General features: G+C 44.9%; 1 protein-coding gene across 1 annotated transcript; it reads right to left on the bottom strand.

Moving 5' to 3' along the window:
- Positions 1 to 6,263: 6,263 nt before the first annotated feature.
- Positions 6,264 to 46,560, bottom strand: LOC104327685 (amine oxidase [flavin-containing] A-like). Its single transcript, XM_075430868.1, has 15 exons — positions 46,423 to 46,560; positions 34,193 to 34,287; positions 31,535 to 31,672; positions 25,408 to 25,512; positions 23,985 to 24,076; positions 19,223 to 19,364; positions 17,226 to 17,375; positions 15,760 to 15,919; positions 14,352 to 14,448; positions 12,742 to 12,795; positions 11,768 to 11,825; positions 11,239 to 11,336; positions 9,673 to 9,784; positions 8,134 to 8,196; positions 6,264 to 7,625 (listed from the first exon to the last, which is right to left on the bottom strand). The coding sequence occupies exons 1-15, from the start codon at positions 46,466 to 46,468 to the stop codon at positions 7,470 to 7,472; spliced, it is 1,566 nt and encodes a 521-aa protein (XP_075286983.1). The 5' UTR covers positions 46,469 to 46,560; the 3' UTR covers positions 6,264 to 7,469.
- Positions 46,561 to 65,447: the final 18,887 nt, after the last annotated feature.

Below are 65,447 nucleotides of genomic sequence, written 5' to 3'. Positions count from 1 at the left end.
ATTCTAGTCAGAAGAGTAGCGGTGTTTCCTAGCAAAGCCTTCGGTTAGCAGCTGAGTGCCAAGTTAAGCTGTAAAAAGGATACACCTGAGGAAGAGGGTTTGTAAGTTGATTTTAATTTGCAGGATTGTTACAGTCAGTAGCAATAGGCTATTCTGAAGCTAGGCTATACAAAGCTCAAGAATGAATTTTAAATAGCTATGATGATAAGCTGTGAAACACACACTCAGGGTCTTGTCCACTGGGTCTTTACCCAGTGCCGTGCTGGCTCACCCCAGTTTTCCATTCTTCCTGGCCTTGCTGAAAGAGGCAAACAAAGTTGTTTTGAATTTTTACATCCTTTGTAGGTCGAAGATGATCTCTGTGTTTTGACAGAATGTGAGAGATACCTTCTCTAATTTAGAAGTAAAGGGTTGTTAGCTTTCGCCCAGGGTTGGTTTTTGCTATGTGCACAGGGAACTTTTCTGTTAGCAGTTTTGACAATCCCTCCTTAACAGAACGGCCCTAACAAAATAATCAATATCCATCCAGCTCCATTTACTCCAGCATCTACAGGCTCTGTAGACTCCCTCCCCGCCACGCCTGCAGCTTCGAGAGGGGGAAAAAAGCTTCATCCAAATCCAAGCAATATGTTCATCATCTGACCTGCAGCAGAAAGGGTCTGAGCAAATACAGCCCAGCCTCACCTGCCCAAGCGCATAAAGTCATTGAATGCCAATAGTCACTTTGGGGAGGGGGGGTCTCATCAAGTGCCATTTCCCTGCGGCAGCAGAGACTTGAAGAAGAGCTCGAGGAGGCGGTAGCCAGCAGAAACTCCAGCCTTTGGCTCATTGGGTTTGTCAAATGGCTCGGTTCTCTCCGGCACCACCTTCTAATGGGATTCAACACCACACTCGAATATGCTCTGATGCTTGGGTGGGAAGGAGGGGAGAAAAGGGAGCATATTAATAATGCACTGAGGCATCCTTGTCAGCTCTCAGGCTGTTCGCTCCCAATTTGCATATGCTCCAAGTTGTAAGAAAACACTTTGCACAGCAGTGCTGCATTTAGCAGAAATTACATTATAATTTCAGATGTGGAAACTTGTATTCCAGGTGTGAGGCAGTGAGATGTCCCATTGGGCTGTGCAGTTGTTATCTTAAACAATTGAAATGCACGCTTGCGCTTAATCAAAATCAAGGGGCGACGTCACTCCAGCCTCCACTTGTCAATCCAGCCCCAAGTGGAAAAAGAATATTAAACTCAATTAGAAACTACGTTATTCCCCAATAATTTCTTTATGAGCTGGGGTTTGGCCAGAGCGCTTTTTCAGGTGTTGTCTATTTGAGCCAGCACCTCTAACTCTCTCTGCAAAGCAAACTGCCCCCAAAGAAACCCCCTGCTCAGAGGAGGGGAGTGCTCAGGTGCATTTAGGATCTGCACTCTCACTTTTCTTCCAGGTCCTTCATGCTGCCACGCAGCAGAAGACTTCAGCTGCCCTTCCGAGGATGTCGTGCAGTGCCAGCAGAGGGGTGGCTCAGCAGCCAGTTCATTGCCCTGATTTCTGCCAGGGACTGACTACTGCCAGGAGGCAGAGGCTGCAGGGATGGAGCCTGCGCATCTTGGCTTCCTCCAGTGTGGCATGCCATAGAATGACAGAATCATAGAATGGTTTGGGTTGGAAGGGACCTGAAAGATCTTCTAGTTCCAACTGCCCTGTCACGGGCAGGATAGTGGATACCTTCCACTAGACCAGGTTGCTCAAAGCACCATCCAACCTGGCCTTGAACATTTCCAGGCAGGGGGCATCCACAGCTTCTCTGGGCAACCGGTTCCAGTGCCTCACCACCCTCATAGGAAAGAACTTCTTACATCTAATCTAAATCTACCTTCTTTTACCATTACTCCTTGTCCTACCAAACAAGCTCCATATCAGAGCTTGTAGATGGCTGACAACTGGGGCTTGAAGCTGGGGACTCACATTCCTTTCCTTTCGTGTGTTTCCGTCCCAGAGTTTGATATTTTGGGTACCCGACAGGAATGGTAAGCACCAGTGCAGGAATACCCACTGAGACCTTTCTGCAAATCAGTGTTCAGCTTCTGCCACATTTTTGTTTGCGAGGTGATAAAACACGGCTGTTTTGTAGCCAGGAGATGGCAGCCTTTATTTCAGCCTTGAGCCCTGCTGAGCCGTGCTGCTGTGCACAGGGTGGGAGGCCGGCCATGCTTCAGCACAGCTGTCTGCAGCTGGTGTCTACGAACAGTAGGTCCCCACCCCAAATGCTAGGCTCTGCCTTGTGTCATTTGGCCGGACATCCTGGGTTTAACCAATGTTTTGGTGAAAATGATGGTGCTCAAGCTGTAATTCAAGGAGTTTTGAAGTGAATGGTCTGGCCATGAAAGTCCACATGCCAACACAAGCAGTAATTATGTCCTTTGCTTCATTTTCAACCCCACCTCGAGCAGAAGCTGTCCTCTTGTGTCTTGAGTGGCAGCAGAGCTCACACTCACATTTTATAGAGAAAGAGTAACAGTGGGAAGACAGAAATGGCAAAGGACACCTCTCTTATATTGTCTCGTGCTTCATAAGGTCACAGGCAGCACAAGCTCGCACCCCTATCTGATTCGTCCATGGTTACAGGCCGGGGCACATCGCACCTCTTGGGACCCCAGAAGAGGAGGTGGGCAGCTCGGAGGCACTGCTGACCTCTGGCACCCAGCGAGCTGCCAGCACCACCCTGCCAAAGCTTCCCTTTCCCCTCACGAGTAACGCACGCTCTTGCTTGCGAAACTTCTTTCTCTGCGCCTTCCGCATCTCCTGGGTTGTTCTGGCTCTGCTGTGTAAGACGAGGCCAAAAAAAAAACCAACCCAAAGAGAGCAAGAAACAGGGCACAGAAAACGGGAAGTCAAGCGCTACAAATAAAGAGCAGAACAGGAACTGCAGCTGCAGCCTGAAGCGCTGGCTGCCAAGTGCAGGAGCTGAGCGGGGAAAGAGAAAGTTATAGGTCACTAACAAAGAGCACATTTAATTTCCCCTTTTGGATTTTTACCAAGACGTGATTTGCTTTCTCTGTGTGTGTGTGTGAAGCAACTGTTGCAGGGAACAGTTACCAAGCAAAACTGTTTGTTTCCAGCTGCTCTGTGGAAAAGAAACAGCCCCAAAGGAAGAGAACCAACAAAAATCACATTTCCACAGAGAGGACTCTCTGGATTTGTCCATTTTTCTAACTCCTGATGCTTCTTTCAGGGACTGGGACCTGTGCTCTGTGCAGAGAACTTGAGACCAGTCCCCAGCTTGTTCCCGGCGTGGTTTCTGGCCAGGGAAAGCCCTTGCTGTCAGGCAGCAGAACATGGTCACGGGGATGTGGGAGCCAGCTGGTGGGAAACCTGCACGTTATGGCCCGTCAGACTGCACAACATTGGCACATCCCCCTGGGCGGTCTCTTTATTCAAAAATATATAGCGCTAATTTGTGCCGGTGGTTGGGGATATGTTCAATCCTGGGAAAAGAGATCGAGTGTGAAATGGGGGGCTGGACCAAACGTGAACTGGAAGGTACTGCTGACTGTTGAAGAGACCAAGCAGAGGCTGCTTGCTTGCCCAGCATGGATTTTGAGGCTGGATGTACCTTTAGCACCCCGGATGAATCTGGCCAGACCTCCCCCTCGCCCCGCGCGAGGACCACGGCCAGAGGGCTGCTGCCTGACCCAGGGGAGGTTCACACCCACTGCGCCGAAGCGTGCATCCCCTCCAACCCAGCGCTTTGTCCTCGTGATGGTGGCCCCTTCCCAGACCTCTCACGCGATGGGTTTCCATCCGGAGGGGTTTGGGGTGTCAGTTCCCGTGTCGGGTGTTTTGGGGGTTGCGTGATGGGCAGGTGACAAGGGAAGGAAAGCCTCGCTGGGCTGATGGGGCAATAAAGCCGGCCGGCGGCTCTCCTCCTGCATCTCCTGCCCGCCCAGCTCCCGGTGGCCCAGCAGCCCGTCCTGCTTCAAGATCCCCGTCCCCACGGGGCTGGTCAGTGGCAGCCAGGGAGGGGGCAGCCGTGCCAGAGCTGCAGCCGAGGGGAGCGGGGCAGGAAGGAGGTGGAAAGCACCAGAGTCTCACCGGAGTGAGGTGCCGATTTCTGCAGCCCTGAAAGGTGTTGAAAGGCTAATTCTGTGACGTGCTGTGAGGGGTGTGGGCACAGCTGCTGTGGTATCTGTAAGCAAAACCAGCAATGTCATTAAAAAAGAGGCAGGTTCTCTCATATGCATCATCTCCGCTTGTTTATTTCAGACCACCTGATCCCTCTGCTCCATGGTGCCTCTGATTTCACTGCAAGTATGGAGGATTAGTCTAATTTTTTTTTCTGTCTTTCCCCTCTGCTGCTCCTTCTGCCAGTGCTTGCTCTGGTCTTAGCTTTATTTCCAAGCACCAAACCGCCGCCTTTTCACCCAAGGCTTTCCCCTTTCCCACGCGTGTCAATGCAGTTGAGCTCCCACCCCAGTGCTGATGGACTTGGAGTGGACCTCGGCCTCTCCCGTCTCACTCCCCTTACCTTGAGAGGACAGAGCATCTCCCACCTCTGCCCAGTGAGCGCAGGGCTCTTCCTCCAGAAACTGGGGCACCAAGCACCCCTGTTTAGTGGAAGGTCACCAAAGGCTTTCCCACCCCACGGCCCGAGTGAGGACTCTGCAGCAGAAAGAGGTGTTTCCGCGGTGCTTCTGCCTCACGGTTTTAATAACAGCAGCAGCTCGCTTGGAGAGTTGTCAGCGGTGATAAACTCAGTCCCGTTCTCTTTCAAAATTGGTTTAAGAAAGATGCCTGGCTGTTTAATATTTAAGCTAAATGTTTAATGTTTAAACAGGGAAATTGTTCTGATTGTCAGAAAGGGCATTAAAGCAGGATGGAAACTGGTCTATAATCCCTGACAAACGCTGCCCTTTCGCTGCAGCAGCGTGGTGCCTGGGAGCTGCAGGAGTTTCAGAAATGCCAATTTTAATCAACTTCTTTCATTTCGCTTGCCGCTTACCACTCCCACAGCAGTGGTATGTGCTTTTTCCCTGTGAAGCGGGGAACATTGTACCTGGCCCTGCTCAACAGTCTGAGACTAGTTCAGCTGAACTCGCACTTCAGACAAACTGCAACAGAAATGTGCGTGGATAAGGGGAACAGTGAAGCTGGACAGCTTCGGCTCATGGGTGTATTCCAGATGACTCCGGGGTCCCCGTTTCATGTGCACACAACAGCTGTGAAATTCAGATGTCAAGTTTCGAGTTGGCACAAAAATGCATGGCTCTTACTGCCACAAATACACGTATGGATAAATATTTTTGAGAGCTATGGACAGTGTTCTTCGGGCACTGGAAATATCCCCCGGGGGGAGTGTAATGGTGTGGAACCATTTCACGCCACGAAATGCTTGTCATGAGGCAGCCCGTGCTCCATGCCCGAGCCCTCGGGCAGGCACCACGCTGGGCCAGGCTGCGTGCTCAGGGTTCCCCGCTCGGCAACGGCTGCAGCTGGGGAGAGAAAATTCCGCACGGAGCCCCCGAGTCAAACCGCAATTCATGTCAGTCACTTCCCCCCCCTTAAAACGTTCCCAAGGTGAACACTAAACCGACCTGGCAAACGACCTGTCAACAATCCTTTGAACAAGCATTTAATACTACACTTCGGTGTGTTCAAGATCCAACACTGCTGCTACCTGCTGAGACTATTCCCTCCTTTCCAGTGTGGGTAATTTGAAGTGCATATATAAGTTCAATGTAGATGGGAAAGTTCAAGCTGAAAATGTAGACAAGTCTTCTTATAAGCAATCTTTCAGGCTTTTTTCCCCCCAGAGAAACCGGTAGTGGATGGCTGACCCTCACGCAGAGTGACTGTGAAGAATGAACAAAGTAGCTCAGGAGACAGGCACTGCCTGTGCCACCCTCTCTGTGCGGTGCTTGGCACCGTGAGCTCACACCTGATGTCAAGGGGGCCACCTGAAGCCCCCCTTCCCTCCGGAGATGGCTCCTGGTTTGGAGCCCACCAGCACTTAGGCTGAGAGTGGTCTGCACTTACAGTGTCTACAAGGCTTTTGCACAAAAAAGTGAGAGGACATACGAATGTGGCTGCAGCAGAGGCCAGGACTGAAGTCATCGTTGGTAGGCAGCTATTTCTGTTTTTCTGTTGGCGTATGCATACAAATTGTATCGAGCAGAGCAAGGGTTTGGTGGCTGCTGCATGTGACGTGCTGAGTGATTTAACACATTGGAGAAAAAGCACCTTCCACAAACTCACAAAAAACGACGCGAGAAAGAATCTGAAGAAAAGTTTATAGAAGAGCTCCTCTTACCAAGGTTTCAGGACTATTGAAAGGCACATCTCACCCATGTTGAATGACAGGCGAGTGCATGGACACATACAATGCTCACATTTCATGGGAAAAAGACCGCATAATGATGGTACGTTGTGAAACATGTATTCCAGACTTCAGCTAAACACTAAAGTGATTAATTTAAATGTGTCATGTACATAATAAGAGCGGAACAGGCAGATGCATCCAATAACTGTAATTTACAAGGCAGTAATTCCAGCCCCAAATATCTTTCTCCTTACTGGAGGAAGGCGGTGAAGATCACGAGCAAAACGAGGGGCAGCGAGCTGACAGGGAGCCAGGAAGCTGCTTCCATTCGGAAAATAACAGCTAGCACCTGCTGCAAGTCGGAGGGGCTTAAACTTTGCTAATGCATTTCACTCCACTTTAACACCAAATGGCTGGGCTGGATCGGATGCTCTCGGGCCAGGAAGCAACCGAGAGCCGTGCCATGGCCGTGCCGCACCGACGCAGGCACCCCGCACCACAGATAAGCGCAGACGTCTGCTCGGCAGTGGGGAAAATGAAGTCCACTCGCGCTTCCTCTCTCGCCATTCAGCGAGCTGCTTCGTGCTAATTACCTGTTTTCAGCCAGCTCGTGGTTACGTTTCACATTGTAGTGATTAATAATTAATCATCAAACGCATTTGCAAATTAATTTGGAAATCCTACATCTGATTGGCATGCTGATCTCTTCTGTGCAGTGGGGATGTTATGGGAATAACCGCGGCTATTCTGAGCTGCTAACTGAGGTGAACAGAGAAGGTCATTTATTGTCTCGTGTGGTAAAAAATAAAGCAGCGAGTGGAAACAAAATGCATTCTCCAAGGCCTCTTTGCCTTGTGGGAAAGGTGTGATCCGCATTTTGCCTTGCCTGTATTAGGAATATGCCATCGATATTATCATGTCCAAGCAAAACAGGAAAAGGCAAATTTGAAAAATGTCCCCCCCAGTTGATTTATTTCTGTTTAGCTGTTAGCAACTGCAGTAGATTTGATGCGTTAATTATGGTACTAAAAAGAAAAATCACAAGGAGAACAACTTTTGCCCTTTCCAGCTGTCCATGCCACTTCTCTCCAAAAATAACACTCATCTGGTAGAAGGGAAGAAGAGGGAGTATGCAGCTTCCACCGGACGCGTGATCCCTACTAGTTTCGAACGAGCAGTCCTTTTTTGTAGGCAAACAGCCCTGCAGCAGCCACAGAGGTGAAAAACAGGGTTGAGCTAAGCAGGCACAACAGTCCCGGCACGGATGGCAGGTTCCTCTCCCAGAAGGTGGTGGTGAACGGTTGGGCTGGGACGTCCTGGGGGAGAGAGGAGATGGTACCACCACAGGGTCTCCCTCACTGGGTGAGCGGGGAGGCAGCAAATGTGTCCCCGCGAGGCTGGGGAGATCACAGGCTCTTCCCGAGGGCCGGATCAGGGGGAAAGGAGGGTCAGGGCTGTGAAATCTTCTGTCATCCCAAACGGCCACAGGACAGTGAAATGACAGTGAATGTGGAGTTACTTGCGACTGAAAGGAGATTAGATTTGGCTTAAAACCACGGCCTGGGACTGGGCAGAAGTAGGCTGATCTCCTGCATTTTGCAGTCCCCCAGGCTCCGAGATCCTTGTCCCTGGGTCCTGACCATCCACCCCTCAGAGAGGGGTAACAGTATTCCTCAGACGAGTCAAAAAAATGAATACCACCAGCACGTGAGGTAACCAAAACCTCGCCCAGGGGCAGGCCCCATAGGAATCGTGGAAGCAGGGATCGCAGCCTGACCGAGAGGCGCGCGCCTGACCGGGTGACAACGAGAAAGTCTGGCTTACCTTCGACTCTGGCTCTGGCATCCAAATTTCATTCTCTGAGATCCTCCCCATACGGTGCAATATCTAGAAGAAAGAATCATTTGTACTACCTGAGAAAAAAATTAAAACCCATACTACCTTCAGTTTTGGAAAAGCAGGGCAAGTCAGAGCAAGGTGACATTGATAAAAGGTGTAACTATGACTACCTGAAAGTGCCTCGAACCAGAAAATGTATAGTGATTTCTCTGTTTATACCAGCAAAGAGCGAAGATGGAGGCAGTTTTGGTGGTCTGTGTAAATATATGACAGCTGGTCATAGAACAGACGTGTGCCTAACCAGTGTTTTAAGGATAAAAGGACAGTTTCATAGAGTCATTTGTAAAAAGTGGAACTTCACACAGAAGTCTACACAAACTACAGCTTCTCCAAATGTTTATTTTCAATTTTTTTTCTGAGTACAAGTGAAAATGCTTTTTCACATGACAGTCTGAGAAGTAGCAAGGCAAGGTTACTGCCATGGACTCAGGATGCAGCGCCTGTTAGGAGTGATGCTGCTTGGATCATCATAAACTTGAACGAGGAGAGATACAACTCTGGGGCTTTCAAAGCGTACAATTACGAAGTTCTCTCTTGGCTATTCAGGCAGTGCAAAGTTTGAGGATTTTTTTGAGAATAAACTGACTGTAACAATCATGGAGGTTCTCGGGGGCAAATGAATGTCTTCAGAAGAGACAGCTCACCATCTTTGTAACTACTGCTTACAGCCACGGAAGAAAGAAAAGAGAAATTAGGCTCGAAACAGAGCAAGTAGTGAGGATTATAAGGTGAATGCAATGTTCTGTCAAACGGAAACAAAGGGCTGAATTTCCCTTAAATAACAGATCCGTGGCTCTGCCATACAGCAGTTGTAACTGTAATGTACACCCTTTAATGGGTTTTTTCCCTTCCTCCAGACCGTTCCAAAGGAATTTCACTGTGACTGGGAACCCAGCCCAATGCGTGTCATTCTGAAAAGATTTAGACATTACGAGAGCTGCCCATTATGGATTCATAAAGCTGAGCTAACGGTACTCTCTTGTAAAAGCAGAAGCAGAAGGGATAGATCAAAAATGAGAACAATGCTCAGATTTCCAGATTGTTGCACAGGAAATAGCTGCAAGCATTTGTAATAACTTAAATTACTTTTAAAATGTACTGTGATTAATTTGGTAGAAATTCTGGTAATATATCTAAGGGCAGCATCAGGTTGGAGGGTTTTTTCCTCTAGACATGAGGTATATGGCGTGAGCTTCATTTTAAGTCTCCAGTGCAGCAACAGGCTGCATAATGTTCTGATTCAGGTGAGATTCTTGGCTTCACTTTATTCCACAAAAAACTAAGTAAAGTTAAAAAAAAAAAAATAAGCCTTGGTTCACATCCTTTTCTGGGACTCTTCCCCATCAATTCTACGAACCTCTGCACAATTAAAGAGTGTGATGCACCAAATCAGACCCTCCAAGCTGTACTTAATCCTTTTTAACCTTTTAATAGAGATGTTGAAAGCAAATCAATGGTCTGTACCTCTCTGGCTGCTCTCTCTCCTGCCTCTACAGCCCCCTCCATGTATCCACTCCATTGGGTAGCTGTCTCCGTGCCAGCAAAGTAGATTCTGTCAACGGGCTGGCGAATGATCCTTCAAAGCAAATGGAGAATGTCAAATGACAAGTAACAGGAAGGCGATGATCCTTCTAAAAGCTATTTATGGGCTTTGATGGAGCGCTCAATTCCAGTTCTACAGAATTCCTGCAGACCTGGGCTGGGGAGCATGGTGCAATAAGCTGTCCCTGCAGGACCACCTACTTGCTTCTGTATCCAAAACTCCAGATCTGAGAGAGAGAAAATCTAAGGCACAAATCAGTGTGCCCAGTTTCTGTATGAAATAATACGAGCCTTCTTTTAAAGCTGGGATAAGGGATAATCCTAACAGCCTCCAGAAATGCAGTGCAGCTGATAGATTTATGTCTTCTGCACGGCAGCTTTGTTGTTATCCTGCCATAACAATGGGATGTGAATGATGTTTTATTAGTGATGGGTCACTAATACCAGCTTCTATTTGGAGGCTGGACATGCCGTCAGGCCAAAAGGGGATGGCAGCTGAAGGGCTCAGCATTCAGGGAGTTGCATTCGCCCCGTAGGGTCATATAAGGCGGCTCCTCAGCCGTGCAAAGCTGCACAAGCCTCCCAGTCAACCCAGCCACAGGTAATGAGCTCACTTTCCCATAGAGAGATGTGCTTGCTGTAATGGCTCCCATCTAACCCCCAGTTAGGTTTTCCCTGTGTGCCTGACACCAGCTTCCCCAGGTCAGAGGCCTCACCCACCACTACCCAAGGGTTCAGATAAATAACAAGAGGAGACTGGGCATGAGACGACTTCTTCCCACACAGATCTTAGCACAGAGGCAGGGTGTAACTCCATGATGGACATGCTAAGGAGCTCACGCTGCGATGTGCTACATGGTTTGTTTGATCTTTGGCTATGGATACAAGATTTGTCTGGTTGGTCTTATTACGTGCCGAACCGTGCCTTCTACACAGTTTTCAGTGATATACCTAGTATTAAAGAGTACCACCTAACACGCTCCTCTAAGAATACAGCAGTTCCGTGTGGGGAGGGCACAGGAGGCTTTGCTGGGTGGGAGGAGAGAATGAGTTTTCATGTAAGGGTTTTGTGTCATACCCTCGTGATGTGACTCAGTGGGCTTCACCAGCACCTGATGTTTCACCTACACAGTCAGTGGAGACTCTTCATCTGTCCGAGATGTATGTCCTCAAGGTCTTAGAAAGCATTAAAGGGATCTATTGTAAATACTGCGTAGCAGCAAATACTGTAAGTAACCTAGCGGGGAAGGGTTTCCTGGCTCTATCAGGTCCCTTTGAGACTGTGCTTTGTTTGCTTGAAAGTCCCAAGAGAAACCCTGCTCTTACTAGAGTCAATAGCAAGATTCTTGTTAGCTGGGGAGTAGGGGAGCGGAAAGAGGGTTGGAGATCCCCCAGTGTGCTACATATGACATGAGTTTGTTGCGTAAGGGTGTATCATTGTACATGAGCAAAGACACGTAAATTGGAAAGCAGTGTTCTCTAGTTTACCTTCCATATGAATACATTATGCCTGGTGGGAAGTAGGCTGTGTAACAACCCCCTGAATATTGTTCCATGGTCCAGTTCTTTTCTTCATAATGCACTGGCTGTAAGTATTAGCAAACATCAGAGAGTGAAACAGTGGCAGAGAAATTGGAAGGAAAAAACAAATTTCATTTGAAGAGGGGAAAAAAAGGCTAAGGATACCTGTCAAAGGAGTGCCATGTCATCTAGCTAATGCTATCCAACATCACAAAACAAATCTTTTCACTTTTACAGAAGCACTAGCCTCCCATGGGGAAATGACAGGACAAATTAAACCATGCATTGCCTTCTCTTTTCTTGTAAAGAGTGAGACTGGCAAGTCTTTTCTTCCTGTACTAGATGCTGCTGCCCTCCCCTTGGGAGTACAGATTGTATGGCACAACATAGAATTTTAGGTACACATTTTAGGTACCAGGAATTTTGGCTTCATCCTCCAGAACAAAGGAACAACATTATTGTACAACAGAGGTGAAAACAGGCATTCATTTCTTACATGCAAAGCCTCTTCCATCTCCGTTGCCTTGGCATATGCCTCACAGATCTTCTTCTTCCTATATGGAAATAAAATCAGAGTCAGAAAAAAAAAAAAAAGGTGGAAAAAACCTCTCAGCTATTGCTCTTCTTATAAAAAAATTATATTTATTGCAATACATTCTAAAGAAAGTTGGCTTTGTTTTTAAGTCTGATTTCAAGTTCTTAATATACATATTTCAAATGCTGATGCCTAAGTGTGACATCCAAAATGGACGCAGGGAATGGGAAATGAAGGTTGATTTTGGCAATAAGCTCTAAAAAAATAAATCATTGTACAGTTATTTTAGGACGCAGAGCCAATTCATTCTCATGTTCACTGGTGTAAGACCACAAGAGAAGCAATATAAATCAGTGAAATCCCTACAGATTTACTACGGCTGAGAACAAAATATGAGTTGGAGAATACTACTCACATTCCTAAGCACTCTTTCACTTGCATGTGTACCAGAAATCACATTTAGAAAGTACTGTTTGTTCATTTCACAGACTAATGGAGAAACCACACTGTTGTAAACACAGAGGTTTAAAGATTTTATCACCCAGTCTGAATGTGAAGGACACCCAAACCCATGCACATCAGCACTCCCAATACCCCTGGGGTGAAGCATCATTCCGTGGGGATGCAGTCTGGGAATGTCTTTGGAAAAATATTCTCAGTTCACACAGACACACAGAGCTGATAAGTCATAACATGGAGGAGAGGGGCAGGACTTGGAAACTCAGAAATATCCATAACTGGATGGATATTAGCATTAGTGTCTTGGCCTGTTTATGCTAAAAGCTCATTTTTTGCCCCAATTTGAAGTACTGGTAGCTGCACTGAGCACGTGTATGCGTGCATATGCACACACATACCCACACACACATTCCTGTGGGGAAGCACGCCAGAGAACTGACTTCTTTCTGAAACATTTACAGTTTCTGAACTCTTACCTCTCTTCCTTACTGAGACGGGCCAGTTTAACAGCCTTTCTGGCAAGGATGAAACTGAAAAGAAAAATACGGCATATAAATATCACGCAGTGTCAGCACCCCAGCTGATTCGCAAGCTCTTGCTTGAAATGACTTTAAAAATAGACAGGCAAAGCACTTTACCGGTATGTAACGGGCTTGACATTTTTTCCTCATACCTCATCACTTAATTACAAGTTACACGGGTGAAAAGGCCTGTGCGGGGCACCCTGGGGAGTTAATTGAAAAGGAGAGCGTGCGCTCCCGGGGGTCAGGCGCAGAGGACTGTCTGACAGCTACCAGATGAGAAAGCTGAGGACTGCAAGTGTGTTTTCAAAGCTGCCGGCACTGGCCTTGTTTTGCTCGGTGGGAACGAACCTTCCAACCCCACTGACTCAGGAGAGCAAAGTTATACCCAAAGTGGGCAGAGAGAGTCCAGCAAACCAACCTGTACTGCCTACCCTGTTATACCTTGGTCTTATCCAAAAGGACTGAGACCCTGAGTTTTCTTGAGCTTTTGAAGTCTTGCAGACAGCTGGCCATACCACTGCCTGTGTCATTTGGTGTTAATAAGCGACGGGAGCCTGCTGCTCTGACAAGCACTGCACAGTGTCATGGACAAATCCTCTAAGAAATTGGATTAGTATTTATTCAGCTTGAAGAAAATAGATTTGGTGATTAGTTCATCTGACCTTAGTGGAGATACCCAGGGGATGAAGTATGTTCCTGCACTCTTTCAGAAAGTTGCATAAATCCACCAGGAGAAAGCAGGAAACTGTTTGCCATATGGGGTTTGGAGAAGGCTTATTGCTTTCACGTCATGGAAGTTTTTAAGCCTTGAACATGCCCATAAACATCTACAGTTCAGTAGAAGTAGCAAGCTTTCCTTGCCAGATACTTACGGAGTAGTTGCCTGACATTTATATTGGCCTTTTTTTGGCAGTCTCGCCTCAGATTACAGTCGAAACATTTGTAAAGATTGTTTGTTCATATTGGCTTAACCTATTTTAAAAGCCAGTCAATACTCTTACATATTTTCCCATCTGTTTGTCCAAACTACAGCTTTTTTACTTGGCAGTTTCTTCAGAATTCTGATTTCTTCGCTGCACAGCTGCTGCCACACTCAACCACCAGCTGATGTTCATTGTCCTGCCTCAGCTCAATGGGGAGAGGAGGCAAATGAGGATTTCTTGGATAACTGCACCTTCATTTTGGCCCAGGTGCTAAATACAAGGCCCAACACAAGCCAAATACAGGTTCACAATGCTAGGTAAGAAAGGGATTTATTTCTAAATCTACTCCAAAGCAATAAAAACATTAACTAAATGCTTAAAATAAACTACAGTGGAATTCAGCAACTCCTTCCCAACCATCTCCTTTGTATTGGGCTATTTGTAGTAGAAGTGTCACCTAAAAGCTGATACAGACTGGAGAGGCACAAGAGACCAGCAGCAAGCGCTCTCCTCCGTTTACGAAGGCTACAGGAGTGGGCACCACTGATGCAACCTGGCCATTTCTCCTCTTCCTCCTCCTCCCACTCATTCATACTAGAAGAAATACACATCTGCAAGTACGGACTAGAAGTTCCTAACCCCATAATGGCAGGGAAAGTTCCGTCAGGTTTCGTGTCATCTATGGTTATGCCAATTGGAGACTCTTCATCCTCAATCATGAAGGAACCACAAAGACCTAAGGGGGAAAAAGAAAACAAAGTGGTTGTCAGAGAAACTTGCTGCAGTTGTTTGTTTCTGGTAGTAATGAGCAAGGAAAATTATCCATAAAAGGAATTGTACAGTAATTCCTTCATCACCAATAATACCTACATGTCTGAAGTTTTTTTGTAACAGTCTCTCTCCTCTCCTCCCTCTGACTCTGGGAAATTTTGTACACTGCCTTATAAAAGTCATATTTAAATTCCATTATTACTTAGCAAGGAATTTCTGTGGATTGTTGCAAGTCCCTTTGGCTTTATGTATGGCAATAAACATTAAAAATAAATGGATCTAGTAAGAACTACGATGGTTCATTCGATGAGTAACTGTAGCCAAAGCAACAACAACAGCAACAAAACCCAGTGTAATTACATCTGGTCACTGTGGGCTCAAATTTACACCCTGTATTGATTTTGCTGACAATAAGACTGTCAGGAGTGGTGTCCCATAACAGTAATGCAGCAGAAACATGGGCCATCTAATCTAGCATCACATCAGCACATGTTTCAGATGAACACACAAAAAATCTCATATAGATGGCAATGTATAAACCTGCCCACGTTTCTTTCTAATCCCAATGGCCGCTTTATGCCCTGAAACAAGCAAAATTATATTCTTTTGATTAAGGAATTCTCTCGCCCAGTGCAAGGCCCTGCTCCACAGTGCAACTCTCGGTATCGTTACATAGGCAGCGGAAATTAATCTGTTCATACAAACAGTTCTGGAAATGGTATCAGTTAAAGCGGAGAAACACATGACGTGCAGTACACGGAAAAAATATCTTCAGTTAAACAAAAAGCTAACCTACTTTTTCCAGTCCTCTGAGATATCAAGTCTGTAGAACAGAGGATTAAAAACAGAGAAAGGTCTTGCTTACACCTTAAGCTCTCCTTGTCATCTGCTGTAAATTCTCTCTGGCTGCCTTAACTCCGTCCCTGGCAGGGAGAAGCAGGGACCTGCTGCTGCAGGGTCACTGCTTCTGCGCGCTGCAGGTTTCAGCAATGCTTCCCAGGGAAACCTTGCTTGTTCTCTCAGTCGTCCCTCCTCAGCTAGCAACAACAAAATTCAGGATCCTGTTTAGGTCTGGACTCATCTATGGGACAAGACGTGCACTCAAGCTTGGAGGAAGAGCTCTCCTTTCTAACAAGCTTCACCTTTCCCTTTCCTGGGTGTTTGATTTGGGGGTTTTGCACATTTAATCCCACTCCTAGATTTATTCCTTGATAGACAGCAGAGCTTCAAAATTTGTGCAGTGCGGGGCTCCCAAGTCCTTCACTTCGCCACATACCCTTCCTCTCCCAGAAGGCTTCCCTGTAGTACACCATGCATTTTATGACACACCCCATAGGCAAACGCTGAATTAACTGGTTTCTCTTTGGCGGCAGTTCTGGTTTGTAATGAATCTTCGTTGTCAGGATCGGAGGGATAGCACTGATCACATACTTGCCCTGGAATGTAAAACACAGTCAGTACAGACAAGGCGCTGCCCCTCATGGAGCTCACACTGCAGGACACGTTCGAAAAGTGTGCTTATTAGTTGTTAACAGCTTTCCCACACCTGACTTTGCTACTTGGCTTTCCCACACAGATATTTCCAGGTGACCAAACTAGTTCTGCCATTTCAGAAAAAGATGCTGGGAAAAACGTGTTGTTTTGTGGTGAGAAGACTCCTGACAGCTCACCGGACACTACAGGACCAAAGTTGAAATTTGGCTTGAGACAAGTGGGGAAATCGGACAAGACAGACCGTATGGCACAGGTAAAACTACCTTTTATCATCCCCAGGAAAATATGACCCACATTTGTCCAAATTATAAGATGTTAAAAAAAAAAAAAATCACTTTTGTGCATGTTCAAAGGATATTACTTCAGGACAAGCAACACTGATGGTGATTTCAGCTTTCCCAAACACGTTCCACCCCTTTCGCAGGTCCTGTGTCTGACTGGAGCGAAGAAGGACGCTTCGCTTCAGGGCTCAGGGTGACACTATATCACAACAGATGCTGCTGCCCTCGGGTGCTCTTGTGCTGGTGGGGCCACTGAGTGCAGGAAGCCTGTCTCCTCCGACTTGGATGCTGCTCAGCCAGCATGAAGGGAGATGCCAGTGGTTTAAGTCTGGGGTTTAAAAATCCCTGGGAGAGAGTCCCTCCTCCAGCACATCCTTAGATGGCTTCTCTGCCAAACAGCCCCTTCCCTTTCTGTTAGCTTTCTCTAAACATCCTCCAAACACTGCCACTGGCGAGACGGGGGTCTCGCAGACCATGAGGGTCCTGCACAAACTCCTGTGGCAGGCTGGGCTCTGTGTGCAGAAGGGAGCTGCTGCCCTGTGGGTGCCACTGTGGGCAATCACGTACTGATGGAGCATTTCACAGTGCCACTGCACAGAGGCGAAATCTTGCTGAAGGCATTTGAAATGTCCTTTTCTGTTGTTCTGCAAACCACAAACTTCGACAGGAACAGGAATGTTATTTTTCCCTTCCTTGAAACAGTCTCCATGCAGAATTAAAATGTAAAAATATATAATCACAGAAAGACTTAAGACAGAAAAGTCAGAGTAATTACAGAAACTAACTAGCAGAACACCTAGCATAGACCCAGTCATAAATAAATCCATAAAGCAGGTTTCACAGTGTCAGGGTAGTCTGAGAAATAGACACACACAAATGGACACTTCCTGATTACATCTGGCTAAGAGCTACAGCAGATGTATTCCCCCACTAAACGCACACTTTACTTTTGTTCTGATCAAATTACCTCGTATATCTCATGGTTTAGAGTCTCCACAATGACATTATCACCTGTCTGATCAATACGGACCACAGGTTGCTCCAGTTTAACTCTGCCTTTGAGGCGTTCCAATATTTTCTCTGATATCTGTCCAGAACCCCCTTTAAACTTCCTCTCCTAAGAAAAAAAAACAGAAAAGAAATACAAACAAAAAATCACCAGCATTAACCACAATGACATTGAATATGACTTCTACTCATAATCAAGAAATTCCAGGCCAAATCTGCAAGTCCTAAGGGTGCGTGAAGAGGCACAGACTTTCAGAAGAGCCAAGGTATAAACCTGAGCCTCAGCGGGGATTGCTGCCTAAGCCACTTCTGCAATGGCTTCCTCAGTTACCTGGCTTCAAGACTCTTGAAACGTAGAAAACAAACACATATAATGCAGGTATTCTAGCTAGTATAAATATATCACCTCATTAAAAAGAGTTTTTGAGTATTTTGCTCATCCCTGTGCTATCAAAACCCTCAAGTGTGAAAAAGACACCAACTTGCATCTGTACAGCAAAAGCCTGCACCAGCCCAGAAGCAAGACAAATCTTTAACTGGGTTTGGCCTCAAGCGCAGCAGGCAATGAGGTTTATCTGTCCCTGGGAAGACACAAAGACATTGCTGTCTGGAAAAAAGCACAATCTGTGACACATATTTCCTTGCGACGTCTGTGCAGAGGCTCAGGGGAAGCACTAACCCTCTTTTATCTACCAGCCACCAGTGTTATATCAAGCAGCTCACTTTCACATATAAGATGCTGGTACTGGCAGAGAGGAAAGGATCCACAAACTTGTGCTGAAAGACTGAAATGGCTGCCTGAAGAAATTTTATAAGACTCCTTGTGGCCGCTGAGTCAGAAACCCTTCACGTTTTTGCTCAACTGATTTTGACTGGGGCCAGGGAAGGATGGTAGAAACCAAGACAGCCTGCCTCATCCAGGCACAGAGAAAAGGAATTGCTCCTCCCAGGCTAGCTTTCCCCTCTCCACATGTCTTGTTTAGCTGTGACTATCTTGGGATTAATTTTATTTTTAATTCTTGCTGCAACATCTAGCAGTTACTGATGTGGGACAGCAAATGTGGCTGAGGGGCTCCTGAGAGGAAGGCTCTCGGGTCTTGCTCCTGCCTCGAGACAGCATTGGCTCTACATACATCCTTCCTGACACACGGTTGTCTGTTCTGACCCCAACGGACAGATGTTGATGGACATTTTGCATCTCTCCAGGCAACTTCTCTTAATGTCTCTGTATTCCGGCACACTTCGAAGGGTTGTGGTACTGTGTCTACTTTTGCTGTTGATAGCTTAAGTCCGAAATGCTGTGCGTGCTTTCTGAGGCTGTGTTAACTGAGGTAGAAGGCTAGTTAAGGATGCCAACATACTATATCCAAATTACTTTGACAGCCCCCTCTCCCCTTTTCTGAAACTTCATCCAGAACAATCACCTGAAAACCACGATGTTCTGCATGCAACCAGGCACCTGCCACGACCAAGGTGACAAATGGTCTGAAGTAGCTCACAAAACATGCTGCCATGTGAGCTACCCCAAGAAGGGAGGGCCTTTTGCTATCTGCTTCCAACTCTTGTCGTTAGAGGCTTCAATGCCAAAAGAAGGCGTCTCACTCTGAAGTACGCTTGCTTTGAACTCCTGAAAACATTCAAATGTGCTAAGCAACCCACAGAAAACAAATTGGCAAAAAAGCAACAAAACAGCAGCAAAAGGACTGTGCTGAAGTGAATGCAGGAAAAAGCAATTAAGTTGTCCCAATTTATCCCAAAGCCTAGCTAATAAAATTCCTCGCTGTACAGAGTAAGCCGAGAGGTCTGTTCCACCCCATGAGAATGTAATCGTCTTCGGCACCACACGAACTTGGTGCTTTGACCTCTTTTCATTAATTGCAGGGCTTTGACGGCTACAACAATCCACTTGCTCTTAATGATTTCAAGAGAGGAGGAAGAATATGAGACATTTTGTACCTGGCCTCCATTGGTGGTAGAGAAAATCCTGGACGTGCCCCCACACTGCCTCACGTACCATAGGAACCAGAGAGCAGAGACTTCATGAGGCTCAGACGTGACGTTGACATTCACAAACAAAGTGGCAAATTCTTTAGCAGCTCTGCATGAGACACAGGACCAGAAAGACACAGTGAGTCAATGCGACTTCCTGACTGCTTTCAGGATTTTCTTTGTTTTTCTCAATAAGGCTTGCTTTCCCAAAGTCAGGAAAGCTAAGATGATTTATATCCATCTCATTTTTTTCAGTCTGTAGCGAGATTGTTTCAATGGGTTTATACCAGCACCTCCCTCCCTCCCAAAGCAGTTACCCATTTAGTTTGAAATCCCACTGATTTAATCTCAGTTATTTCTTTAAACAGTTTCCCAGTTGCTATTCCTTTCATCATAACAAATATTTTTCTCAAGAGGAGAATGCATTTCGTAACCAGCTAGTGAAATTCTTCCTCATTTCTCCTCCATGGGGAGCTCACCAGACACATAATTTCCAAGGTCTGATGGGTCCCGAGGGACTCAGCTAGCCACACGGCCAAGACATTCCCCATCTCCCATGTAACAGTGCTGCACAGACCTCTTGTGAAACCAAGAATCAGACATGGTAGATAACCCAGAGAAACCAAACTGGCAATCACTGCCATAAATATAAGGAGAGGGTCAGCCATGTACCATAAGAAGTCCTCTGAACATAAACAGTTACAGCAGCAGGAAATGAGGGCCTGGCTATTCACATTTCTTTCATTTGCAGCTACAGATTGCTAAGAGAACTGAGATCATTTTGCAAAGAAGGTGAAAGGTCTTCGACTTGGATGAAGTTTCATAAAACAACATGAATTTATAATCATCTGCTAAAGGAAGGAACTTTGCCAGTTATCTGGGGTAAAGTATGTAGCTTATAAACTTTTACAACCTCATTTCCCTGGGTACGAAGTCCAGACATCTCTATGTCATTAGCTAGGATACAAAAACATCCTACATGCAAGCACCCTCTGCAACAATCCTGAAAACACCAAGATGTTAAACAGTTGTAGCAGGTTCAGGCCTGAAAAATGTGAAGCATCTCTCCACGATCAGTAGATGCCGATCTGCGACTCGTGACAAAAAAAATCTTCTTTTATAATCTTGACCAAAGTAATACAGAAAACGCTGTGGAAGAGCTTTTCTGTTTAGGGAACTGTGGGGCTTAACCATGTGTAGAAAAAAATCTGGCTTGGCTTGAAGATCTAAAATGGTTTTTTACTGAGTTTTCGAATGTGTTTCAGCTGAGCACATCCATTAAAACCGGAGTGCCACAAAACCACTGGCACTAGAAGCAGTCTTGCAGAGAAGCATTTTACAGGACAGATGACTACACACCCAGTTCTGCTCATACTCCACTGGCTCCCTGACTAACGGGAACAGTACAAACCAGAAGAGGAAGAGGCAGTGTGCTTGCAACAGAAAGGGTAGTTCAAAGCGACTGAGTTTGCAGGCAAATGGCTCATAAAACTAATTGTAAAGAAAACTACAACGCCCCAGAGAGCAAGAGAAAGTCCAAATGGCTGTACTTTGTATCACGTGGAGCTGGAGACAGATTTAAGCCAGCCAAACAATTCTGAATGGAAAGTTTTGGTCAGGAAGCTGCAGGCACAGTGTGAAACCAGAGTCGGAGTGAAAGGGCAGACGCACAGATAAAAGACGCTGAATGCAAGGGAGGAGAGGGTTACAGAACAGCACAGGGGCCGGCACAGCAAGCGGGGATACAAGTGGTCATATGAATACACTTCTCTTTGCCTTACAAAGAGAATTAATTGAAAAAGGGAAGGAAGAAAAAAGGATTTCCAGCTGTTGTCACCCCATATTGAACACTGTGCCTTTTTTATTCGTATAGCACGGTCCCTCATAGACATATAAAACGCACCGGCCATTTTCTAGGCAATATACCACCTTGGGCCCTCTTCCTACCACCTAGGGCTGATGCTCTGTTGGACCTGCTACTCACAAACAAGGAAGATCTGTCAGATACTGCAAATGCGAAGGGCAGCCTTGGCTGCAGCGGCCATGAGACTGTGGCGTTTAAGATCCTGAGTATGACAAACAGCAGAATTGCAACCCTGGAGTCTGAAAGAGCAGATTTTATCCTCCTCGAGGACCTGCTTGGCAGCATCTCATGGGAAACTACTCTGCAGGGCAAAGAGGCCCAGGAGGGCTGGCTGGCATTCAAGGACAGCTTCCCAGGGGCAGAGGGAGGGTGCACTGCGACGGGCAGAGCTGAGCAAGCGCAGCAACAGCCTTGCTGGGATGAACGCGGAGCTCCCAGTCGGGCTCAAGCACAAACCGGCCAGGGAGGCGAAAGGCACAAGTAAGGTTGGTTGCCTCAGCTGCCTTGTTTCCCTCCAAGGGTTGCACAAGCCCAGCAGAGGCACTACTGCTGAAACAAGGAGCAGCATTTGAACTTCTCCAGAGCTCCCAGAGCTAAGAGACGCTCACTCTTCCCTTGGTCAAGGAGGATTGTGTGAGAGATCATTTAAGCAATCTGGACACCCACAAATCCACGGGCCCCGATGGAATGCACCCACGAGTGCCGAGGGAGCTGGCGGATGTCATTGCTGAGCCACTCTCCATCATCTTTGAAAGATCCTGGAGGACAGGAGAGGTGCCTGAGGACTGAAGGAAAGTCAGTGTCACTCCAGTCTTCAAAAAGGGCAAGGAGGAGGATCCAGGGAACTACAGGCCGGTCAGCCTCACCTCCATCCCAGGAAAGATGATGGAGCAACTCATTCTGGAGGTCATCATCAAACAAGTGGAGGAAAAGAAGGTTATCAGTAGTTAACATGGATTCACCAAAGGGAAATCATGCTTGACCAATCTGATAGCTTTCTATGATGGCATGACTGGCTGGGTAGATGAGGGGAGAGCAGTGAATGTTGTCTACCTAGACTTCAGCAAGGCTTTTGACACTGTCTCCCATAATATCCTCCTAGGGAAGCTCAGGAAGTGTGGGCTGGATGAGTGGTCGGTGAGGTGGATTGAGAACTGGCTGAATGGCAGAGCTCAGAGGGTTGTCATCAGCGGCACAGAGTCTAGTTAGAGGCCTGTAACTAGTGGGGTTCCCCAGGGGTCAGTACTGGACCCAGTCTTGTTCCACTTCTTCATCAATGACCTGGATGAAGGGACACAGTGTACCCTCAGCACGTTTGCTGATGGCACAAAACTGGGAGGAGTGGTGGATACACCAGCAGGCTGTGCTGCCATTCAGCGTGACCTGGACAGGCTGGAGAGTTGGGCAGAGAGGAACCTGATGAAATTCAACAAGGGCAAGTGCAGGGTCCTGCACCTGGGGAGGAACAACCCCAGGCACCAGTACAGGCTTGAGGCAGACCTGCTGGAGAGCAGGTCTGTGGAGAGGGACCTGGGAGTCCTGGTGGATGACAGGTTAACCACGAGCCAGCAGTGTGCCCTGGCTGCCAAGAAGGCCGATGGCATCCTGGGGTGCATTAAGAGGAGTGTGGCCAGAAGGTCGAGGGAGGTTCTTCTCCCCCTCTACTCTGCCCTAGTGAGGCCCCATCTGGAGTGCTGCGTCCAGTTCTGGGCTCCCCAGTTCAAGAAAGATGAGGAACTACTGGAGAGAGCCCAGCAGAGAGCTACAATGATAAGAGGACTGGAGCATCTCTCCTATGAGGAAAGGCTGAGGGAGCTGGGCTTCTTTAGCCTGAAGAAGAGAAGGCTGAGAGGGGACCTTATAAATGCTTATAAATATCTTCAAGGATGAGTGTCAGGAGGGCGGGGCCAGACTCTTTTCAGTGGTGTCCAGCGACAGGACATGGGGCAATGGGCACAAACTGAAGCACAGGAAGTTCCAGCTGAACACGAGGAAGAACTTCTTCCCTCTGAGGGTGACGGAGCACTGGAACAGGCTGCCCAGGGAGGTTGTGGAGTCTCCTTCTCTGGAGATATTCAAGACCCGCCTGGACAAGATCCTGTGCAGCCTACTGTAGGTGACCCTGCTTCGGCAGGGGGGTTGGACTAGATGACCCACAGAGGTCCCTTCCAACCCCCTACCGTTCTGTGATTCACTCTCCCCGCTTCCTGGATCTCACGCTGTACCATCCATTGAGGGGTCACTGGAAGCAGCTGCTCTCCAGCACAGCGTGCTGCTCTCTGACGTGCCAGCGGACCTGCCCGCTCCGTGGTACACGTGACGCAGCTTGCGCAGTAAAAGCGGACACATAGATGACTGTGCAAGAGAGGATACAGCCAAGAGTCAGAGGACATCACTGCTCAGCTCCCAGCCAGCTGTGGGGCTGGTATGCCCCCTCACCTACTTCTGCCTCCATTTCTACACCTGCAAGGGACCTTTATTCATGCCTACAAAGAGGAGCTTTATTTACATGTTGCTTTTCCTAAAGACAAAAGCACATGCTATCCAGCTGAGAGAAGTGACAGCATGGTGGGAAGAGTCCACGCTCTCGCTCCTCTGTGCAGGGGCCTGCTGAGGCAAGCCCCTGGTCTCCCCAGCACCTTTAATCCCACCTGCCAGCCAACCCAAGCTCTGTGTACCACCTTATCCTCCACAGGCCCTCACCCACCGCCCAACAACTGCCCACCAAAAAGACCAGCCTCATCTCAGACACCTCCTGCGCTCTCACTGCCTGTACCCCAGCTGTATTCAGCTGTCCCCCAGAACTCGCCAAGAAGCCACTATCATTCTGCAGCTGGATTTCAAAGTGAATAAAGAGTTACGTACTTGGTCCAGCAAATCTTATTTATCAGCTCTTTCATGGTCATTTTGTCCCATTGTTCAGCATGCGGAGCATCCCATGGTGCTTCAGGAGGAATCTGGAGACAGAGGTGAAAGATTCAAGAAATTTTTCAGTACTATACCACTACCTGGTCATAGCTAGTTGGTAGCATGGAGTTGATTGAGTTGGCCAGGAGTTGTTTTGTCCTCTGCACATGGCTGTAAATTTGGAATAAATTCACTAAATGGAATAGTTTCCATTCACACCTTTGGGCATGAATTGTACCACAATGACCAAATCTGGCTTTGTCTGACCAATGAACTATATCCATATTTTGGGACCCTTCTGGCCTTCAGTCATCCAGAAGTGAGGTGTCTATTCTAATTTAGCTGTCTTGGTGTCCTCTAAAACCTGAGGGAAAAATTCTTTATCCAGTCAGAGATTCAGCCAGTTACAAGACAGGTATCCGAAAGCCCTTGTGTCTCTCTGTTAATTTCAGAGGGAGCAAAAATGTCTATTAAATTTAGACAGTTAAATTCTTAATAATAATCCATTGCATGTAAGTACCACGACATGTGAGGACACTGTCGTATATGTGAATCTTTACAAAATGTATATTATTTGACAAAAAAATGTGTAGTATCATGCACAAATTTGATTCTGCAAAACCACATAAACCCAATGAACTTTGCAGGAATACAGTTAGTTATGCTTGAAGGTTATTATAAGGTAGGGCCCCTGATCTGTAGCCAGATTATAAGGCAACTGATAAGTATCTGAAAGACAGCATGACGCTCCAGGGGCTACTTTTTGCATGCAGGAAGATCTGCAGTTGTACCACTTGAATTTTGAAGGCATTTACTGTTTAATAATTTTAGAAATAAAATGACTGTGAAGCTAAACTGGAGCCCAGCTTAGGCAGCTAGAAAAAAGAATCATCCTTACTCAAAAAGACTGTCATGGGGGAAAGGGAAAACCCCTTCTCATCTCCCAGCTTGTGGAATGGTTTTCCCTGGCATGAGAAAGTACATACACTGAGGTTCAATCTAATTTTTTTCAGATATCTTAAACACATTCAGGTCTTTTTGTATCCTCTCATAGAATCATAGAATGGTTTGGGTTGGAAGGGACTTTCAAAGGTCATTTAGTCCAAGCCCCTCTCAGCAAGGAAGCCCTGTTATTCCTGATAGTTCCTGGGCAACATAGATATCTTTCCTGATGGATGTTTCATTTTTTTATATTAAAGAAGCAATAAAAAAGCCTGCCAGAAACAAAACAAAACAAAACCAGGTTTACTCATGATGATGTTTAGCAGACATGGTGGTGCTGGGTTGACGGTTGGACTTCATGATTTTAGACGTCTTTTCCAACCCTAATGATTCTATGATTCTAGTATTGTAGGAAACAGATGCAATTTACACAGCCTACCTCTTTTCCCAGCTTTTCCAGAGTCCTCCATAAATTATTGTAATCCAGATAAACTAAGGGATTCCATGTCGAAGGGAAAACACCTGTGAAATAGCGTGACTTTCCCTAAAATACACATAAGAATATAAGAAACTGAAACACAACAGAACATATCTTCATTACTCAAGAACACAAAAATGTACCTCTTTATTATGCTGAGTACCTTGGGAGGAACCTAGCCTAAAAAAAAAAAAAAAGAAGCCAAAAAAGAAAGGTTTTGGCTGCAGGAAGAAAAATTTCGTACTCTTACAAAAATGGTATCAGTACTTACAACGTGTATGACACATAGCTGCAACAGGAATACGGACTGTGTCAGATAATCCTGTGATATAATGATAAGCAAAACAATCTAACAGCAGCTGGTTCTTTGTGATAACTTTAATCTGGAAGAGAACTGGATGAGCAGCAACATTTTCCTCTTATTAAATGGCTTTGAACCTCCCACCATGTAACTCAATGGCAAATTTCTCATCAGACCTGTTAAATGTTTGCTCTTCTAGGTGTGTTAAAAGTTTGCACAAAGTTACGTGGCAGGAGGCAGCGAAGATGCTGGACCATGACAGGTAGGAGCCGTGGTGCTACGTTGTGTGCAACATATACCACACCAGCCCATGGCACCTTGCAGCTGGGAGTCACAGACCGAGCAAGGGGCTGCAGTGCTGAAGATGCACAAGGTGGTGACCCAGGGACAGGGGGACACACAGCAGGAGCCCCATGCCCCTTCCCTGAACTCAGAGAGAAATAATTTCTTGGTCCTCTCCACTGCTAATTGTGTGCGTGTGTGTAAGCAAGTACGGATTTCTGATACTGTTCAGAACATTTTTCTGCAAAGACCATAACAAAAATAAAAGGTGCAAGATGAAACTCAGAAAGCATAGTGAGCTTTCAGACTTGGAAAAAGCAGTAAACAGGCCAAACTCCCACATTTCGGTCAACTTTTGTCATCCTCAGGGCAGGTATAATAGAATCCTCTGCATGATACTGCTTCTTTATTTTCCTCGAGCACCATTTCTCACTGCCAGTTTGGAGCACTGTGTGTTCAGCCACAGAAAAAAAGACCAAAAATTGCATGCAAAGTGATATACTGCGTGCTACAGCTTTTACTGTCATAAACCAATGCTGTATCAAACACGGAAATCCTGATACAAAGCAGTAATAAACTGCTAATCATTTTCTTCTTGCACAACATTTTATTTTTCAGAAAGATAATCAAATACTACTCCTTCAAATTTCATTTATTGCTAGACTTTTAATTCTGGCCAGGAATGGAGGTGCCATCAATGTGCCTTCCTTGATGTGCTTTAGCACCAATAATGCTGCCCTTAAGCAGAGATGAGGTGCAATGCTGTCAGGTCACCCAACAACAGGTGAAGACAAGTTATTACTGAGTTCTGTCAGGTCGATATTGCAAGGGGACAAAGAGAAATAGGCCCGCTGTTCAGAAGTAGCAGGGAAAACTTCCCAAGTTTTTCACTGTTCAGTAAGACCTCTTTCCATGTAGCTTTTTGATAAGCGACTGGGCTTGTACTGAATGCTCTAACTTGCAAATACATATCCTTGGCTTACTTAACACTTATTTAAAAAGAAAGTAAAAAAATTAACTTCTTCTAAGGCTCCTCTCCTCCTCTTGCTTTCAGCCAAACCTATTCCTGATATTGCTGGAAACAACAGCCCAGGAAGAGTCTTGCTCAGTAACTCTATGATGAGGTTTGCACCAAAACCACTTTTCCAGCTCCCAGTATGAACTCTACTGTGTTCAGCAGCTACAGGTTCAGGAACTCTCAAACTATCCTGATTGCTGCAGATGGGGCAATTAGTTAGAAAACCTGCCCACTGCCTGGCTACCTAATATTTTCCTCCAAATTTTCCTCCTTTATACTAGCTTTAGACCACCATGACCACAGACTGCTGAGGACTATCAAGAAATCTTACGATCGCAACTACTGATACAACATGTATCACACTGGATATTCAGTTATCTGCTATTTGAAAAAAAGAACTACCCTTGCACTACTGATCTGAAAATATTGTTATCCCCACATCTTTGGTCAGTGGCTTAGCTCAGGAAGATCACTGGGAAAACATATTTTGTCCCCTGAGAACTGTGAAATGCCAACTGATAATTAACACAGCCTAAAGTTACATTACCCACTGCTCTCTTTTGCATGTGAAAAAAGGTAACTTCAGCAAGACTGGAGGGAGACCAAGGGCAGGAAAAGCTGGAAAAATACAACAGTGCCAAAAGACCTGGAAGAGGCTGAGACTGAATTCAGGAGCCTGAAATAGTTCACAGGCACACTAAGTCCTTGTGCAGGGAGGCTGGACACATAAGAGTTGGGAGCTGACCAGAGAAAAGCCCAATTCTAACAGATTCCAGGAGAGAAATTCCTATTTCCCATCAGAGAGAGAGCACCAAACAGCCTTACCCACATCAGTTTTTCAACCCTCTCTCTTGCACAAGTATCTCCACAGCAGGGAATAAATCTAGCCCAAATAACCTGGGACTGGTAAGTTATTAATTTGTTTTTAATATTGTTTCCCTGCTAGGCAGAGGAGCTCTGCCTGCACATTTCACAGAGGAGCTCACTGCAAGCAGGCAAGGTCTTGCAATATTCCATTTTTAAACAAATTTATAGTGTTCTGGGTGTATTATTTTGAGAACTACTGTTCTCTTAACTGAAAAGCAAATAACCTACTGGCTTTGTTCCCATTCTAACACAAGGCTGCTTGACTCACCCACAGAGTTTATGTAACTTTTTTTCTCATTTATTGGTGTGTCGAGCGCTTTCCTGCAGACCTCAGATTTGAATCCTGCTGCTTGCCTGGATGAGCTACCCCACACCAGTCCAAAGGAAACAATATCCCCAAGCACCGTAGTTCGGTGGTTAGAGAGCAGGCAGCAGAGAGAGACGTGCTTTGCACGGTCTGCCTTTACCCTGCCCAGGGCTACGTTGCGCCTTGTAAGCCGTAACTACAGGAACTCAGCCCAAGCCACCCCAGCTGCGACATCACCCCAAGTTTCAATTTGTGCAAGAGGAGCAACCAATTCTGCCAGTTTGGAGAAAGGCAAGCGCTGAGGAGGAGAATCCCTTGCACCCCAGGGCAGGGATCACTGCTGACCCCGGGCCGTGCACAGGGTACACAGCTGGAGCAGCAGCTCCCTGCGGCGTGGGCTCGAAGGTGGGCATCCTTCCCTGGTCAGTTCCTCCAGCAGGTCTAGCCTTGCAAGACAATTTCCCTGGCCGCACTGCAGACCTACGGCGATCTGCACAGATTTAGTCACAGACTTACTTGCTGCACCCTAATCTCTTAATCTTCAAAGCAGGTAAAGGAAAGGATAGCTTAGATGGCCGACGTGAAGCATTGCATACGAATGCTCATCTTTTGCCAAGTGCTGCCTTGCTCTGGAAATCATAAGCAAACAAAAAAGTAAAACCAGTCCTTATTTACTAATGTTAGGTGTACTGGAGCTGAGTGCCGCAGCCAGGTATTAGAGGACTGCAGTTACACAAGAAGGTTAATACCACACCAAGGCCCTAACGCCTTCACTTTCTAGGGTCTTCTACTGAAGAGAAGGTGAAAACGTAGCACAGCGTGACCTTCAAGGACGTCTAAAACTAAAAAGCTATCTGCCTCCTCTGGGAAGGGAGAGCTCCAGCACATCTGCCTTCTCTCAGTCCTAAAGCATTCTTGATGAATTTCGGGACAGTAGCCACAGAGCAATTTGGCTGGAAAGCCTGGGGCTCGTAACAAAATCTACAGCGTGAAGTTACAGATCTACGCTGACAGGATACAAACAAATTCTTGATCGATATCAAAGCAGTCCGTGTTACCATGCTAACTGATGGGAAAGAATGAACAAACAAAAAAAAAAGATAAACAATAGTTACATATATTGATTTTTCAAATAAACTGTAACTAAAAAGAAACCTGAAACACATGAAGCAAAGTGTTTTTCAAAGCTTGCAGTACACAGAATTTTTCCACACACATATGGGAAAAATTCCTTCCAGAGCAAAGAAGCTCATGAAATCCCTCTGGGGATTTCCACTTTCCCTTGGCTGCTTCCGTTGCTAGGATAAACTATTTCCCCGGTTTCCCTTAACTCAATCCAAGCAGTATCCTGCAAATCTTTAGAAAGAGCCAAACTGACCCAATTAGTATGGTAAATAAAAGACCAAAAATCTCTTAATCTGAGGATTCTGGAGATTATATACAGTTGAATGACTCGCAACAAAATCTAACGCCATGTTTAGCCATTCCTCAAAACACTCTCCCTCTCGTCTCCGACAAAACTGCATAACGTCTCAAAGAAAGCGTAAGGAGAAAAAGCAGAGGAATACCTTAGGGAAAGAAAAGAAAACAAAAAAAGGCCTGCAATTCATAGGACAAGGATGTAGGAGGAATGAGACCTACTTGAGGAAAAGCATCATTATTATTTACCCAGTGCTTAAGTCTGTCCACGCTGGGAGACTTTAAAGCCCCTTTGCTGTCACTGTGTCCCAACAACTACACTTCCCTTCAGGATGCTGGTTAGCTTGGCAGGACCACGGTGCCAAATCTAGAATTGACCCACAGCCTGTGATCCAGCTGAATAGCTCGTAATGCTTCCTCTTGCTTAGGAACATGCTTCCACTTCAAAGAAAACTTATGAAATTACATGGTCATTAGCAAGGACATGCATAATGTAATGTGAGACAAAAAAAGCACAGCAGCTTCAGTGTCGAAATGCATTAAGGGCTCAAATTCATGTAGCCCATTAAAGCCTTTTATTTAACATACAGAAGATAAGTGCCTTTTAAGATGCTAAGACATCCACGTCTGAGCTTAAATTAAATAGAGCGGACCAAACATTCAGCTGGCACAAATCAGCCCAGCCCACCTGCTGTAGAATTACACCGATGTTACACCAGGTGGTGCAATTAATTTTTGTTGAGTATTGGAGAGTGGCTATGCAATTATTTAACATATGACTATTTTATGAGCATGGCATGAACCTGCCCAGTAAGGAGAGGTTACAGAACCAGATGATGAAACTTTGCAGCATGAACGCATTGCTCTAATTCTCAGAAGAAAAAGGGGGAAGACAACAGAAATTAAAGCAGTTAAAGATCCATCATGTCAGGCTTGCCTCCATCAAGTATGCCAACTCTGACTCACAGGCTTCAAACCTTGTTCTGCCAGAGTCTGGGAAGTACCAGAACTAAAGGATATTAAAAGAATTAAAAAGTGATGGTCTTCAGAAAGTAAAGTAGTTTATGAATTATGGCGATAGACGCTTGCACCTCATACCTATGGATCTTAGGTCTCTCTTTGTCCCTCTCCCTCTGCGTTGGCTTTCGCAGTAGGCCTTGACTAGGATCTGAGCAAAAATTTGGTGGGCTACAGATCTAAGCCAAGGGCTGCTCTGAAGACAGGTTTCATTCCAGTTCCCTTTAGCCACATCACTACCTACGCAGTAGTGGTCATCTGGGCTCCTTCTGCCCCACGTCTCAGACACGAAGCTTACAGCGAGCCTTGGGAGATGTCTCTCACCATTAGCTACAGAGGGAATCTCAGTGAGTCTCAAATTAGCTATCCAACATCCCAATATCCATTGATAAGTAAGATGAATCCCATGCTAAGGGATTGGGAGAGATCTCATGTGATTCTAAGTACACAGGTGGGGAAAATACATTCTACTATCACCAGACCAGTTCCATGACACTGTTGCCCAATATTGTCATTCAATAGTATCCAAGAATATTATATTTTTTTCTCATTTAAATTTGGCTTGTATTTCAGAAACAGAATTTTCTGAAATGTCAGGCAAAAATTCTTTAGAGGATATGTTAAAAGACAATCAGGTGACGAATGTATCCCAAATGATTTAACTACTGTCAGTCCCATTTGCTGAACGCTTTCCAAAAGAAAACAAGAACCATTGATCCCACTGCCAATAAATTAAAATGGAATAGCAACACTTCAAACAAGTGCTTACTGGATTACTAAAAGCGAGATTTAAATGAAACGCCCTTAACGACTGTCAGTAATTTCCAAAGCCCAGTGTAATCTTCAGGTACCTGAACATGAAAGACGCAACACTTACCCCCTTATAATGGATACTGTGGCCCTTGACATTCACTTTATAGGTCTCAATACCCAGCTCTTTTGACAGTCGAAGAATTCGGTTCTGGGTAGGTCCCACATACGAGCCACCAACATCGACATAATTAACTTGACTGTTCTGTCAAAAGAAAGAATACAGGAATCAGAAGCTGTGCAGGAAGCTCCTCAATATAAAAATCTAGAAGTAGGAAGAATTACTCCATACTGACTAGCACTGCAACTATACACACAGGAGAAAACGTGTACTGACTGACTTAACAGCAGGCAGTACTGAGCTCTGTAACAACAGGCATGCAGAGACCAGTGTCTTCGCTCCATCACGCACATGTGTGCAACTGGGTTTAACTCTTGTTTAAATTTCACTATAGTTTTCAGTATTGGCTTTTTAGTCTCACAAAAGACATGAGAAGATGAAGAAATACACAACCAAATCAATACTTTGGCTAAAAGCCTAACCCCACCCAATTCATGTTACTTTTCTTGTCATTGCAAAACCTTTCTCAAGTTGAAACTATCACCGTGCCAAGGCTTTTTTTCTGCCTGTAGATACCTGCTTAGACTTAATGCTGTGGATGCTGAGCACTGCACTGCAGTATTCATGGAGAGTAATCTCCTTTCCAGCATGGCACACCTTGGCTCTAGCCCGGTGCGCTGTGGCCAGCAGCCCCCAGCCGTGCCTGCCACCGAAGGTGCTCCACACACCCCTCAGACCAGCATCACGAACACTTGGGAGGGAAAAAGCAAGCAAAAAGTTTCAGGGACGCATACTATTACAAGTAGGCTGATTTCCCAAGACAGTAACTCTTTTTAACACTGTTTATAGTGAGCATTTTAAGCTAGGCATTCTCAGTGTCACAGAAGGATGGTGTTTATGCTTCATGTTTCATGTACAATGATTTCTGCTGAAACACCACTGTTTATCTCTGGTTCCCCAGCAATGGTAGCTGACATAATTTAAACCTCCCTCACTTCCAGGGTGGGAAGCAGAGGTAATGTCTGTACTACATTACCCTGCGCCACAGGTGACATGTCATTTCTTTCATTTTTTTTTTCTAATGGCAATCAAGACGTGGTCCATTTTAGAAGCAGGAGTGTTATTTCAGAAAATTTTAAGCTGTGTTAAAATGCATGTCTGAGCTGTAATGATGTCTGGCCCTGCTCAGGCTGCTTCTTTTAAGGCTCTTAGTTATCATGACTGTTACAGTACGCAAAGTGAGATGGGAATGAAAGGAGAAATGCTTTGACACTCATGGTCTCAGACAATAGCTTCCCTCTGTAATATTAAAGGCAGAGCAGATCCTGCTGGACTATGTGGGTGGAGTTCAATTACCTTAATACTGATGTTTAACACCATTTTAGACAGCCCAACATATCCAAAACTGCTGTGCAAGGCTGACAAATTTGACTCATGACCCACAGAAGACCTGCAGCTGGAGGCCAGGCAAGGTGTCTTAGGGCAGCTAAAATGGCACTACACACTTCTGGTTAGGCACCCAAATCCCATTTTATGGTGCTCAGAGCTGCTTCCAGACCAGTTTTAAAGCCCCTCCCGTCAAGATAAGCCTACTGGCATATATTGCAATGCAACCTGTCTAAAGAGAGCTCTGTTACTTGACAAAAGTGATGGCAACTTGAGACACCTATCTTCTTTGGGAACTCTACTCCTCCTCTTCCCCCTGGCTAATGATGTCAAACCCAACAGAATCACAGAATGGCTGAGGTTGGAAGGGACCTCTGGCGGTCATCTGGTCCAACCTCTCCTGTCTAGTAAGGCCGCTTAGAGCCAACTGGCCAGGCCTGAGTCCAGACAGCTTTTGAGTATCTCCAAGCAGGGAGACACAACCCTGTTGGGCAACCTGTGCCAGTGTTTGGTCACTCTCACAGTAAAAAAGTGTCTCCTAATGTTCAGATGGTTCAAACCTCCTATGTCGCAGTTTTTGCCCGTTGCCTCTTGTCCTGCCACTGGGCACCACTGAAAAGAGCCTGGCTCCATCCTCTTTGCACCCTTCCTTCCCTCCCTTCTTTACATTGATAAGATCACCCCTCAGACTTCTCTTCTCCAGGCTGAACAGTCCCAGCTCTCTCAGCCTTTCCTCAGATCAGAGATGTTCCAGTCCCTTCATCATCCAGATAGATCATTAATGAAGATGTTGAACAGGATCGGACCCAGTATCAAGCCCTGGGGTACACCACAAGTTACTGGCCTCCAATGAGACTTCGTACCACTGATCACCACCCTCTGGACTAGGCTGTTCAGCCACTTTTCAGTCCATCTCACTGTCTGCTCAATCAGCCCATACTTCATCAGCTTGTCTATGAGGATCTTCTGGAAGACAGTGCTGAATTACTGAACTCCAGGCAGACAACAGCCACTGTTCTTCCCTCACCTACCAAACCAGTCGTTTCATCGTAGAAGGTTATCAAATTAGTCAAGCATGACTTCCTCTTGGTGAACTCCTGCTGACTGATGACTTTCTTGTCCTTCATATGCCTGGAAATGGTGCCCAGGATTAGTTGCTCTGTCACCTTTCCAGGGACTGAGTTGAGGTTGACCATCCTGTAGTTCCCTGGCTCCTCCTTCTTGAAGATAGAAGTGTTATTTGCCACATTGTAGACCAGCATCTCACGAAGCACTTACCCTGATAGTAAATGTCCTTCCTCCAACTCTGTTCTGGGCCTCAAGAACCACCACATTGACCCCAGACTCAGACAGCAATTTGGCAGCTGACAAACCTACCAGAAAAAGAGAAAGTGCTTTAAAGTAAGCGGCAGCAATCAGCCACACTAATGGTCAAAAACTGAACCAAAGCTTTAAGGTCAGAGATTTCAATATTGCTTTCAAAAATTCCTGAGAGAAGTCAGAAACTTTTCATGGTGTCTTACCACAGAAGTCATGTGGCTGCTGCTCAGCTGCATGTTATAACCATCTCCATAAGTAGCATTCACAGACTGAAATTTCCTCCTTCGGGTTAGCATTTTGGCATTTTAAAAACAGTAAAATCTCATTTATTAAGAGACACGCATCTTACTCTTCACCTGTGCAGTGCACAGAAGGGCAGAACCCAGCCTGCGGGGCTTGCAGCGCTACAGCGACAGAAATAATAATACACTAAATAGGCATGTTCCAGCAAGACAGGCTTCCAACTTCTCTCACTCATCCACTCCACACTCTGTTGCTATCTGTTGTGCTCATTCACATGCAGAAAGAAAGTGTGCTTCACTGTCAAGATTCATTTTAAGCAATGGAGTTTGACCATGGCAATCAAACAGGCTGTATGTAGATACTTTATAAAAGGATTTATGGTCTCAGCAAAAATCATCTAATTATGGGACTTCGCGATGGAGGCAGTAGAGACAACTGAAAATTCGATAGGACAGGAGTCCTCTTTGCTTTTGACAGATGCGAGCTGAAATTGTAAAAAGCAATCATGAGTTTGTGAAATCAGATTATCCCGTTGCCCTGCAGGCCGATTTGGCACTGAAGCATTGTTTCTTCGGAGTTGTCTCCCCTCCTAATGTATATGAAAGCCAGCCTTATTGATCAGAACTTCCAAGATACCCTGCAGTAAAGGATAATAATATTATATTAATGTTTATTACACTACCTTGAAATATGATTAAAATCAACTGTTTGTGAGCCTACAAAGAATGCACATCTGAAAAGACCAGAGGAGAGGAATCATTCTGGGCAGTGTTAAGCGTACTCATTTACAGAATCACAGAATGGTAGGGGTTGGAAGGGACCTCTGTGGGTCATCTAGTCCAACCCCCCTGCCGAAGCAGGGCCACCTACAGCAGGCTGCAGAGGACCTTGTCCAGGCGGGTCTTGAATATCTCCAGAGAAGGAGACTCCACAACCTCCCTGGGCAGCCTGTTCCAGTGCTCCATCACCCTCAGAGGGAAGAAGTTCTTCCTCATGTTCAGACGGAACTTCCTGTGCTTCAGTTTGTGCCCATTGCCCCTTGTCCTGTCACTGGGCACCACTGAAAGAAATCTGGCCCCATCCTCCTGACACCCACCCTTCAGATATTTATAAGTATATATTAGGTCCCCTCGCAGCCTTCTCTTGTTCAGGCTGAACAAGCCCAGCTCCCTCAGCCTCTCCTCGTAGGAGAGATGCTCTAGTCCCCTCACCTTCCTCGTAGCCCTCCGCTGGACTCTCCAGTAGCTTTATTCTGAGGACAATACAGAATAGCCTGTAAACTTCAGTGCACATAACCTTTTAATGGGGAAGTGGAACACGATTCACTGGAAATCAGAACTGAGGAAGTTCAAATGGCTTACATTGACAAAAATTATATATATGATTTCCATACTCGTCTAAAAATAACTTTACATTGTTGCACCATACTCTTTAGATTGCTGCTGGAGCAGAAGTATACTTAATTCTTCCATCTATTTAATATTTTCATTTTTAAAACTGATAGCCATTTGTCAGTAAACATCTCACAAATTGATCTAACTTCTTTCAGTAGTTTTTGATAATTTTTTTCCTGCATGGAGAATATCTTATCATTTTTTTATAGTTAATTCTTTAATCCTTTTGGTGATGGTGTTCTCTTCTTCCTCATAAACATAAACACAGAAGACAGAAGTCTATAAAGTTGGAAACACAAACTGCAGCATTTTCTTACAAATATTTGTATTTTTTATATGAGGAGAAATGATTTTTCAAAATATGCAGTGGTTTTTGCCACAAAAAAAGTGGATTTCCTACACAGATAAAATAAAAGGTTGAATTTCTCTATTCTGCATAAATACCAGTGGACACTCAGGAACAAGTGGGTAATTCTTTTGTAAGAAAGTTTACTGTAGATGCACAAGCCTGGAAAAAATGCACATCGTATTCATGTGCTACCCTATGGAACATAAAACAGCAAAAAATCTGGCCTAGGTATGAAAAAAAATTGTACGCAAATCCTTAGTGCCTAAGACCATCCTTTCATGCTGTATACAATAGCTACATTCACGTCACAGCTGTTTAGGAAGAATAATGGTTGCACCAGCCTAGGCTGGAAGTTAAGCTTAATGCTAGTTTATAGCTTAATGCTCGTTTATAGCTTAATTAGAAAATATATCCAAATAACAAAGGACAGGTAAAGGATGAAGATCATGTGGCAATAAGACTGGCATTCTCTAACCTTGCTTGCTTGTAAAACTGTACTTCTTGCACTCCAGACTTAACAGGTTTTTAGCGTAGAAACTGATCCAAAGCAAAGAAAAAACGCTTCAGAGGAACACAGGCTGGGAAAGGGCAAGAGGTACACTGGGACAGCGATGACTTACTGGCAACTGAGAAAGGGCCCAACTCAGAAATAAAACCAATGCAAAATATGTTGATTAAAGATTGTTACTACACATTTATTTGTTTAGAGCATGGAAACACTTTTCTTCTAAAATGAAGGACTAGCTGCAACACCCACCCAGGGGGTACCTCCATGTAGCTGTCTACTGAACCCAACTTCTTCAGCTTCATCCTGGTGTGGGCGACATGCACCGGATACAGGCGCTTCCGCAGGTATGTCTTAAGCATGGTCATGAAGCCTATGTGCTTTTGATACGCAATTAACCTCAAAACAGACTGCATATTTTCTCTTTATCTCTTCTATAACTTCAATTTTCAAGACTTTTGTCGCTGTTCCAGTATCCTCCACAAGACAGCACACCAGTGAGCGACCATTTCATAGAATCATAGAATCATTAAGGCTGGAAAAGATCTCTACGATCATCAAGTCCAGCTGTCAACCCAACACCACCACACCTACTAAACCACATCCCAAAGTGCCATATCCACACGTTTTTTGAACACCTCCAGGGATGGTGACTCCACCACTTCCCTGGGCAGCCTGTTCCAATGCCTGACCACTCTTTGAGTAAAGAAATTCTTCCTGATATCCAATCTAAACCTCCCCTTCAGGCCATTTCCTTTCATCCTATTGCTAGGGGTAAGTGAGAGACCTTCTCCCTCCCAGCTCCTTGCCCCATCTCTGCCCACTCAGCACCCCTGGGGTGGCACGGAGCCGCCCTCCTGCCTCCTTCTCTGGCATCTCCGCGCCCTCCCCAGAGGACATGGTGCACCTCCCAGGAGCTGCCGAGGGGCAGGGCAGGACCTCCGCACCCCAAGGGCCTCCCTGCAACGCCAGCACTGCTCCAGAGCCACGAACCCCTGCCGCACATGGGCTCTGACGCCAGCCACACCATTCTGGGGTAGTGTGGACATCCATGGTGTCCTGTGAGCACGCCATTCCGGGCCCCAGCTCAGCGCTGGGCTGCGAGCTCTCAGGTCGCAGCCAAGACTTGGGCAAGGTATTTTAAATGGCACCCACATATGCCTGCATGGCTGCAGCAGAGCCATGCCTGTCACAGCCCTGGCTGCTGCTGTGTCCCTCTCGCCGCCTCCACCTCCTCCAAGTGCAGCCTGGAGATAAAGCTGCAAACCACCTCAAATCACCAGCCCCGCTCCCTCCAGATATCGCTCCAATTCCATGGACTAGAAACACACTACTTGCCTCAGCAAGATGAAAGGAGCCTGCCAAAACCGCACCTCATTTGAAGTATCTGGCTGTAGAAATTCACTTCTCATTAGATGAGAACAAACAAGGCGAGATGACTTCTACGTCCCCCACAAGGGTTTCTATGGCAATCTCACATCAAGCTCCCCTCGCCTGAAGGCGCCATGCAGGAAAGCTCTATTCCCATTGATTTTGCAGCACTATTAAGGACTCGCAATTGCTGCTGCCACAGATCATACAGCCGTTGCTTTCATTTCAGAAAATTGCCATAATCCCATCATGCAAAGCAGTTTCAAGTGCATCAAAACACTGGACATACAGTTTAAAAAAAAACCAACAGAAACTAAGATGAATTTAAGCCAATCTGCAGGCTACAAGGCATACATCATGGCTGAAACATAGAGATGCTGAACAATACTGAATTTTGCACATAGCCTGATGGAAAATACAACAAAGCATGTCTCTACCTCATAGGAGAGGAAGGTTCAGCTCTACAGGTGGTGCACAAGAGACGTGAGCTTGATTCCCAGCTTAGCTCCGTAACGTGGGAAGTGTTTCGCTGTTTTGTAGGGAAGCATTTATAAGGGTAGCATTTATGAGAATAATTCCAAGTTGCTGCAATACTAGGGTTGATACAGGACATATGAGCAGATACGAGTTCTGCATTACAAATGGTGGGAGTTTTTAGAAAGATACTTTACTGGAAATGTGACAGTAATTCCATAGTAACAGTATAGCAATTCTACTTTTCAAAATCTAGGCTCTGTAAATCCACAACATCAAACAGCTTCGCTGACACACCATGAACAGAAGCAAAAATCACCAGCATCTTTCCCAGAGACAGCACTTCTTACACGACGCATGCCAAACATCTTCAAAACATGCAAGGGCAGTACAATACAGGGCAACCAAGGGCAGTGAAGGGGAGTGGTGACAGTCTGATGCCACGAACCTTTTGGCCTTTCAAACCAAGGCCACTACATATGTGCCATATTGAGCACAGCACAAAAAAAAAGGCAGAGAAGATTACCTATTACTACTAAAAAGGTAACTGTCTGCTAGTTTTCCAGATGCGTTATCTGCTTACTTGCTAGCTTCTTTGACAACGTGCATTTGCCTTTTATGCATCCACTATAGGGATGAAAGTTTACCAGAACCAACCTAATGCAGCATTCCGCTGTAAAACCCTTGTTAATCCACCCCTCCTGTACAGAGTGGGATAATTACATTGTGTGAAAGACTACTAACCCATTACTGCAGTGTTGTAGCAGGCTTTAACTGAATCACATAAGGAGAAAAAAAAAATCTTTCTGGAAAATCTTTACATTTTTCTGATCTTAGCAGGGGAGTAATTCTTAAACTTTTTTTCTCATAATACTTCAGTCAAGTGAGACAATTGTTGATATATCCTCATTAAAGACCCACTGTAACAGCATGCTAATGCTGTCATTATTTTTACTGTTTGTTTCCCTCATGGAAAACCTAACTTTTTCCAAACACAACTGCGTAGTTAAATCTGGCAATGGTCACCTTAGAATCAGCTCTTGTTTTACAACTATAAGTCTCTTTGCCAAGTAAACATGAACCTGTCAATAAAAGAGATGCAAAACATTTCTACCATGACTGTAGGGTAAAATCTCCCCTCCACACCCCTTTCTTCTCTTTCTTGATTTTCTTTTCATTGGCATTTTTGTGCACACCATGGTATCTAAATAAGTTTTAAAATATAGTTAAAATGTACTCTGTTACATCAGACTGACCAGAGAAATCACTAACGGGCAACAACATACACCATGCGGATTTCCTTCACTAAGGATGTGAAGTTTTAAAATTGTCATTGAAAATGAAAAAAAACCCCAAAACTTATTAATTAAATTACAGTCCCTTAAATTTGCACAAAACAGCAAGAATATACAGTGTGGATGACAAGTCTACATTCATTTCTTCTTCAGTGCTGCCTAATACTATAACATCACTAACTTTCTGTTTGTCAGAAACTGTATTTTATTTTTCCATATGTTCTTTCACAATCCTTGTTGTAGAATACTTGATACTGGGGATGAATACTTGATACTAGGTTGCTTTCATTTATTTTGTCATTTTCGTGTAAATGTTTTTCATTTCTTTTTCATCAATTCTTTTTTCCACCCCTCTAGCAAAAAATAATCCAGTTGATTCAGCAAAGATTTCAACAAAAAGACAATAAATATTTTCTATTACAGAGTACATTGTCCAGCTGAGACCAAGCCACTCAAACTGGTTTCATTGGCACTACTGTCTAAATGCTTTCAACAGCTGCAAGCCTTGTTCTGAAGGGCACAAAGACGCTTTCTCATGGACAGTGTTAACAGAAACACAGTGGGCAGGAAGAGGGAATTGTACCCAAGGATGAATCCACTCCTCCGTGCACACCCACTCCAAAGCCCACTGCAGTAAACATCTCATCCCCAGAATAACTCTCTCCTCCTCCCCCCAAAATAAAGGCAGACAAAAGTTAACTAGTACAAGCATGGGGTTAGAAATGGAGCATCCTCCTTCTCCTTGCATATTAAAATGAGTAGCACCAATTAAAATGATGGCTTGATTGTCTAGTTTAGAAACATCTAACGTAATTATCGACGTTGTCTAACTGTTGATAACTGTTTTAATCAGTATGCAGAATAAATTCCTGTCAGTTAAACAGCGATCTTCAGCTAAAGAAGTATGTGAAAAATGTCAGTGCAAAACTATGACCGACGGTCATTACCACAAATATCAAAACCATCAGCTTTTGTATTCCCAGGAAAGACATCATGCCTGTCCTGTGCCAGTTTTTGTTATGCTAGGATATTTAGAGATCCGTCCTAACTACTTGGCTATTTCTTTTGCTTGTTGGAATGAATAACACTGTTAAGACTTCAGACGCACCTAGCTAGCGGGACTACTCTTTACTGCCTTTCAACACCTTTCACCTAAGTCTGAGGCATGGTGCAAAATCTGCTCCTCAAGGACAAACCATAAGATTACAGCAGTCTCTCAGGAGATCTGAACTTGGTAACTAATGAATCATGCTGGCGTACAATTTATTTTTGCCAGAAACAAAACCTGACACATTCTTCTTTCAGAAGCAGAACCAGCTGTGACTACTCAGGTTACCTCTGAGTTAGACAAAGTTTACAAATGATGCATTTATCATAAAAAAAACCACACGAAGAATATGATGAAAGTTGAAGAAAATAATGATATTTCTACATCTGGTTATATAATGAACAAACCACAATCATATTTTGGCCAAAACTAAGTATCTAGCACTGAGCACAACACAGTGTCTTCAACAAAACCCATGCCCCAGGTCATAAGGTTTTGCATCTTTAGTAGCAGAACATTAGAACACATTATAAAGAAGGAGGCAAATGGAAACATTTGGTATTTCTGCTTATTTGCAATTAGTGTATAAAACACCCATAACACTTTATACGGGGGTCTGATTGTTTTGTTCCTGCTGCAAATTTTTCTCATAATGACAGTCAGCTTGCTAGCAGTACATGGGGAACAGAGAGCTCTGTGAAACACTGCTATTAATTTCTGCATCTCAAAACACAGCCTTTAGGAATTTCTGGTACAAAGCGACAATATCATCACCGATCATCAGCTTTCCTGTTGGTTCCAGAAAGAAAGCGGGAAGGAACCATGTAGCTGGAGCCCAGCACAGGGCAGATGTAAAGAGATAATCACACAATACATCTTAGGAACCAGCTATTGCATTCCTACAGGTCAAATTCTGACTAAATTTAGAAGTAACAGCTGAAAAAACCTACTGAAAACTAGTCCAGATTTACACAGGTGGGACTGATTATATCTTCTATCAGTAACTGTGAGTAACTGTGTATTTGACAGTTTATCTGACACTACCACCCACCAGCAGCTTGGCACGCTGTCAGAACAAGCAGAGCAGTATACGACATAAGTTGTGCTGCCATTATAGCAAGCAAGGAAAATCTGCATTTCCTCATTATTCAGTCTTTCACTCAGAGACCACAGCTAGTGCGTAGGTAGCTCAAGTGGTAAGGCTGTCGATCACACGCCATGGAGCAAGAGACGCCAGCACACAGTGCTCTTCCATGGCTTAACAGCTGATCATATGTTTTATTTCAATATAAAGACTAATTACCACCATTGTTACATCCCAGCTCCTCCTACAATTCGTGGCCCTTGGACTCTCCATAAGCGCAACAGAAAACAATGCTGTTTCCTGCACGCGGCTGGCAAATCTCAGCATCCGTTTTGTTGAGCCGTGAGATCTCCTTGTTTCTAGCTAAGAACAACTGCGGTTTTATATGGAAATAAGAACTATTCATGCCAGAGCATGATAATCTTCAGCTTAAGTTTCAATTACGGCTGTGTTTCCCTTGTGCTTTGTGCTTGTAACATGATGTGCTGAAATTTCTTCCAAAAGATGTTTGCATACAAGTTGTCTTGGACTTGTCTGCTTCTGGACATACTTCTGGTTTGCATTATGCAGACAAACATTCTTAATCCTCCATGCCTTCTTTTGATAAACTGGGCCTTCCAGTGTCCAAAATTCAAGTGTAATGTGAGGCGGGCACACAAATACACCCCAAACTTCCACTGAAAAAGGTGGGGTGTTTTGCTTATACTCTTTTTTTGCCAAATTTTGAACTATTTAAGCTTGAACTGTCAGAGTGTGTTTTTCAAGCTGATGATTTTTTTCTGGAACATCTTGGTCAAAGTTGGCTGGCTATTTCTAAACCTCCAAGAAACCAACATTATTCTTTTGAAAACTGATGGCTTTTTTTTTCTTTCTTTCTATTTTGGAAGTTCTAGTAGCCACCTGAAATTTGGCAAGGAGGCAGCCTTTGAGTCAACATTGCCCATTTTGTAATCCATGAGAAAATATGCCCCAGTAAGGTCAGTTAGAAAGTTTTGAGGATTTACAGATCACACATCGGCAGCAGCCATTTTCTAGATCTGAAAAGCTGAAATATCTGAGGTTTCTGTCAAAACTCTCTGAGCACTTAATACTGTCCAGTCACTAACGAGTAGTCCCCAAGGAGTGACTGAGGATCCAGGACCTCCTTACAACCCATCTCGTACCTCAGAGCACCTGTGCATGCTGCATCCTAGGGCCATGGAGCCAAAATCTGAATTTCCCTGTAACTGTTGCCTTAGTTTGTAGAGGAGGTAATGGAGCTGGGATTGGGACATGTCAGGAGAGGTATGGCAGTGACTTGCTGCATAAAAGGGACAACTTCTGGAAGCCATCAGTATAGTAGTTAGTCCACACGGAGGATGACAATCTCCTAGTCCTCAACCAGCGTACCCCTTTAACCCAAGTAGCAGAGGACTCTCTGATGGGATGTCAGGGTTGCAATCCCGATGATTAACCAGACATGTATCCATGGCACATCATGCACTGTCAGCCTGCTGTGTTTATGAGGGAATTACATAGCCTAACAAAAGGTCAAAATCAATCCAAACCAGAATACCCTCTTCATTTCAGTAGAAAACCCTACAAACAGAAAATGGGAGCAATATTCAAGCATAGAAATAAGAACTCCCTGTAGGTACGGGGAAAGTCTTTAACTTCAGGCACCAATTTATTTAATATGCTTGAGTATAAAATGATTTAATTAATATTAACTGTATTATGGGGGACGTTGTCTAATAAGAACGATAGCAACACATGCCTGGAGCATTTCCCAGCCATAATCCACATTTTTAACATGCACGCCCATGTGAAAAGAGGAACCTAGCCCAAGCTCTGCATCTCCTTCTCCACAGGGGTCCAAACATACTTGGTGATGCAGTCTGGAGGACAGTGTGAACACGATTCCATGGGGTACAGCAGGAAAATCTCAGCAGTAGAGTCCACCAGAGCTGGACTTCCAAGAGCTTCCCCACCGTGAAGCACTCCTTCCAGCAGCTCCCTCCATCCCTAGATTGCAGCTTCCTACAGGCAGAGTCGACTCCGTGTCCCTGTGAATCGCCACGTACAGATGCGTGCATACAAGGGCCAGGAGCACTGGGTGTGTTAGGTTGTACGCAAATCAGCTCTCAAGACCATGCGTCACTTTGAGGAATAGGTAACTCCAGAGATGCCAGTCAGGGTTTGAGCTTCATTTTGCAAATATTGTACAAATGTTTTTAAAAGCTACAATCTCACTGCTGGGAAGCTCAGAATTAATATAACAAGCATCTTGTTTATACCCAATATACATTTCATGTATTTCTAGTAAAGAACTAGTTTATCCTGAAGTTTCCCATCCTTTCTTTCAAGCATCAGGTAATGACTAAGTAAAATACAGTAGAAGGAGAGAAGACAGTAATCTTACCAAACATATCTTCAGAGAAATAAGCAGCAGCAAGTCAAGACTTGAGTCAGAGAGATGTTGAAGGGAAACACTCTCCACACTGGAGCATGTTTTACTATTCATCTCACCAGAAACAAGATTCTAGATACAGATTACTTTTATTAAGACCAGAAAGCAGCACTGTCTAACCTCTTACAGAACTGAGGTGTAGGTACAGGATACAGGATCGGTACAGGAACCGTAGTGACAGAGAAGCTGTGTGAAAAGCAAAACAAACCAGGAGCTGATAGGAATTACAGGGTCCAGCTATGAAGGGTATTGTATATTAAAGATGGATTAATTATGAAATAAGTCATTTATTGACCATTTTTCTAAGGCTGCTTTCTTAAAATGATATATGTTCTAATTTGTAACAGCCAAAAAAAAATTTCTATGCCACGGGCATGACAGAATCACAGAATGTTAGGGGTTGGAAGGGACCTCTGTGGGTCATCTAGTCCAGCCCCCCCACTGGCAAAACAAATTCCTGTACCCCAAGAGTGCTGTGACATGTTTATTTGTCTTCCTAATGCCACTGACAAATTTTCAGGGGCTGTAACGCCTTGAAATTTCCTGCTTGGCTCCATTTCAGACTCCACACCAGGCTTTAATCCAAGGCATAAGTGTTCTGAAGTAACTTACCGATTCTTGCACTAGTGAGGCACCACTTACAAGTGCTCGATGCATTTCCAAAACACTGCTACAGGTTGGAAAGCCGGAGGCGCAAGATATCCTCAAGCAACGAAGCGTTTCCCAGAGCCCTAAAAAACATACTAAGATCATGTCGCCACCAGCTGCACGCAGCACGGGTGGTAATTCCCTAAGGGCACACCGTGCATTGCAGGAACCTGAAGGATGAAGACCAAATGACTCCTGCTAGCAGAAAAATACCCAGGCATCTGGTAAAACTAACAGGCAAGCAACACTAGGTCCAAACTCTTTCTGTTTGGCAATACTGTGGATTATTTATATAATTATGCTGTCACAAATCATTATTTAAAAAATTTCTGATGTTCTAGCAAATGAAATAATGTAATTAAGTAATCAATTTACTATTTTGTGCATTAATTTACTGCAGATTAATGAAAGGAAAGCCTCTGACTCCTTCTCAACTCTAATAAAAACTAATTTTACCTATTCAGTAACAGTTGCAGCATCACTGAATTCACTCAGTCACGTAACTCACCTTTTCTGAATCTTTAGTGAAGACTCCCTGAAACCTGGCTGAAGCTGCTAACGCAGTATTTATCTGACGGACAAACCAAATACAGATTTTCTCCGACATCGCAACATTCTCATCTTAGGTACCACCACGTACCATAAGAATAATTACTTCTATTTTTTTTTTTTAAGCACGAGGATCAGGGGCCTAACACGCTTGCTAGTGTTAAGGTAGATCCGAAGAGTGTTTTGAGAAGAATTTCCCAGGGAAGCGTGAGGAGCCCATCGCACTGGGGGAACGTGGCTGCCTGTAGCACGTCTCTTCTCGCCGTCACCAAACCGAACCCCTGCTTACAGACGTTCCCAGATGACTTTCTGCAGCGTTTACCAAAAGAACGCAACTGCCAGCACCGCAAGAGCCACCGAGAAACCCACAGCTCCGAAACACCGCCCTTCTCGGGAGGCAAAACCCCTCCGCCGGTGACCCCGCACTCCTCGGCACCTGTGGCACCACAAACTCAGTTCTCCCACTTCTCTCTCTTCTGACGAGCACGAAGTAAAAACACACGCCAGGAGCAGCAACTGCGCCCCAAAATAGCGACCCGGATAATTTTTCCTTTTCTCTCCCCCCACCCAGTGCACCTGAAGGCCCTAGAGACGCGACACTCGTTAACCCTCGCCCAAGCCTTCAGGCCGGCCGCGGGGACGAGCCGCCCCCGGCCCCGCGCTGCCCAGCCGGGAACACCCAGGACCCGAGCACCGGTGTCCCCCGGCCGAGTGCGGGCTCTGGGACCGCTCCCGAGGGGTCTGCCCCGGGGGATGCGCGGCGGCCGCGCCGGACCCACCTGAGATGCCGCCCCCGACCACGACCACGTCGTACGTCTCGGCCATGGCGCTGACCCCCCCCGGTCCCGGCCGCTCGCTCCTTCCCTCCTTCCCGCCCTCCCGCGGCGGCGGCGGCGGCGGCGGCAGCGGCTTCGACCCGGCTCTGGCGGGCGGACAGCGCCGCGCCGTCCCGCCCGCCCCAGACCCGCCCCTGGGCGGCCCCCGCCCCGCCTCCACCAATGGGCCCCGTTCTGGGGGCGGGGTCTATGATATCCCCGCCCCTCCGGTGCTCGCCCGGGGTCCGGCCTGACGGAGCGGTGCGAGGCGGCGGCGGAGCGGGAGGGCGGCGGGGGTGGCACGGGGAGAGCTGCCCGGGGAGGGCTGTCACCCGGCGCTGCCTCCGGGTGGAGGTTTGGCCTGGGCACGGCTCGGTACCGGCTGGGTTTGGCAGCAGCCCGTCCCGGGTGCAGCAGAGGGGCTAGGAGGCAGACAGGCGGCAGCGCTGTCAGCCCCGCCTCGCTGAGCCCTGTTACCGATATAAACTGGTAAATAATGCGTGCGAGCAGTGGGTGCGGGAGGAGAGGAGGTCGGTGTCGCAGGTTCCAGCAGGACACAAGCCTCCCCTTGTAGGAGAATGAAGTCGCACTCGGTCCGTGAGCCAGGGAATGCAGGGTTCACCTTCCCGCCAAAAGCAGCTTCCCAAAGACAGTTCCTGAAATAACAGCTGGTTGCCAAAATGCCAGTTTTGTTTGTACTTCTGCTATTGCTGCTCTGAAGTACACGGTAGCTGCGATTTTTTTTGTGCATTTTACAGCTCGTACAGTTTTTATTGTCAGAGTCTAAATGTCATCTCTGTGAAGCTAAGTAGAAAAAATAGAGAGCCTGCCTATCCCCTTCCGAGTGAACACAGAAGACCGCTACAATTCACACAATTACAGAAAATCCTAATCCCACTTGATGTTAAATACTGATACAATTTCGGAGCGTTGCCCAACTCTGCAATCATACTCCATACCAGGGCATGACCAAAGAATTGAATGGGAGTGCAATACTACACAGTCGGTGTCCTCAGAAGTGCTGTGGCTTTCTTACAGCAGGAAAAAATTGGACTTTTGGGTTGTGCTAATCATGCCAAATGAGCAAGACATGGACCTGTTGGAGTGGGTCCAGAGGAGGGCCACGAAAACAATGCGAGGGCTGGAGAACCTCTCCTATGAGGAACGGCTGAGAGAGTTGGGCCTGTTCAGCCTGGAGAAGAGCAGGCTATGGGGACACCTTATAGCAGCCTTTTAATACTTAAAAGGAGGCTTATAAGAAAGATAGGGACAAACTTTTTAGCAGGGCCTGTTGCAATAGGACAAGGGGTAATGGTTTCAAACTAAAAGAGGGGAGATTCAGACTAGATATAACAAAGACCATTTTTAGATGAGGGTGGCGAAACACTTAAACAGGTTGCCCAGAGAGGCGATAGATGCCTCATCCCTGTAAACATTCAAGGTCAGGTTGGATGTGGCTCTGAGCAACCAGATCTAGTTGAAGATGCCCCTGCTCATTGCAGGGGGGTTGGACTAGATGACCTTTAAAGGTCCCTTCCAACACAAACTGTTCTATGACAACAGTGACTGAAGGCAGAAACATCTATGAAATCATCAAGCTCCACGTGGATCAACAGTATGAGAGACAGAATAATGGATCTTCTTCCAAAATAAAAAGAAGTACTTTAAAAAATAAAGTAGATGTGCAGCGCTAATTAAGTGTGTCGCACTAGCTGCAGACACGCAAGTGCCAGATGCCGTAGCAAACAAGTAGAACAAGATCCCTACTGCTCTGAGAGATCGTCTACTGACACAGAAGCTCATTATCACTGAGACCGCTGCTGCTTGCATGCCAGAGTAAAGTGAGCAAAAATGGGACAGTCCGAGACTGTGAGGACGATAAGTATTCTGAAACAGAAAATACAATGCGTCAACAGCCGTTTGTGCTTATTGGGGAAAGCAGACTTTCCTTCGTGAGGCTGATAGGGATACCTGCTCTCAGATTTCTGCTGTCCCCAGTGAGCAGGTCACAGGGTATCTAGCAAATAAAGAGCCTCACCACACAGCACCCCCCTCATAATCCAGAAGCCAAGTTTGGAGGAAAACAACAAAAACATCCTCTGTGATAAGAACAGGAAACCTGTGTGTATCTAGATAACTTGCTGATAGATAAGCTTGCCAAAAATTCTCTAGTGCTAAAAGGAGCTGCAACAGGCTTGTGAAAGAGCAATGGAGATTGAAGTGGTTTTACCTGAAACAGCTCTAATAATGAGAGATGATGTTGAAGTGTGAATTGCACACATTGTGGTTGCCTCAACCCTTGGAGTAAAGACAGAAGAAATACCTAATGGGGTCCCAAGGATTATCTTGGGCATTAGCAGCCTCCAGGGGGAGCAATGGCTGTCAAAACTGTGTAACTGCTAAGCCCTTAGCATCTCTATGATACAAATAAGGAACCTTGGAATAATTCTGCCTTAACTCATATAGATCTGCAGGCATCTAGGATTTGGAAAAAAAAGACGAAGCAGATGCTGAAGTTTTGCTTGAGAACAACAGGATGAACCCAATGGGAGATGATCAGGGAGATCTTGTCAACCTCACAGCTGAGTCCATCAGAGTTTGCTGAGGACTCACAAGAAGCAGGGAAGGAAGCAGGTGATGTGTCATAGTTTTGGCTGAACCCAGCAACTAAACACTAGACAGCCCCTCGCTCACCCCTCCCCTTCCCCCAGCAGGATGAGGAGGAGAAATGGAGAAAAGGGGAAACTTGTGGGTCGAGATAAAGACAGTTTAATAAGACATCAAAGTAAACAGCAATACTAATGCTAATAATGATAGTAGTAATGATAATAATGAATATGCAAAACAAAATACATACAATTTTTCTCACCACCCAATGACTGATTCACAGCCAGTTCCTTAGCAGCGATCATGGAACGCAGAAATTGTGGGTGAATTTCATGAAACTCCTGAAAAAGACTGACCTCCAGGAGAAGTCTGAACTCCCAGACAAGAGAGAATTTGAACCCATGGAAACGAGGGTTGCCCACCCAGTCAACCCCCCTTTTATAAACAAAAACGGGTTGCCCCCTGGCCAACTCCCCTTTATAAACTAGAGCATGGCATCCATGGTATGGAGTATTTCCACTGGCCAGCTTGGGCTGACTGCCTGGTTCTGCTCCCTCCCAGCTCCTGCACACCTTCTTATCAGCTGAATATGGGAGACTGGAAAAAGCCCTTGATTTCTTAGCAACTGGAAACAGCCCTTGATTTCTTAGCAACAGCTGAGAACATCAGTATTATCAACATTCTTCTGGTACTGAATCCAAAACACAGCGGCTGCTGGGAAGAAAATAAACTCTATCTCATCCGAAACCAGGACAGTCATGTTGAGAGTGATTGTCCTTTCAGAAATGGTATGACCACATATTCAATGAGAAATTTGGAATGTGCTCAGAAATCAACAGGAAATAAAAGGATTGCAAACTTTACAGTAAAGGAAATTGTATTCCAAACAGAGAAGATTTTATTTGGAAGGAAGTTAATTGTTGCTCAGAACAGAGAATTGAATAATAAAGAAATGCTTGCCAATGCACCCTATTCCTTATACACTATAGAAATCCAGAGAGCAACTCTGAAGGGTGAGGATAGGAAGTTACTGTTGCTGAAATAATTTCCTAGCAGTCTACCTGGTTGATTTATATCTGCTTCAGTGACTGAGATGTAGTAGTAGTTTGCTGAGCTTGCAGAATGTGCATGATCATTAACATGTAGGTATAGAAAGTCAAAGAACTGACATAGACTTTTGCATGTACCAGAAGAAAAAACCTGAAAGTTGCTGTGAAAAACAATGGAACATCCAAAGCAAGGCTTTCACTTGAGATCACAGCTGTGTCAGCAACAATAAAAAATGTCAGGTAGCCCCAAGAACGGGCAAAAATGCATCAATTTCTTGATCAAAGAACATGAAGATAAATATCCAAAGATAAGTGTCATCACTAAGTTCTTTATTGTACTACAAGTGGTTTGCTTTCAGTTTTGCCAACTACTGATGTGAGGACGTCCAACTTCTCAGGTCATGTCATAGAAACATAGAATGGTTTGGATTGGAAGGGGACCTTAAAGATCATCCTGTTCCAGGCCCCCTGCCAAGGGCCAGGACATCTTTCACCAGACCAGGTTGCTCAAAGCCCCATCCAGCCTGGCCTTGAACACTTCCACGGAGGAGGCATCCACAACTTCTCTGGGCAACCGGTTCCAGTGCCTCACCACCCTCATAGGAAAGAATTTCTTCCTTATGTCTAAATGTACCCTCTTTCAGTTTAAAGCCATTACCCCTTGCCCTATCACTACCTGCCCTTGTCAAAAGTCCCTCTCCATCCTTCCTTAGGCACCCTTCAGGCACTGGAAGGCTGCAATAAGGTGTCCCCAGAGCCTTCTCTTCTCCAGGCTGAACAGCCCCAACTCCCTCAGCCTTTCCTTATAGGAGAGGTGCTCCAGCCCTCTGATCATTTTTATGGCACTCCTCTGGACCTGCTCCAACAGGTCCATATCTTTCCTGTGCTGAGGGCTCCAGAGCTGGACACAGAACTCCAAGTGGGGTCTCACAAGAGCAGAGTAGAGGGACAGAATCACCTCACTCGCCTTGCTGTCCACGCTTCTCCTGATGCAGCCCAGGATACAGTTGGCCTTCTGGGCTGCAAGCGCACACTGCTGGGTCACGTTGAGCTTCTTGTCAAGCAGCACCCCCAAGTCCTCCTCCTCAGCGCTCCTCTCAATCCATTCTCTGCTCAGCATGTGTTTGTGCTTGGGTTTGCCCCGACCCATGTGCAGGACCTTGCACTTGGCCTTGTTGAACTTCATGAGGTTCTCACAGGCCCACCTCTCAAGGCTGTCCAGGTCCCTCTGGATGGTATCCCTTGTCTTGTGGTGTGTCAATTGCACCAATCAGCTTGGTGTCATCTGCATACTTGCTGAGGGTGCACTTAATCCCGCTGTCCTGTCAGCAACAAAGATGTTAAACAGTGCTGGTCTCATGTTAAATAGCACCAGTACTGTCATTAGTAGTCAGTTATGTTTTATTTTATGTCTGCTCAGTACCCCAAATAATGAGTGATATCAGTCATAATTCTTGTGGAAAATACAGATGTTTTGCATTACTTCCTGATTTCAGTTATACTATATTTTGCCAGTGTATACAAAAATTGGAACACAAACATAGGGAAAATACCTGGCATTAAAATAAAATGTTTTTGTCAAAATAAAGCCCATAATCTATTGTACATTCATGTATACAGAATAATTTTTTAGTTCTTTATTTTTTTAATGAATGTCTTTTGACAGGTAAACAGAAAGAACCTAAGTTCTGTAAGGCAAGAATGCATTAGCACTAGAAGACTGATTGTCATTATTAAGATCATAATTACCATCACTTATCCACCTCTAAAGCCACGTAATTCTTGTATCTTAATGATATCAACAGAGCTTATCTGAAATATCCTAGAACACACCATCTTAAGTGTTACCACCAGCTGAAATTTCTGCCATTAACTCATCATCTGTGTTGATTAGCACTCTACTCTGCAGGCACAAAGATGAGATTTCCAGAGAATATCAGAGCCTTTTGCAAAGCTTGATTCACATAAATTTACATTCACAAACATTTTAATTCTGGTAATTATATGGTTAGTACTCTGGGTTGCATTAAACTGAAATATGAAAAACTGCAAAAAATAACCCAAACTCTTCTAAACGTCAGACGCCCTAGTTCTATTGGGAGTCCATTTGTTGGGCAACACCATGTATGGAATGGAATAACTTCAAGCCTCAGCTGTAGGTGATACTGTATTTTCTAAGGACAGTTTTCTACGTTGGAACCGTATTGGACTATCTTATGCTGAATTTGGGGTCATCAATTAATTTATAGTGCTAAAGAAGTTTACTGAGTTGTTGATTTTGTTTTCCAAGGACTTTAGCAGTAAGGGAAATGATAAAAGGCAGTGTAACACATGTAAGTACACAATGTTGTATACCATGAGTAGAAAAAAAAAAAAAAGTTGTTCTATAAAATGTTTCAAGCTTTAGAGTGCTTTCCTCTGAAACGAATAAAATTCAAACAAACAACCCCAGATCAAAGTGTCTCCAAAGATTTTATGAAAGAGGAGAGAGACAAAGCACGTATTCCCAAATAGCAAGGAAACGGTAGTCCAGCCTCCTGCCCAAAGCAGATCCAGAGGTTGTCCAGTTTGAATGCATTCAAGGATGGAGATTCCATGACCTCTCTGGGCTTTAGGGTCTGACCACCCTCGCAGTGGACCTTTTTTTCCTCGTATCAAGTTGGAATTTCCCATGTGTCCAGGTTGTGCCAGTTGCCTCTGTCCCATCGCAGGGTGCCCTGAGTGATATCCTGTTTTGGAACAGATCTTTCTCACCCTCTTCTATTGGAGATATTCCAAGAAGCATTAAAGCCATGACACTATATAGTGGGTCTTGAATGCAAACAATCATGATCCCATGTCCTCAGTGAGTCTGCTGGGGGATGTTCATACCATCTCCCTGTCACTCTCTGGTCTGTCGAATAGGGAGCTACTTACACCAACCAGACTGGCCCTGGCAGGGTATTTGTAAAGAAATTGCACAATATGTTGGTAAAAATCGTTCAGTATCAAACTGGTAAGCTGTGAATGGTGGTGTAGAGTATTAATGGACATGTTCAGCCTGCAGAAGAGAAGGCTCAGGGGTGACCTTACAGCAGCCTTCCAGTACCTGATGGGGTCCTACAGGAAGGATGGAGAGGGACTTTTCACAAGGGTGTGTAGTGATAGGACAAGGGGGAATGGCTCTAAACTAAAAGAGGGCAGATTTAGATTAGCTATTAGGAAGTAATTCTTCACCATGAGGGTGGTGAAACACTGGCACAGGTTGCCCAGAGAAGCTATGGATGCCCTCTCCCCAGAAGTATTCAAGGCCAGGTTGGATGGAGCTCTGAGCAACCTGGTCCAGTGGAAGATGTCCTGCTCATGGCAGAGGGGTTGGAACTGCATGATCTTTATGGTCCCTTCCAACCCAAAGCATTCTATGATTCTATGATTTTTATTTACTACGATGTATATTCTTAGCTTTTTCAGGTCCACTTGCTTACTTAGGTGTGTATTCAAAACCATCAGAAAACAATCACCAGACTTATATTGTAAAACACTCTTTGCTGGTAGGAAAAATGCTTTTGTACACAAAGATGCCTATGACATGTTTATTCATCACTGTTCATTTTTATTGGTGTGTTTTCAACAACTGCAGCGACTCCATCCTTCCTGGCTAGTTCTATTTCAGGCACCGCACTAAACTCTAATCAATGAATAAGTACCTTGAAGCAATTTACCATAACTCGTGGCTATTAACATTTGATTAGTTCATTTTACCTTATAATCACAGCCAGGAATCTTCTGAAATATAAACACAGGCAATAAAAAATCAGTATTTATCCTCTCCTTGACCCGTGTTTCACAGTCCCTCAATTACTGAGCATCCAACAGACCTTCTAGTGTGGTGCCCATCCTGAGTGCCAGACGGTGGCAGTGGGACACAGAGGGGCACATGGGGAGTGGAGTGGTCCAAGCTAGCCCCCATCACTGGCAGAGTTTCTGCTCTTCAGCAACAGATCAGCACTAGACCTACTTACTCACTTTCCATCCCGTGCACCACTCCAGACAGCTTGGTCCCCACCACAGTGCCAGATGGAGAAGGTGTCATTGGTGTGACTGTGCTGCATTTGAGGGCCTGGAAACTTTCAGTGAGGATGGGGAAAATAGGCAACTGTATGTAAGGAGTTTTCTTAAGGAAAAGTTAAGTTTTCTTAAGCTGAGGAAAAGCTCAACTACTATGACTTTAATGTCCCTAGGTAATTCTACTAGAATATATTTAAAACATTCATCCAAATTTCAAAGTGCTTCTCTAAATGTGGGAACAGAAAAATGAAATACAAGCTGAGACTTATGTCCTAAAGGGGAATGCCCTCAGCTACAGGAAATTAATTTTTTCTCTTCCCTCAGAGAAACCTGTTACATACTCGCTGGATGAAGTATTTTTAGCCACCAAAGAGTTCGGTAAAGATTTTCTTTCTGTGCTAGGATACCACCAATAACACCATTCCACAAAATATTTCCAACTTTTTATTTCATTTTATAATACAACATACCTAGGCATGTGGGGTACAAAAATTTAGAAGACAGTTGGGGAAGGAAACTGAAGTGCCTCATTAAAAACTTTTAAATTTTTAAACTTTTAAAGTGACTTCCCTCCATGATTATGCAGTCTGACTAAAATTGTTATTGATCTTTTAACAGCATCAAATTCTCCTCTTTGTGTAAGTCTCATAACTGTCAGTTATTTTTATATGAAGTAGACCTTGAAAATTTGAGCATCGTATTAACGAGGATTGGGCAGGCTTCATCAGTGGGTGAAATAAAACCCGAATCTCTGTGTACCAAAAGAAGTCAAATGTGCTCAGGCAGTTCTCGCAAAAAACAGTGGTTGGTTGGTATGGCCGTGGGCAGAGTGAGGAGAGTTGGCTTCCTGGTATTAAAAGACATGTACACAGTGCTTCAGCAAGAAGTAGGTGAAGTGCAATGAGCACATTTTTTCTCAGGACTCAGCCTTCTCCTGTACACAGCTTTTCTGAAAGAAGGCAATGATTTTTAGAGATCTGCATAATTTCATAGCTAGTTAAGTTCCACTACAGTGGCACCAGCAGGTTCCAGACAACCTCTTTATAAACATCTTCTGGGGGTTACACTAGACAATCACAAAATATTATTGTTGCCTTTAAAAATTGACAGTCCTCTTGTGTGTGGGTGTTTTATTTTTACAGAAGATACGAAAACAACATAGTTTCAGATATGTGACTCATGCTAACAAAACAAATAAAGGCAATTCAGGTTTAAGTTAGTATGTGTATCTAGAAAGATTATGCTGGTAACTAATCATTAATCTCACTAGCCTTTGTGTTTGATTATGTGCGTTAGTTCAACTATCAGTGTTAAGACAGGCATGAAGTCTTTCCCTTTCTCTCTAATTTATCTTTATGACTCATTTACCTATAAAGGGCGTTTCTTTTAATAACTGTAAGATAAAATATATTCACTGACTGTAGTAATAAGGATCTTAAAAATATGTATGTCTTTGCTTTCAAATAAAAGAAGACCTGAAATTATTTCAACAAGGTTAAATTAAATAAATCCTTCTGGATCCTTAGTTCTACTAACAATTTCAGCTCCAATATGAAGTCAGTAGGTGGCAGAGACTGCAAAGAAGGTCTAGAAGAAGGGGTCCATGTACTGCTCAAACCTCTGGAGCTCCTTCCTCCCATCTTCATGTGGGAAGACCTTGCTAGGCAGCACATGCGGTGCTTTCACTGCACAACAGAAGGAGCAAGCTAGGAGCAAGCAGTTCAGACCACGCAGTCACGTTCGAAAGGAGCTGCCCGAATAGCTGCTAACGGGAGATTTCTGCAAGAGTTTTGGCCAAAAGGCATGGGAAACCCCAAGCAGGCATGCAGGTGATGGCAAGGAGCAGCTGTGGCAAGAGCAGCCTTTGCCTCTGGACACAAGGAGAGTTTTCTGAGTCTTCCCTCCCGAACTCAGCTCCTCAGCAGGCACGGGTTTAACATTCAGCCTGTACGTTTCAGGTCTCTGACTCCATCACTGTGTACCAGACTTGCACTGCTATATTTCTGAGGGTGTATCACATTGACTTAATTCCATTCTTAGCTGAGCAGCTCCTTCTCATTTGCCCGGATGCGCTTTTCAGGCTTCAGATACTGTATGAGTGCAGGTGCCTTCTGACCTTTGGAGGGGAGAGTGTTGTCATTGCACAACATATGTTGTGGATAGTGGATATGACTTTATGGGAGGAACTGAACTTTGATCATGTTCTTCAAAGCACAAAACACAGATTTATACGTTGCCGTGTCATTGCTGCTATGAAGTTTTCTGTGTGTCCTTCACCACCATCACACTATCAGATAATCTTTATGCATAGGCTTTTACAATGCACTTTCAGTGATTTTAACAAAATGTTCCTTTAATTACCAGCTCCGTAGAAAAGTGGTTTGTGTATAGCTCATGGATTGCCAGTGTAATTTGAGATCAGATCAAAGCTCATGTAAGAGATAACAACAATGTGAACATGATAGTACATTTGGAGAACAAGGATTGTTTGTAGATCACAGACCCTGGCTGTAGTTTGAACAGGATTTTAGAAGTAGAGCAGCCATTATAGGAATATGGAGAGATCAGTGGAGATCATTAGTGGATGCAGTTAAATGCTAAAGGAGTACAATAAGATTTGATCTGAGAGTAAGAAACAACCAGGTGGAAATGCCAGCCGGAATAAAGAATACAGTTAGAGCCATTGAACTCCAGCCTTTGATACAACAATAAAGACATCAAAAACCTTTGCTGAAAGTAAGTCAGAGAAATTTGTCATGCCCTCTCACTGTCTATCAGGTAAAACAGTGTTGGAAGCCTATAAAAAGCGTCCAAAATAAAATGAAAGCTGTTCTCCTCTGCAAATCCTGCATGGGATGTAGTCAGCTGAAGCCATGTGGACAGCTTCATCTCTCTTCTAGATTAATGACTACTTCAGTGACTACCTAAAACCCTCAGCACCCCTCCCAAGAAGCAAATTTACTGCAGGGCTTTTGGAGTTTAACAACCATCTCTCTCAGCACTCCTCTCCCTGTGCAGTGACCCCAGGCACTCTGCGATTGGGCCCAGCCCTAGGTACCACCAGGCAGAAATCAGTCACACAGACACATTTCCCCATCTCCGTCAGGCAGCTGAACTGAGAAAAACAGAAAGACTAATCTCCAAGATGCCATTTCTTCTTTTCTTGAAAGCCCTGGACTGGAAGTTGCCCTGTAGATTCACTACTCTTTCTAGTGTGACCCAAGAAATCACATCTTTGTATTGAGTAAATAGCGTTAATTGCCTGTTTTCTGTTTTGCAAACCCAAATAGAGAATCTCAGATCCTAAAACAGTTTTAAGTTTCTAAGCAGTGATTTTGGGTGTTACAAGTGCTGGAAATAACATAGTGCTCGTTCCCGAGACTGACTTAGAGACAAAATCTTCCTTTTCCCTTGCACAATTACTCAAATTCAGATAATATATTTTTAGAAATTGGCCAAAGCAACAAATCAGCAGATTTTTTGTAGTTAAGAACTGAGAATAAATTGGTTAAAGTTAAAATAATGAGAGTTGTTAGTAATTTTTATTGACATCTGGCATAACTATATGATCTCAGCAGTATTTATGGTAATTGCTTATCTGGTGATATCAAAACAGGCTCTAGAATACTATTGATTACTTCTGCTTTATGCAACTTTGTAACATGTTAAACTTTTTGACTGCTTCAGAGAAAAAATGTCTTAATCTGACTCTAGATTTAAAAAAAAACAAACAACCTGAAATTAATCTCTGATCAAGGTACATCTGGCAATGTGTTTCCAGTAAAAGAAAAAATCCTGACTGTACCCTGTGATGATACCCATCCATGCCGCCTTGCACAGTTTCTCAGAGCTCTGTTTCTCAGTAGTCACTGCCAGCTTCAAAAAGACAGTCTCAGAAGGCAAGTGGAAGTGCCTAGCTACGCATACCTTCTTGATTAACAAATAGGTGTACAGCCCGGCTGCATTCAGCTGTGCACAGCAAGCAGCGTGAGTCTGCAGGGCCGCACAGGGTTATGTACGATACAGGCAGAGCAAAGCAATCAAAGTGCAATTTGTAGTGTCAGAGCAACAGAGAGGAAGGACAGGAAAACTGTTCTCAAATGTGAGCTGCTTGCTGCTTGCCTCAGTGGCGCTGATTTACCTATGGCCCAAACGCCGAGCACAGATGTAGGCATAATTTACAGCAGCAGGAGGTAGCTGTATGTATATTCTGCTAATGCCTTTGGCATGCACTACAAGTACAGTGCAGTATTCCTAGTGCCAGCGCAGGTGCCTGGTCAGGGTAGCAAAGTCCTGGCTGTCACCGTATGACCAGACCGTGAAGCTGTGGATCCTTCCGTAGAGCTGGAAGTGAGGGGTGCAGCAGCAGGCAGCTCTGTGGGTACCTTGTGCTCCTGAGCTATTAGAAAAATACATTGCCTGTTGTCTCTTTTCCTAATGAGTTGCTTAAGAGATGGGGCAACTGGTGCGATTTTCTAAATATTTTGGGGTATTCCTTAAGGAACCAGAAAAGTGGTTTTCATTCTTGTGAGATACAGGCATCATTGTGAGGTCAATCTTCATCTTACACCTACAAAAAGAGGACTGAGGGAGAACCACACATGGGAGTGTACGTTTACTTTTTGCTCACAGCAGGAGAGATGAAATCACCCGATGGTCGTCTGGACAGGCAGGGGCATGCCTCCATCAGCGGTGCCCACCAGGACTGCCTCTCCCAGTGAAACCCTCTGCCTGGGCAGCCAGTGTCAGAGGAGGCAGCAGGGGCAGGGGGCTGCACCGTCAGCCTGGGGTGACATCACGCCTGTGCCAGGGTTTGGAAGTGGAGCTGTCTGGCTGGGAAGAGCGATTCACAGCACCTTTGCTTGCACGTTTGCAATGCATTAAAAGGGCACTGGAAGAAAGGCGGTGCCTCTAAAGACTGATTTCTGCACCTTTTGAGGAAGCTTGTTGCCTCTCCACAGCATGCAGAGTCTGTCTGAGGGTGACAGCAGAGGCTGAAGTGCCCTGCCAAGACAGAAGGCGCGAGAACCATTAGCAAGCAGTCTGACTATGGGTTTCATTTCATGTTTCTTTGTACCCTAATTTCCCTTTCTAGACTTTTTCTTTTGTCTACATGACAGAGCCACCTGAGACCGGTTCCTGCAGCTTCTCCAGTCTTAAGTGATTTGGGGTGCGCACATTGGAGCTGCTTGCCTTACCTAACTCAATGCCTCAGCATAAAGGTTGTTTCTGTGTGTCAACTGTACAACGCTTAAGTAAGCATATATCTTATTTGATGCCCTTTGGAGTTTGACTTCTGGCAGGTTTTAGTTTTACTATCTTCAATAAAAAGGATCCTACAGCAATAAACAATTCAGTGTGTTTGCTCTTTAGTGTGAAAGTACGCTTTCTGAACTGTAGAAACCTCCTGTGTGCAAGGTTTTATATCTGCCTGAACTTTTCACCTGCAGGACGCTTTGTGTTTGCAGGTGTTGAAGGTTACACAGCAGTGAATCACTGACTCTTTTGAAAGGAGAATTTTAACTCCTCTGCAATTTGACTGGCTTTCAAATATATTTCTAAGGAAATAATACCCAGTTACAATTTTTTTCCTGAGAAAACATTTATGTGATGAGGGAGTGATTATAAATGGGCGATTCCTGGAAAGAGAAGGGATAAACAAAATTACAATGAAGTGTTAGCTCTGCAACGCCTGTGTATTTGTGGGCTAGGACATGGGTATTAGCGTGAGCCGCTCCCAGAACACTTTGATATGTTTTTTTCTGTGCCTGTGAACCACAGCTTTCTGAAAGAGTCAAGCCTGTTTTAATTTCAATAGCCACTCTTTTCTAGTTCATGCTTGCCATCTCCTCAGAGTCCTTGTTTGTCTAAGGTGTGCTGATCACATTCAGATCCCTTGGTGACTAATCTGATTGGAAATAATCTCTTTTACTAAATATTATTCTACCAGGACTATGCTAGATCTTATTATATTATTTTCCACAGAAGGAAAATATCTGTTCATGTATTATGCTATGTAGTTCAGATATTTATGGAATAAAATATATTGGAACTAGATGATCTGTAACAACCCTTCCAATCCAAACAGTTCTATGATTTTGTGATTCTGTATGCATGTGGGATTATTTTTGTATCTATTGTTCAGTGGTATGCAATAAAGTAGAAAGTTCTTCTTGATACAAAAGCTGTGGTTATCCTGTCTGCTGCAGTCAGCAGTTAGTGCAGAGGTGGAGCTGGCAGGTTAATATTGTCTGAGAACAAATGGCCATTTGGGTGGAGCAGCCCTGATTTGGTGATTTGGGAAACACCTTGCAGCCATCATCCACAGCCGGGGAACAGGAGTGGGCATTTTGGCCATTCAGAATGGCTGCACAGGGCCAGGCTGCACTGGGGAACTGGAGCAGAGGAGCAACTTCCAGGTGCAAGGACTGATGCACCCTTCCTTGTCGTCCGTCGCCCTCGCAGCACACAATGTTTCTGGCCCTCCTGGCTGCACGGCTGGGCAGCTGAGCTGTTCGCTCCCCGTCAACTCACTGCAGACCCAGGCCAATTCAGTGACAAACCTCGCAAAGCTGCCACGGCTTGGGGGTGATAATCTGGTTGCCTGTGTCTCCAGCATCTCACAGCAGCTGTGTCCCCTACCAGCACCCCGTTAACCTCCTGCAGGGAGGTCCTAGGCCTTCAGCCCGTGCTTAGCGTGGGGATTTCCCTCCAACCAGGATAAAAGCCATGGTCTGGTAAGGAAGGGCAAGCAAAACAGGCTGCAGGCAACTGCAATGGAGCTGCTGATGACCAACAGACCCACTACCAGCCTGCAGAGCACACTAGCTGCTGGGCTTCTCCTCTCCAAGCCTGGAGGAGAATTTGGATCTCCTGCTTACATGGCTTCTGCTTAAGCACCCAAGTGGCCTAAACAGTCTCAAGCCTCCCATATGTGAAAAGACATTCTAATTTATTTCTAGGACTCCTGTAACCAAAAGCATCTCTTATTGTCAGGCCAGAGAAGGAAAGAGTGACTCTGACTGCAATTCTTCTCTCCTGATCTCATCTAACGGGAAGATATCTAGGTTGTCTGTACAGTTCATAGAGTGAGGAGTGTATTTCACAGGCACAATATCCTGCCTAAATTGTGTTTATGGGTAGATCTGTGACAGTGGTAGGCAATAGAAATACATTTTCACAAACAAAACAAAGATCCTTCAGAAAAATCAAAACCTTCCTTCCAGCATCAACTAGAACTGGAAGGGAGATGACGTGGACCAGATGAGTCCCTGCACAGCATGTAGGGATGCCTCCAGGTTCACTCTGGGCATGTAGAGTGATGAGATGCACGAGCTCGAGAGACAGGATCAGGGCTCCTACTTATATTTTTGCACACTTCAGTGCTTCTTTGGCATGGCTGAGACTGGAAAGAGAAGTGCTGCAATCCCAAGAGAAAAATTTCCTATTCTACCACCCCCAAGGCAGATGTGCTATCTTTGTTCTGGTCCCTCTGGGAGATTTCTTATTGAGCCCATCACCAACTTTGTCTAAATGAATAAAGACAGACTGCTTTTTAGTTAGAGGTATCTGGACAGCTCAGGTAACTATCCAGCTTTCATGCTTCTAGTTTTACCTACATTTTGATAGTTGGCAGCCACAGACCCACTAATATTGCAGCACAAAATCTGTCACTCAAGAGTATGTCTAGCAGACACTTGGCAGTGATGACTACAGCCGAAATCTCATTCTTGTTCCCAGATCCTTGTAACAGAGGAACTGTGTGTGTATAAAATTTTTTATTCATACCTACATGGGTACACACACAAGCACACAAAATCCTCAAGGTTCAAGCACACATTAGCCTCTACTCGGCACTAGTTTGGAGGAATTTAGAATAAAGAAACTCCGTGTTCTAAGATTATTTCCACAATCCACTACACCAGAAGCTGACAAAGACTTTAAAAATGAAAGTGCTCATTCAGAAAAGGAAAAGCCTATTATAAATACACCAATGAATAAACAAACAGAATATTTAGGTAGTTAACAAATGTGTTTTCTGGCTAACTAGCAGAAATCTGTTCCAGAAGGCAGCAGGTATTTTTAAGCACCTGTAAAAGAAAAGAAAAGAACAAAAAGGAGTGAGGATGCTTTTTCTTGTCTAGGATTGCAGCTGTGGTGGCAAGAATGCAGAAAACATAAAAAACCTGAAATACATGTTAAACATTTTATTAACTGAAAATTTTGTTTACTAAAAGTATTTGATTTCTGAGTTTTTGTTAGCAGCCACTGATTTTTTTTAGTTCAGATAATATAGTAGTTAGCTGAACCTTTCTCTCATTTCCATGAATAGCAGGTAGGTGCCTGCAACACCTACTGTAAACATAGGCAAGAAAGAAAAAATGATTTTTCTTAACCCTTCCTGATTTCTGAGGATTGCATAGGCATAGGCAGGGCTAAAATCTAATCATCAAACTGGTGATGCAAAGCTGTGATTCAAATGATGCAGTACCATAAGGCAGCACTTTATCTTGTGCAATTTGGCATACACAGCCCATGGCGCAGGCTTTTGTCTACTCTCAGAAGAGCAGGCCTGACTTGAAGGCAGCCGGTGGCCACTGCCATGACTGCACGACACCTCGCTTGCAGTGCATGTTGCAGAAGCAGATGTGCAGCTCTCATACACATGTGGGTGAAACACTGCTGAGGAACCCATTCAAACTTCCACAAAGCCAGCCTTTATGGTAATTTCAGCTTTTGAGGCTGATGAAGGCCATAGTTCTCCCCAATTATTTTTCATTTTTCATGCATCTCTGGCCACATGCCATCTGATTAAGATGGAATATAAAAACTGAGATACTGCAAAGATGTCTCTTCTCACAGGAGCCGGCATCCACTTTTCTTTCCAGAGGCTTAGCAATGGGTTTGGTCTCACTATGTGCTGAGGAGGAGGAGGGGGATGGCCGTCAGAGAAACCTCATGCCTCAGAGACACTCTGCATCCTCTCATACCTCTTGCTTGTCAAGCTCTGGAAGTGTTGTTGGGAGCAATTTTGAAGCCCAACAGCCCGTGAATGTGACCATCTCCTTGCCCAACTATTCCAGCCTGTCTGACAATTAGTAATCTGTAAGAAATAACCTCCCAGTGGCTAAGCAGTCATTCTCCAACTAGCCATCAAGGCAAGGCTGAGTCTGTCTGTTGATGTAGAAAGCCTGATGACCAGAGGTGTAGGGAGGTGATAGAAGGCGACCACATGGGCAGCAGTTGCCCCCAGATCATAGGGTACACACAGTCTTATTCTCACAGTTTCCAGGATTGTGGGTGACATGTGTCCAGGCACCATCAGACAGGCTCTGCTAAATTGTAAAATGGGCTTAAATCTGCTGAGATTTAGAAGAAAAGAAAAACCCAGAAAGAAAAGAGATATTCCTGCCATTTCTTTTGCATTGTTAGCTTATACTGGTTATAGCCGCAGATTTTTCTCTGCAGCTATGGACTGCAGAAGCTCACTTCTTTAAAAACAGCACAGTCCAAGATTTTCATATAATCATAAGAACCTGGAATCCAAATCTTTAAAGACAAAGTCTCATAACCACAAGATTTTTGGTGGAGTCAGAAGAATTGGCAGTACTTGTTTTGCATTACATTTGTATGGAGAATCCACAGCTGTAGTAGTTTTGAGAAAACACCCCAAATTTTTGGCATGGCTGTTGGAGGAGAAATTCTGAGCTTTGAAGGTTTTTTTTCTTTTTTCCAGTTTCTCTACAGTCAGGCATGAGGCAGCTGGTACAAAAATATAACATTTCCAGTGGTACAGTTATGATTTCTGTCCAAGCATAACAATTTATATAAAAACGTATGGCACCCTCAGGAGCAAGCTTCTGGAGACAAGATGTTTTATGTCAATTAGAAATATGCATCTCTTTCCACACTTATCTACAGCACATGTACTAATACTCAGCTGTAATAAATGCTTTCTTTCTTTCCTTCCAGGCCAAAACACAGTCTGAATGACATATGAAATATTTATACAACATTTGCAAATATGTTATGCAAAATCCACTTAATGCACGGCGTTGGCACTATGAGACAAGTGCCATAAACAGGTGTTGCTTTGCAGGCAGGGACAGACAGAGCTACCACAACAAACGGCAGTTCATCTCCCAGGGACCGCAGCAAGAGCAGGCTCCCAGGCTGTCTGGACACTGAATACATCACTGTGTTCACTTCTCTCCTTGTCCCTTATCTGCTCCTCGCAGACCACTGAGTGGATGGGAGCCTGCCCATGCTACCCCTGCCAGGTCCCACACTCCTCTCCCAGGGCACCATGATGGACGCCAAGACGTGACATGATGCTGTTCAGAGGCCACAGGGACAGAACAGAGGACAGGCTCACCTGCGCTGATATTAACCCCTGAGGTGCTGTTGCCATGTGTTGGACCCCGCTCTGCTGCAGGATGCCTCTTCTCAAGTCTCACAAGCCCTGCGTAGACCCAAGGAGGGAAGTCCCATAGCCACCAGGGTCCCACCAGCACCCTTGGGGTGCTCCAGCGTTCAGGACAGCGATGGTGGCTCAGGCGTAGGAGAAGTGCTGCTGGGGAAAATGAGCCAGAGGTGGATTTTTCACATCATATTAAAAATTCTGTTTAAATTCATCAAATGCTAAGAGCCACAAAAGTGGAACAAGCTTTCTGAGGCTGCTGATCTCACCAGTGGCAGAGCACATTGCTGGTCTTTCACATAACTTGTTAATTGAAATAATGATATTCACCTACTTCGCTTCACTGGCATTTAACTGAGACATTTAGAAAACATGGCAATGAACAGCAATGTGACAGACTTCATATTCTTAAACATACTGGAAAGGGTTGTCTCTACAAAGATTTAGCCAGCATCACGATATTTCCCAAGGGAATTTGCAACCTGAGTTGTATCTGGAGAGAGGAAGACAACAGAGTATGTGCTTGTGTGACAGCCACTATCGCAGCTGAGGCATCAGTATATATAGATATTCAGAGATAAGACCATAAGCTGGCTAAGCTTAACGTAAAGAGCTAACATCAGGGGCTATAGGTGCTGCTTGTAACAGACCTTGAATAGTGGATTACAGATATCTCACAGGCTAAAAAAAAATACATTCCTGTGGTCCAACATAGCTGGCTTGAATCACTTCTCCTCCTCCCAGAACGTGAATAAAAAACTCAGTGGTAAACCCTAGCCGGTAATTAACAGTAAGGAAGACATCTCAGCCAAAACAGTGACGATCAAGAGTTACGCAGTCATAGGCTGTCACTGCATGGCCTCTTT

The sequence above is a fragment of the Opisthocomus hoazin genome, chromosome 1 (assembly GCF_030867145.1).
Source record: "Opisthocomus hoazin isolate bOpiHoa1 chromosome 1, bOpiHoa1.hap1, whole genome shotgun sequence".
NCBI lineage: Eukaryota > Metazoa > Chordata > Aves > Opisthocomiformes > Opisthocomidae > Opisthocomus > Opisthocomus hoazin.
This window is presented reverse-complemented; position numbering and strand designations above follow the sequence as displayed.

Bases quoted from the DNA above. Each gene is read 5' to 3' on its own strand.
- LOC104327685 (XM_075430868.1), bottom strand. From the start codon at position 46,468: ATGGCCGAGACGTACGACGTGGTCGTGGTCGGGGGCGGCATCTCAG. The intron at 15,920-17,225 runs GTAATTTGATCA...TTTACATTCCAG, and splicing joins TAAACCATGAGATATACGAG to GGCAAGTATGTGATCAGTGC. The intron at 12,796-14,351 runs GTTAGGAACTTC...TTTTCTTTTCAG, and splicing joins ACTTTCCCTGCCATTATGGG to TTTCATCCTTGCCAGAAAGG.